This window comes from Elephas maximus, chromosome 18, assembly GCF_024166365.1.
Source record: "Elephas maximus indicus isolate mEleMax1 chromosome 18, mEleMax1 primary haplotype, whole genome shotgun sequence".
NCBI classification, from domain to species: domain Eukaryota; kingdom Metazoa; phylum Chordata; class Mammalia; order Proboscidea; family Elephantidae; genus Elephas; species Elephas maximus.
Window position 1 is genome coordinate 15,460,606 of NC_064836.1, and position 70,093 is coordinate 15,530,698.

General features: G+C 49.0%; 1 protein-coding gene and 2 long non-coding RNA genes across 5 annotated transcripts; 2 read left to right on the forward strand and 1 right to left on the reverse strand.

Annotated features, from left to right (window-relative positions):
* Window positions 1-2,542: 2,542 nt before the first annotated feature.
* On the reverse strand, window positions 2,543-33,015 carry SLC26A9 (solute carrier family 26 member 9). Of its 3 annotated transcripts, none has more exons than XR_007513819.1 (21): window positions 25,053-32,924; window positions 22,023-22,162; window positions 21,794-21,904; window positions 20,979-21,154; window positions 19,062-19,226; window positions 18,354-18,506; window positions 17,950-18,032; window positions 16,831-16,978; window positions 16,421-16,534; window positions 16,123-16,200; window positions 15,441-15,536; window positions 13,220-13,326; window positions 12,381-12,450; window positions 12,168-12,260; window positions 11,912-12,025; window positions 10,962-11,234; window positions 9,913-9,967; window positions 8,146-8,291; window positions 6,426-6,497; window positions 4,972-5,078; window positions 2,543-4,848 (listed from the first exon to the last, which is right to left on the reverse strand). XR_007513819.1 is itself a non-coding variant. In XM_049858090.1 (21 exons), the coding sequence occupies exons 2-21, from the start codon at window positions 25,175-25,177 to the stop codon at window positions 5,031-5,033; spliced, it is 2,367 nt and encodes a 788-aa protein (XP_049714047.1). In that variant the 5' UTR covers window positions 25,178-25,195; window positions 32,933-33,015; the 3' UTR covers window positions 2,543-5,030. The 3 variants fall into 3 exon arrangements, 2 of the variants coding, with proteins under 2 accessions (XP_049714047.1, XP_049714048.1); XM_049858090.1 differs by adding an exon at window positions 32,933-33,015 and having other exon boundaries at window positions 2,543-5,078; window positions 25,053-25,195; XM_049858091.1 differs by adding an exon at window positions 32,933-33,013 and having other exon boundaries at window positions 2,543-5,078; window positions 25,053-25,179.
* Window positions 22,528-23,156, forward strand: LOC126061517 (uncharacterized). Its single transcript, XR_007513820.1, has 3 exons — window positions 22,528-22,650; window positions 22,813-22,891; window positions 23,024-23,156. It is a non-coding gene; the product is annotated as an uncharacterized LOC126061517 (long non-coding RNA).
* Window positions 33,016-45,898: 12,883 nt separating the features above from the next.
* Window positions 45,899-60,309, forward strand: LOC126061655 (uncharacterized). The gene is made up of 3 exons (XR_007513861.1): window positions 45,899-46,176; window positions 48,133-48,257; window positions 60,161-60,309. It is a non-coding gene; the product is annotated as an uncharacterized LOC126061655 (long non-coding RNA).
* The last annotated feature ends 9,784 nt before the right edge of the window (window positions 60,310-70,093 follow it).

Sequence of the window (70,093 nt, forward strand, 5' to 3'; positions counted from 1 at the left end):
TGTTCAGGGACTCAGTCTTAAAAGTACTCCACTCCAGGTTTGAATGGTGAGATGGCCATCTTACGTATGCTTAGGACACCACTCCTAAAGACTGCTAAAGTGCATTGAAGTTCTACAACTATAGGTAAAAATGGGTTTTAAAGATGAGAAGTTAAAGAAGTGCACCAGATTTAGACCCCTCTAAAATGTGCCACTTGAGAGCGGTGGTGGCTCAATGATAGAACTCTCGCCTTCCATGAGGAAGACACGGGTTTGATTTTTAGATGATACACCTCAGGTGCATCCACCAGCTGTCTGACAATGGAGGCTTGCATGTTGCTATGATTCTGAACAAATTTCAGTGTTGTTTCCAGGCTAAGACAGACTAAGTGGAAATGCCTGGTGACCTACTTCTGGAAATCAGCCAGTGAAAACCCTGTGGATAACAACGGTCTGATCCACAACCCATCATTAGGATGGAGCAGAACCAGGCAGCTTTTTGTTCCATTGTGCACGAGGTCACCATGAGTTGGAGGCCCAAATTCAATGACGGATGACAACAACAACGTGCCACTCAAAACCCTCCTACTAAGTCTCTCTTGGGGTAACAGTTCTGACCAAGCTCACCTGCTAGCCCCTGCCTAGAGCCTTGTGGTACCTCTCCCCTCCTGCCCTGGGATGTGTCTGATGCCACAGTGTGGGGTACCTTGGGAATTGTTCTGTACTCATATCCATGCAACTCTGAATTGTTGGGAAGCTAATACCTGTGGGACCACCCTTGACCAATGAAAGATGGGATCAATGGTTAAAGGTTTCTCCAGGGCAGTTCTGAGAGTCATTTCCTAGGGCTCCTCTGAGTGCCCAGCGGAATGGAGCTCCAGTTGCTCGAAGCAGTGGCTACTTCGGTCACTCATTCTGGCCTCACCTTTCTCTTCTTCCCTCTTTCACTCCTCCTGTCCTGCCCTCCTGCTCCCTGGGGTCACTTCCTAAAAAGCCTGCACACAAGCTTTTGTCTCAGGTTCTGCTCTCAGGGACACTTAGGCTAAGGTAATATCATTAAAAAATAATCTAAAGCTCAGATGGGAGGGATCCTAATTGCTAATTTACCCAAAGCCCGCGGGCCAGTTGAATAGCACGATGAAGCATGATTCTGCCACGACTGTCAGCAGCCATTGAGTCACTTCTGACTCATGGCGAACACAGGTGTGTCAGAGTAGAACTGTGCTCCGTAGGGTCTTCAGTGGCTGATCTTTTGGACGTAGCTCACCTGATCTTTCTTCTGAGGCACTTCTGGGCTGACTCAAACCCCCAAACTTTCAGTTAGCAGCCTGGGATGTTAACTGCACCACCCAGGGACTCCAAAAGCAAGGCTAGGTTATCTTAAATAAGTATCATTTTGGAACTCTCTGACTTCTCTGCCTCTGCAGTGTGCCCTCCTCCTTCCTTGACGCATTTCTCCCCTTTCTAGCTCTTCCATCGTCTTTGTATCTCAATCCCAGTGCTCATTCATCTCCCTCCTTCCTTTGGTTTATCTTATCCCTATTCCTTCATCTCTTTCCATTAATCCTATTTCTGCCTCCTTCACTCCTTTGCTTTTTTTTTTTTTTTGATTCTTCTCATCCTCTTCCATTTCCTATGGCTAGTAAACAAAGTTGGGACTTAATCCAGCTCACTGGGCACTTTAATCTGGTGGCCTTACTCCTTTGTGTGTCTCACAAACAGGGGAGGAGAAGGTGGGATTAGATTGTTCATTCCCTCGAGCTAAGGACTCTGAAAGTTTGCTGAATATTGTTGGGACTCATCCTTAATAGACATCTCATGAATGTTGAAGAATTATGAGTGAAGAAGGGTGATCAGAAGGGGTGATGGGACTTTAACTTCCCTTATAGTCACCCAACGAAAAAGGAAGGCAGAAGAAGAATTGATGCATTCAAACTGTAGTGTTGATGAAGAATATTGAATATACTTTGGACTGCCAAAAGAATGAACAAATCAGTCTAAAAAGAAACACAACCAGAACGTTCCTTAGAAGTGAGATGGCAAGACTTTCACAGGATTACTTTGGACACATCATCAGGAAAGATCAATTGCTAGAAAAAGACATCATGTTTGGTAAAGCAGAGGGTCAGTGAAAATGAGGGAAACACTCAAGGAGATAGATTGGCCCAATAGCCAGAACAATGAACTCGAATATACCAATGATCATGAAGATGGCACACTACTGGGCAATATTTTGTTCTGTTATATATAAAGTCACCATTGGAGCTGATTAATAACGACAACATAGCCATAAAAGCCAGAGCTGACTCTGGGAACCGATCCCGAGTATGTGGATCCCTCAGGCCTGTCTCGTTTCCCACACCTTTAAAGGCTCTTTAGCTGGGTCCTGGAAGCTTCTTCACTCCCAGGAGTGTCTAATAGCTAGACGGGAGCTGGGAGACTCATGAAGAGATCTTATATCCTCTTTGCTCCCCCCTCATCGGGATAGCACTAATCAAGACTACGTGGGGGTGGTTCTTTTTTGCCTCTCCACAAAACCACTCAAACACACCATTGATTCACATTTCAAAACCACTTTATTACCAAAATGAGCAAAAGAAGAATGGCATTTAAATTAAATAAATTACACAAATATCTCAAGAGTCCCGGTCAGCCCCAGGAACAACGTCATCACAGGTTAGTATCAGTAAGAACATTCAAAAGCATTGAAATTCTGGATTCTTTTGCTATATTGCTCCCTCCTCCTGCCTCTATCATGTCCAGAAGAGTGGTCTATGTGAATTTGTTTGTGTTCTTTCCAAAATATTCCAGCAGTGAAGTTTTCTTTGATGTCTCTCCTCTGCCCCATGTGCTTCCAATCTTACCTCTACAGTGAGCTCTGTAAGTACTTTATACCCTTGGGCATGTTGTAAGATTCCCCCTAAGCCCTGACCGACTCCATGTCATGAATCAAAAAGCCCCTTTAATTCCGGGGCTGGCCTAGGGGTTAATGGTCACTTCATCAAGTCCTGAAGAAGTCTAGATACTTGGCTCAAAGGGGGCCTCTGACTTGGAATGTCTGGAGACTCTGTGACCTACCGCCGACTCCTGGGCCTCAGCTGGACTTTGAAGGAGGTGGAGTAGGGGAGGGTGAGTTGTCATTGGCTAAAGTTCTTGTCCTCCTGGAATCTGCACTTTGGGTGCTGGGCATGGTGAATCCCAGATAACATTGTCTTCCGTTTCCAAGTTTTGAGTTCCATTGGCAGCCAGATGGCATAATGAATTCAGAGAGAAGCAATACTCTTAGGCCAAGAATGTGTTGGCCCTTTGCCAGTACCCACTCCTGTTAGAAGACTTGCTAGCAGACTGGTTCACTCAACACACAGACATACAATACAGGTCAGGCAGAAGGTAGGAATGGGCCACTTTTTCCAGGCTGGGTCAGCCCAACCTGATAAGGCACGGGCCGTTAAGTTGAAGGAGATTGGGAGAAGCAGTGGGGAGAGGCCAGAAGGTTTTCTGTGGATTTGCATGGAAATTTTACAAAACGCTTGCACGTGGAACCTATTTATTTTCAAGTTAACAATGGGGTTTCTTCTAGTTCCCTCCCTATACACAGAGAACTTGACCTCTATTCTCGGATTTCCTAGAAGTTGATGGCCCCAGGTCCTGAGTTTGTTAGGGAATCCCTGAGGAGCAAGCCCCCCACCTGGATCAGCCCCTCTCCATGGTCTGCACCCAGGTGGGGACTCAGCTGGTCCCTAGAGGGCATCCTCTTTGGAAGGCGGTCCTGGGTCAGGAGCTGATAAGCCAAATGATTGGGTCTTTCCCAAGTGAAGTCAAAGGCAGATTTTCTGAGGAGAGGAGACATTTCCCTGATGGGTCCTGAGGTCAGGGGAACTGTTAGAACCCAGCTCCCACCAGCTTGCCCTGGGTTGGCACTTTCAGGTACAAAGAGGGATTTCCAAAAGCCTTTGTGCAAAATGACTGGTAACTATTGGTAGGTTGCCAGAGGATTCTGCCAGTGGCAGAATTTTCTCCCTTTTTGGGTTCCTCTTACCCAGCCTCCCTGGTGGCGTAGTTGTTAAGAGTTACGGCTGCTAAACAAAAGGTTGGCAGTTCCAGTCCACCTGCCACTCCTTGGAAACTCTACAGGGCTGTTTTTCCGTGTCCTATAGGGTCGCTATGAGTCGGAACCGACTCGACGGCAGTGGGTTTGGTTCTGGTTTTTACCCAGCCTCCAGAGGAAGGTGTGGCCCCTGAGGGCAGGGGCACCGTTAATATTTCAGGAGGCTGAGACAGCTGCCTTGTGGGGGCTGGCCCTGGAGAGATAGCTCTGGTGGTCTTGAGGACTCTGGCCACTCCCCAAGCTAGAGTGTATGTGCTACATCGCAGTGGAGGTCTCAGCAGCCTTGGGGTGAAGAGGAAAGGGACAGAGTCTCCAGGCTGGTGGGGAGGATGTGGCTCCAGGGGTGAGGAGCTGCCAGGGGAACCGTTGGGGCAGCTGGAGGGGGTAAGCCACAGAGTCCTAACCAACTTCAGTGCCTGGTGGTTATGAATCCCCATGGCTGCAGCCAGGGTACCTGTACCCTGTGGCAGCTTGACATCCTCCACCGCCAAGTCACACAGGTCCAAGGATACCGTCAAGGCTTATGCTCCAAGTCAGCACAGTCATGCCTTCTCTTCTGTTCTTGGCTCACTCTAGAACCCTAGAAGTTCAGGATTCTGTCAGCTGTCACAGGCAGGGCCTGGGTGGGTGCAGTGGAGGGGGCAGGAAGCTTGCTCACAGCTGGCCAGGTCCCTGATGGTCAGGGGTAGGGTGGAGAGATGGGTTCCCAGGCCCTCACTCCTGTAAGAGCAGTCTCTCCATGCTGCTGAGATTGGCTTTTTCTAGAGATGCCAGGAGGGAGGCAGGGGAAGGAGAGAAGAGGAGGAGGAGTTGGGTAGAGAGGAGCCAAAGTCCTGGTGAATGCAGTCTCTCCTACCCGCCACTCCCTGCGGCTCTGTGCTCACCCTCCATCAAGTCCCAGGTGCCAGGCACTGTGGAGGTAGCTTGGGAACCAGCCGGGTCCTCACAGGGCAGTCAGAGTCTCTGTGTGAAACATGCTCCCAAACATTTCCTGCAGGGGCCATGGGAAAGGGAGGGGGAGCGGCGTTAGACCTGATGGGTTTAGAGGGCCGAAGCCAAGATGTGACTCTATGGACCACTGGCCAGGAAGAGGCGTCGTGAGTGTGTATGTGAGTGTGTGTGAAAGAAAGTGAGTGGGCATCTGTGAGTGAGTGTGAGTGTGTTTCTATGAGTATGTGAGTGTGTGTGTGTGTGAGAGAGAGGGTGTGTGTGGGCACAGGCTAAGGCAGGGCCAGTGGCCACAGAGGTGAGCCGGTAGAGTGGTGACGTGAGAATATTCCCCACCCCCCACCCTGTGTGTGTGACTGTCCACATTCCTCCTCCCCCTTTTAGCTTAAAATTTTTCATCAGGAAAGATGAGGGAGTGGGGCGGATTAGCTCTAAAGTCCTTTCTTGCTCTGATAAGCTGTTTTGGGTCTATCTAGGTTTTTGAGAGGAGATTCCAGTTCTACTCCTTAACACATAGGAGTCGGAATCCACTCAAGGCAATGGGTTTGTTTTTTTGGTTTTGATAGAGATTCTGGGGGCACAGAAATCAGCCTGCCATATCTTTGTGGCTCCAGCTCTATTTTCTAATGTCTCCCATGTACCATAAACACTCTCAGAGACTGCAAAACTCAAGGCCAAAAAGAATGGGAAGAGATACAAGAAGAAATTATTTTTAATGGATCTGAAGCCAGATGTCTCTAAACCTAGTCATCTGGTTTCTTTTAGTTCGGGGCATTGGGTTAGTGCTAATGTTCACATCAGGGCCTCGGGGCCTGTGAAGACAGGAACCCCTCACATCTGCAAAGCGTGTAGCTCTTAAGGCCTCTTCACAGGCACTAATAATTTACACGAGCCCTGGGCATTTGTCTGACTCTACCAGAGTATGTTTCCCGAGGGCAGGGGTGTTTGTTTATTTTGTTCCCTGCTGTGTGGCCACCCTGGAACTATGTCAGTAGTAGTAGTAGGCACTCCATAAATACCTGCTGAATTAATGAAAGAACACACAAATCCCCCACTCGTCTTGTAGACGGGACAAGTATTGCTGATATTTTCCTTATTTTACAGATGAGAAAAGCTGGAGCTCAGTGGAGTGAAGTGTGGCTGGCCCAACATCGTGTAGCTGACGTATGGGAGAGTTAAGGACAGATATTAGTTCTCCAGGGCTTGGTCCAGTGTCTCTCCCTTCCCCCATGATGCCTTTCAGGGAGTGAGAAGAATTAAGATCTAGCTTGGAAGTGAGAGCCCAGCGAACACCTTGTGTCTGAGAGGGTCTCCTTCCTTCCCTCCTCTCCCATCTCCTCCTATCTTACCTGCACCTTCCCCCCATCCTCCCAGCACCCCTTCAGCTCACCTGCTCCAAGTTCCAGTAGCTGGGGCTGTCTTCCTCTAAATCGTACAAAGAGAGCTCGGGGTCCACTGGAGCCTGGAGGAGGAAACCGGTGCAGAATAAGCTCAGTGACATGACACCAGTCTGGCACAGTGTGGCAGGAAGGACAGAGGCAGACTCCAGGTGGTCACCATGTTTTCTGCTGTGTGACTCGCCCTCTTGCCCCTTCCCACACCTCCTTCACCTGCCTCACAAAATACACAGACAGGTGTGCATCGGCGTCTGCCCGCCTTCATGGGGCACATTTGTCTAGCTGCCTGCATTGGAGGAATTCGCCTCCCCTCTCTGGGTGCCCATGTCCTCACCTGTAAAAGCAGGACAATCAAACTCTCATTGCTGGCCTTACCCCACGATGTGGAAAAGCTGTGTGTGTCTCTCTTGCTCTCTCTCTGTATATAATTTATATATTTAAATACATACAATTCCCTATTCTACAGATCAGGAAATAGAGATTAATATATATATGAATATCTATAATTTATATATATGAATATCTCTCTCCCACAGAGCAGCTAGTGGGTTTGAACTGCTGACCTTTTGGTTAGAAGCCAAACTCTTTAACCACTGCACCACTGGGGCTCCTTAAGAATTTATATTATGTAATTATATATAACAATATACTAATTATATATGAATATACAATTTTATGTATGTAAATCTTTTTTATATTTTCTATATGATTTATATATATGAATATGATCTATAAACTGTAATAACTGAAAATTATTAGTGAAATAATGATTCTTCCAGCATCTCCCTCTCTTTGCTTCGTGGTCAAGGTTCACGAAGCAGGAAAGCCCATCGCTCCCCCAGTTTCCCTCTGAGTATGGAGGGCGCCAGCCAAGGCCCTGTGTTTTCCTGGGTAGCATTTCTGCTCAGAGAACAAATGGCTTCACTTTCTCCAGAGCTTTAAACAAAGAGCAAATGGTTGGTCTAGGGCCAGAAAGGCCTTTCTTAGGACACACAGAGGGCAGGAGAGGTTTTTATCGAGGGCTGGGGCAAAAACAAAGCCTTGGGAGGTCAAGGGCAGAGGCTGAGCTGGGAGCGGCCCTGGGGAGAGGGGAGTGGCTGTGAGGCCTGGGCAGGGACCCCAATGGGGTAGGCTTGTTCTGACTCCCCAGCGTTTTGCAGTCCTAGACAGTGTTGTTTGTATTTCAATTGCATGCTGCTTACTTAGCTAGTAAATTAAATGTCAAGAAGCTGAGACAAAACTTGGACCCAGCCTCTTTATCGTCACCAGCCTGAGTTCTTTAAGCCCACTGAATTAAAATAGGCAGGGACACTCCCCACCCTTCCCCAGACCTCTTTTAGGGAGAGTCAAGGGGAGAGGTGAGCAACGCCAGGACAGCAGGCAGAAATACGCTTTGGGTTTTCCTGAGGTCAGGAAATTAATTAACATCGATACAGAATTTGTGATTCTCTCCAGCAATCCTAAAGTGCTTTCAAGTAACGTAAAAGATATAACTTTCATTTAATCCTAAAACAAAAACAGAAAAACCCTGTCGAGTGGGTAACGTTATTTCACAGTGTCCATTTTACAGGTGAGGAAACTGAGATTTAGGAAAGTCGAATGACTGAACTGGCATTGGACTCAAACCTTCTCCTGGGTTCTTTTTGATGCTTCTTAGTCCTGCTATTTCGGTGCCCTGGGAGCCTAGGATTCCCCAGGTGCAACGGGCCTTACCCCTTGGAAGCTGTGTCCTGGGGCCACATCTCTGGTGCCTGCCTGGGCAAAGAGGACTGCATCATGTATGCTAGGGAAGACGTGGCTGCGCTCTAGACCCCCGTCTTCAAAGACACCTCCATGGCTAATGTCGTTGTACACCTGGGCTAGAGAGAGAAAAAGATCACCTTATGAAGGTCACAGCCACTGTGCATTGGACCTGGCGGAGGATGGTGAGACCACAGTAGGGAGGGAAGGACGGAGAGAGAGGCCTGAGGTTTGTACTCTGGCTGTATCCAACAGCCGTGGGCACTGCAATACCCACCCTGAGCAGCAGAGGGCATCATGAGCTTGAGGATGCTGAATCTTCCACCCTGGGCGGAAGGAAGCAGCTCGATTCAGGAAAGTGATTCTTTGTGGTGATTGGAGAGGGAAAGACTAAACAGTCCTTGAGGAGGCTGCTGCCAGTTCCATCCCCTAAGGGCCCATTCTGCCTCTTGTTTACCTAGACATTTCCCGCAGCTTCACCTGTGTGTGTGTGGCAGTCTTTCCTCTCCTCAAATCCTAGAGATGTTTTGCTGAAGGAGTGGGCGGGGGGGGGGGGGAGGTGGTGGCAAACCCACTGCCCTCGAGCCGGTTCCGACTCATAGCGACCCTATAGGACAGAGTGGAACTGCCCCATAGAGTTTCCAAGGAGCTGCTGATGGATTCGAACTTCTGACCTTTTGGTTAGCAGCCAAGCTCTTAACCGCTGGAGGAATTCCGCGGATCCCAACTCTGGAATATATGCTTAGCAGGTCATTCCCATCTAGAACTGTGCTTCGTGAGCAGGGTCCCCACAGAGCCTGGGAGGTGCTCAGGCCAGCTGGGAAGTTGGGCAGCCCTGCTGGGAGGGACCTGACCCTCTGCTTGAAGCTGGGTGTGTGTGTCCCCTCCACGCCCTCTTGTGTATCCGTGTGCGCTCACTGTGGCTCCGTGTCTGTGTCCTTTACGTACATTCTAATGATGTGAACCTACACCTGTACCCTCTGGACTGTGTGCATGTAAAACTGATATGTGTGCTCCATACTTCCAGGTTGGGAGAGAACCCCCAAATGCATTTAGTCAAACTTCTTATTTTATGTAGGAATAAAATTGATCCCTAGACAGATAAAGTAACTTGGCCAAGGTCACGTGGCAAATTATTGATAGGGGCAGTTTAGAACCTTAGTTGTCCTTTCTCAGGTTCTGCATCTGATTCCTCACTCTGTTATTGAGACCTTTAGGATGCTTACAAGGAGCCCTGGTGGCACAATGGTTAAGCACTCAGGTGCTAACCAAAAGTTGGCGGTTTGAACTTAAGCAGCAGATCAGTAGGAGACAGACCTGGTGATCTGTTCCCATTAAGATTATAGCCTAGAAAACCCTATGGGGCAGTTCTACTGTCACATGGGGGTGCCATGAGTTGAAATCAACTGGACTGCACCTAACAATAACAACAAGGATGTTTCCAGAGTCCCTGGGTGGTTGCAAAGGAGTCCCTTGGGTGGTGCAAACGGTTATGCACTCAGCTGCTAACAAAAAGATTGGTAGTTTGAGTCCATCCAGAGATGCCTTGGAAGAAAGGCCTTGTGATCTACTTCCAAAAGTGATGCTTCCATTGATACCCCTATGCTCTTATGAACAGGCAGTAGCTTGGGGAAATCTTTGGGGCTTTCATCCCTCTGTCATTATTCAGCATCCCGCCAACCTGGCTCCACGCCCCCCCCCCCCCCCGCCAGCCTTTCAGTCCCCTAAATGTCCTCTTACCATGAATGTTCACCAAGAAGACCTTCACACCGATCTTCCCGAAGGTGGAGCCCAACTAGAAGTGTTGGGGAGGGTGGTTGGGAAGAGAGACAAAAAGAATGTTCTGAGTGGGTCTCAAAAGTGATTCACAAAATGAACTTCAGAGGGTAAGCCAAACAAACAAGCAACCCCAAGGGCCCTGGGAGCCAAAGATAAAAATAGCAGCCAAGCACACCACTTCTTTCTGGAGTGTTGGCTGAGGGCTCCTCTGCAGAGTGGGACGGAAATGGCGCTTTGCCAGTTTGGTAGTCACTTAAAATCACCACGGCCCCTTCTTATGGGGCCAGAACTTTCCTTTCAGTAGTCTGATTCCCAGAATTCACCCCTTTTCCAACTTTGTGGCTTCAGGCAGACGCCCGCAGGGAAGGACTAAGGCTTAGAGAAGGCTAGGGCTTCACTTCAGCCAAGGTCAGCCTGGACTCCAGGCCCAGGACCGGCGAGCAGGTGTCTCTGTGCCCGCCCGGCTGGCCGGCCGATGGTGACGTCACCCTGTATGTTCTCTGTTCCTCTCTGTTCCCTGAGCTGCCTCTGTCTGATCCAGCTCTGAGGGTTGCCGACTCCCTGCCTTCAGAGGTGGCCACTTAAAAGTTATCAGATTGATACATTTTTTCAAGGTGTCTCATGGGCTGCCTGTTTGGCCTGAGGGTGTGGGGAACTGATATCATTTCTTCTCCTCTCCTAGGCTGGCCAGAACTGGCTGACTGAGGGTGCAGGGTGAGTGTGAGAAGGAGCAGCAGGCCATGAGCCTGGGGGCAAGCCTGTGGGGGCGTGGTTCCTGGGGACCTCTGCTAAGACAGGTGGAAGAGTGAGGCCTGAAGCTCTGGTCTCCTTCTCCAGGGCTGTGCTGGGTCTGCTCCGCAGAGAGCATACCATCCTGGTTGTGTCTGGGCAAAGGAGGGACCCTGAAGAGTCTTTGGACTCCTCGCTCAGCTCGTGGAAGGGAGGGCTCCAAGGAAAGGGAGTCGGGGGGAGCAGGCTGTGCGCATGCTTCTTCTCTCTGAGGGCCTCACCTTGGCCAGGGCTTTGATGCCCATGAGGTCCACAAAGCTGACTCCACTCATGTCGAGGATGAGGGTATGGAAGGTGACAAAGGGTGGGACACTGGCCAGGGTGTCACTGGGGGACTCAGCTGAGGCTGGTAGCTCACAGTGGGCACCTGAGGAGGTGTCAGGGCTGAAGGTGATGTAGGATACGCTGGCACCGTTAGTGGGCTTCTGGTTGTTGTTGGGGTCAGTGGGAGAGGCGTTCTCAAAGTCCTGCTGGAGCTCCTGCAGGGAGACAGTCTGGAGGGGTGGGGGTGGGGTCCAGAGTCAGGGCTTGGTAAACTGAATGACTGCTGTGGTTGAAGCAGGGGCCCGGAGAGTGGAGGTGGAGTGGAGTGGAGGTGGTGGTAAGTAACTGAGCTTGGTGGTGGAGGGCACCCAAAAGCCTTTGGTTTCAGCTCTGAAAACCCATAGCGAAGGCTTCTCCCATAGCCTGTTCCTTAGGCAGGACTTGCAAGCTTGGCCTCCTACAACTCAGGACGAGGGGGGAGGAGCCTTCTGAGAGAGCTACTGAAGCCTCAACACTCTGCTCTGGGAGGAAACCTTTTTGGAAACAGCTCAACTTCTTTTTGCCTGTGTCTCGCCAGAATTCCCATGCCTACCCCAGCCTGGCTAGTTCTGGGTTTGCTGGGAACCCCAGTTAATTCGCTGCATCTCTTCATCCAGGGTTGTTCATAGGTCTATGGGCCATGCCCTCTTAGCCAGAAAGTGGGGAAGGGCTGTCATGGGAGTTCAGTGGCTACCCTGGAAACTGACAGGCCCTCACTCAAGAAGATTGCCCAGTGGCTACCAGGAAGTGGCCTCAGAGACTTTCTGTCTTTGCCTCAAAGGTGCTGGGAGGTGGGACACCAGGGGACAAGATACAAAATAAGCAGAGTAGCAGGGCATGGGGCTGTTCTGAGCCTCAGTTTACCTACCTTGGTTTTCATGAATAGAGATTTCTTGTGTTGGGTGGGCATCTTTCTCCCCATCTCCTGCTTCTTGAGGTATTTTTGCTTGGCCAGTAATACTTTCTGGGGGTCCACACCTGTCTGAGGGGAGAGAGCCAACAGCAACCTTGACCTCCAATCTCTCTAGGAGTGGCCTACTCTCAGCAACCTGCCCCCCTCTGCACCCATGTTCTGGGCTGGATCCTTGCCCAGCCCCTCTGGTTGTCAGAGGGCTGGGCCTCACCTTGGCAATAACTTTTTGCCTGAAGATCTCTGAGTTGGCAAAGTAGAGGGGGGAGCAGTAAGTGACGATCTTAACCCCTGCAGTCTCCCGGACCTGTGATGGAAGACTGGGCTCAGGTAGCAGAAATGTCTTTATTGGCTTTAAAAACACAAACTCATCACCTCAGGGTAGGGACAGGGCAAAAGGGGGAGGTCATAAGCTGGGGTTACGCACCCTATTGTAGGTCTTGGGATTCACATAAATGTCAGTGTCCATAACCTGGGCCAGAGCACAGCCATTTCGACTGGAAGGAGAAAGAAAAGAAAAGCCTAAGAGAATGCTAACGGCATACGAGTCTGGAAGGATGCTGGGGAGGGGAGCTGGCTGTAGGGCCAGGCCAGGAGGGGGCCCTTCTTCATTCCCAGGCTTGCTCGTCTTTCTGCATTGGAGGTACATGCCTGGTGGCTGGTGGTTCGGGTGTAACAAGGGGATGACAGGCAGGCCCTTGATAGAGCTCCCAGATGGGGGATCAGGACAGAAGATGGGGTACACAAGGTCACAACCTTAATTGGCCCCTGAAGTCATCACTTGCTGGTTCTGAGTTGTCAAGAAGGGAAGAGCGGGCTTCCTTAACATTCGGCATCCTTTCCCTGGCCTGAATCCCTCCCCCTGGTGCCCCTGCCCTTCACTACTTAATCTTGGTCCAGGAAGGACGCAGCAGCTGTCCCATGGCCTGGTGTTGCCCTGGGGGGACTGGGGTTCTGGCAGTGCCTTTGGAAAGAATGAGTCTCACCCACCTGCCCTTCTCCCACTTTCTCTGGTCCCTTCCCAGCAGCCCTCTGGGACTATAATGACTTTCTGTTGGGTATTCAGAGTATGGGAAGTCAGACAGCCCAGCCTATACCCACAGTCCTGGTTGGGCTGGCTCTCCTACAGGCCTGGCAGCACCTCTAGTGCAGGCCCAGAAGGAGTAAGAGCCTGGTGGGCTGGGCCAGGCCTGGGCATGGGGGTCCTTGGCAGCCGGGACTAAGGACCCTACTGCTGTGCCTTGGTGGGAGGAGGGTGTTACTTACAACTGGGTCTGGAAGACCACAACCAGAACAGAGAAGGCGACGCCCACTGCCACACCATATGGCAGGCTCAGGAAAAAGGAGGCGAGGAAGCTCACCACCCAGACGCACTGTGAGGAGAGAGCTGTCAGAAGCAGGCCTGGAGAAGGCTGACTCTTGCAGGAAGCCTTCCTGGATCAGCAAGCCCTTCTCTGCTAGCACAACTTCAGATCCACCCTTTCTGTTTTTTGCACTTTTGCGATGTTCTACGAATTTGTGCTTCAGTCACACTTGCCCGTTTCTCCTAGATTGCGTGTGGCCCCTGATCTTGTCTATTGTTTTAATAGACAACCCCAGTGCATGCAGGAAGACAGCAGTGCATAATGATAAGAGCATGAGCCTTGGGCCAGATATACCTGGGTTCAAAACTTGATTCTCCTACTTCCTAGCCTCAGTTTCTAACCCAAAAGGGAGAGTAATAATACCTACAGTACTTCAGCAAAGGAATAAAAGTGTTATATGAAGGACCTAGCCTAGTGATCTACCACCTGTCTGGTGGCTTGCTTGTTGCTGTGATGCTGGAAGCTGTGCCACCAGTATTTCAAATACCAGCAGTGTCACCCATGTTGGACAGGTTTCAGTGGACCTTCCAGACTAAGACAGACTAGGAAGAAAGGCCTGGAGATCTACTTCTGAAAATAAACCAGTGAAAACTGATATAACGCTGGAAGATGAACCCCTTAGGTTGGAGGAGACTCAAAACACACAATGGCTACAACAATGGACTCAAGAGTAACACCGATCATGAAGATGGCGTGAGATTGGGCAATGTTTGGTTCTGTTGTACATGGGTCACCATGAGTCAGAGCTGGCTTGATGGCAACTAACAAAACAACAGCCAAGTGAGGGAGACCCAGTGACTTTCAATAAATGTGAGTTCGCTCTCTCTGTCTAACAGTGAGCTCTCTATGTCCCTACAGGTGCTCAGTGAGTGCTTCCTGAACTGACGGCCTGGTGCTTGGTTGTGTGGGTGAGGAGGGGATTGGATGCAGCTCCCATAGTTGCTAACCTTTTGGCTAGCAGTCGAGCTCTTAACCACTGCACACCAGGGCTCCCATGGACCCTTTAGAGCCCCTCACGTTCCTCTAAACAAACTAAATCTGTCCAGATTCCTGTAAGTCTATGGAGACACAGAGCACTGTATGAATATAAGAGACTGTTATCGCTATGGCACAGGGATCGCTGGGGTGTGTTAAAAGCAGATTCTTGGGCTGAGAACTGGGACATACATTTTCTCCATGTCCTCATCATCCACTCACTGGGGGACCCCAGATGCACCAGTCAATTCCCTGGCTTTAGGATTTCTTTCTCTGCACCTTGCTGGTGAGCCTCCCTCCTATAAGAGACGGTATAACTCAAAAGTTTGGAGTCAAAGATATTGAGTTCAAATCCAGACTCTACCACTTACTACCTCTGGGGCCTTTGATGAGTTACTTCACCTCTCTGAGCCTTGGTTTCATCATGCTTAATTGAGGTTAGTAAATCCTCTCTTGGGTTGTGGTGTGGCTTAAATGGGGAAAATGCTGTGTTGTCAATACCTGTAGCCTTTATTACTATTGTACAGTGGACGATGCAGTGAAGGATGTGATTAATCATAACAATTTATCATGTTTGCAGAGTGCCTTATGGTTACTTGGTGCTTTCCCATTATGATCTCATTTAATCCTCAGGACAAGTATACAATGCAGCCATGACTATCACTGGAATTTACAGATGAGGAAATAGAGCTCCAGAGAAGTCTAATAACGTGTTCAAGACTCTGTTCCTCTGGCTTTGTGTTCTTGGATTTTTTTTTTTAAACTATGTCCTTTTGCATTTTTGGAACTACAAATTGTAAAAATAATAATAGATAACTTTTTCTGAACACCAGATACAATTCAGACAATGTGCTGCTTACTTGTCTTACTTTTCTTCCTCATAGCAACTCTAGACAGTAAAAAAATTTCCATTTCCTTCCATATGAAGGTGAGACTCATAAAATTTAAGTGACTTGCTTTTGGTCACTGAGCCAGTGAATTGTTAAGTTGGGATTTGAACATAGGGTAACTCTTAACTCTTGGGCTATGCTATGCTAATTAGGGAGCAGTAGATGACAGGGATCATTGTTAGGAGAACTGACATGGCTTTGGGGTTGAAGGAGGGGGCAGGGGTATGGATGGGTACCCAGAGACTGCCCAATACATACGCAGTCCAGCTTGTTCTTCCTCCACAGATAGTAAGGGTCAGTGAGTTGCTTGAGGGAGTTCTTGAGGTTGACAGCTATCAAGGCTCCTAGCACAGACTAGGGAAGCAGAACATTGTCCCATGTCACATTGGGTATCACCTTCTTTCTGCCCTTCCTGGAAATACCTGGAGCCTGGCAGGACAGAGCTGGAATTCCAGAATAATCGCCTGGCAGAGCCCCCAACTCTGTGCCTCAATCTTAGGTTTGGAGAGTGTAGGCACTAGAGCCATGGGGTCCATTCTATCCCCATCCTTCACCTTCCTCTCTTCCCTCATTCCTACACAGCCCCAGCCCTAGACACCTCCTGACTGGCCTATGAGAGAGTCTGGCACTCAGATAATTGTGAACAGATTGTGGAATGAACTCTGAGGCCAGAAGTCTGGAGTTTGAGTCCAGCTCTGCACTTGTTAGCTGCCTCATCATGGGCAAATCACTTAGACTCTCTCTGCCTCAGCTTCCCTCACCTGTAAAATGGGGAGAATAAACCCCACTTTGTTTACCTCACAGGAATGTGATTAGGATTAAATTTGACAATGGCAGCACTTCATAATATGTACAACAATCCCAGTAGTTCTTAGGGATTGTTTTACTCTATTCCCCCTCGAGTATCTTCCTGACCTCTGTTATCTTGCTGGGCTCTTACCTTGGGGAGAGGGGACAAATAGGACCCCAGGACCAGCATAGTGATCATCACCACCAGCGACACACAGAGGCTTGCCACCTATTCAGAGAGAGAGAGAGAGAGTTGGGAATATGGGGTAGGTGTGAATTCTTACTCTTGATTTATTCCAAGAGGGACTTTGGTGGAGTAGGGTGCAGGGTCAGGAGGAGAGAGGAAGGGTGGGGAGGCAGTTGGCCTGGCTTGTGGGTTTCTGATCTCCTCTGGGGCAATTGGTCTGTATCCCACCAGCCCCATCTCACTCCCCAGGTACTGGGCTCACCTGGGATTTTCCTCCAGCTCCATCCACAGCCAGGGTGACGGAGAGAGCACAGCAGATGACATGGATTTTAAAGAAGGAGCCAAAGAAGTTGCTGCAGCCCAGGGCGATCATTTCCTGTGGGGAGGGGGGGCAAGATTGGAAGCCAGGGAATCAGTGCCTGAGCCTGGAGCAGGGAGGGGGTGGGTGGGACTGAAACCAGCCAGCCACCCAAGCTGGACCTTGAGCTTCTGAGTGACTCTATAGTTATGAATTCACACATTCTTAATCAACCTTGAGGGGTCAGAGGTCCCCCCTCTTGCTGGCAGACAGCCTGCCTCATCTCAACCCAAAGAGACCCAAGATATCTCTTGCCTGGTCTCTGCTGGCCATATCCCGTCTTGTCTAGCCCTCCCAGGGGTGGCTGGAGCTACCTGATTAGAATCCACGTCATAGCCATGTTTGTTGGCCAGGGTCCGGCCCATAGCCAGGTTGATCACGTAGCTCACGATGGCTAGAGAGAAGGCTGTGCCAATCATGTCCTTCCACTGAGAAACCACAGGTGACACTGGAGTGGGGAACCTGCCAAGGAGCCGGAGAGGGGACAGGGCCCGGGGGTATGAGCAGGGGGAAGGCAGCTGTCTCCTCCATCGACCCCACTAGTCAGGCCCCACTGTGTACAGGTATTTTACATAAGTTATCCCCTTCTGTCTGAATCCTCAGTACAATCCTGCAGGGTAGGCACCATGGTTCCTGCTTTACAAAGGAGCAAGCTGAAGCTCAGAGACCTCAAACAACTTGTCCCAGGTCATAAAAAAAAAATCATAGAGCCCATAAATGGTAGGGCCTGGCTTGTTGAAGCCCAGATTCTGGACTCCCGAATGAAGGTACGCTGTTGCTGTTAGGTGACAACTCACGACGACCCATGTGACAGAGTAGAACTGCCCCATAGGGTTTTCCAGGCTGTAAACTTTAGGGTTGCTGATTGCCAGGTCTATCCCCCGTGGAGCAGTTCTAACCTCCAGTCTTAAGGTTAGCAGCCAAGCGTTTAACTATTGTACCACCAAGCCTTTTTTCAGATTCTGGACTCTTTACATCACTGGTTCACAGACCCTTTCCAGGCCACTGCAGTGCTGTGGGGACTTTCTCCCTTGCCTGCTCCAACTCTACAGACAAGCACTGCCCCTCTCCACCCGGGGCCCAGTGGTTGGCACAGATGGATGCTTGGTGAATTCTGTTGATCCTAATGGAGTCCTTTCTACAGGGATAACAACAGCCAATGCCTTAGAGCAAGACGAAGAACCAGCAAGGGGCTGACTCAAGGAACTTTGCTTTAACAGCGTGGATTGCATGAGACTTTGGGGAGGGCATGGCAGCTAAGTCTGAGTTTTCATTAAGCAGAAAGCATTGGCTGGTTGGGTGGCTCTTCTAAGTAATTGTAATAATTCTCGCGTGATCAGTGTCCTACAGTTTATAATGCTCTGTCATTGGAGCCTAGGCCCTGAAGGGGTGTGGTGGGCCTGGGGCCAGGCTTTGGGCATGTTTGGACTCACCCACGTTGAATCTCTCCCACGATCTGCATGTGGTACTTTTTGGGCATCTTATAGCTCCCAGAGATAGCCGTCGCCACCACTACCTGCAAGCCCCAAAGTGGAGGATGGGGACTGGCCGTCAGTTGAGGCCACACAAGGGTCTCTCCCAAGACTCCCTTTCCCCTGGAAGTCCCACACCTAACTCCCCTGCCTCCTTGAGCAGCAACAACCTGAGGAGCAGGAAGCATGGGGGTCCTACACAGGGGGACCGGATGGCTTCCTGCTGACTTCCTGTCCTATTGGCTGCCAGTGAGTGGGCTGGGGATGAGTAGGGGCTTCCCTGGCCTGGGCTGGGGCTGGATTCTTCTTCTCACTGCCTCTCCAGCTTGGCCTGCCAAGACCCCAGCCCCAGTCAAGGTCCTTACCACAATCATCTCCGTGGGGATGGGGAAGTGGATCTTGTGCATGTAGCGAGCGTTCAGCTCCTTCACCAGCACCAGGAAGACGCCGCTGATGAGGGCGAAGATGAGCGATGCCATGTTGGTGTTGGGGAGGTTTTTGCAAATGTCAATGAAGGTCTGGGGGAGAGAGCATTGTGCTCACGGTTGCCCACCCTTCTTCCCGTGCCACCCCCACCCTTGGGTGCCTGCCCAGTTTCATCAACAGTACTTAATGGAGGCAAACCAGAGAAGAGTTCAGATCCTGGTCACGAACACTGTTCTGTCTTCTAGCACCCTCTCCCAAAGTTGCTCATGTTGGGATGACAGTGCTAATTCCCCTTTCTTTCTCTAGAAAGAGTTCTAAATAAAGGAGGAGGGATGGAGGCTAGACTTAAGGGAGGACTTCCCAGGTAGGGAGGGGTTAAAGCACTGGAATGGGTACTGATGGATGGTGTCCATGTCCTTTTCTTCAGGGATTAGCCGCAGAGAACCTCAGCAAACCTGTAAGGTCATGTGTTCAACCTTCTCTCCCAAGATGGAAACCCCCTTGAATTCTCTGTGAACAATGGGTCAGGCAGCCCTTGCTTGAGAACACGTCATAATGAGGAACTCGCAACTCCTTGAAGCAGTCAACTCTGTTTACGTTTCTGCGTGAGCCCCCTCTCAGTTGTGCGGGTGTGTCTCCAGACTTACAAAGACAATGGCCCCTGGGCCTGCGTAGGAGGGGACGGTCAGTCCAAAGACATATTTGAGCACTGAGATCAGGATCTGCAGGCCGGCAGCCGTCATGAAGCCCCTGACGAAGGACTCAGAGAGGTAGATGGCCACAAAGCCGAACTGCAGGAAGCCCAGACCCATCTGTAAGGAGGAAGAGGGTGGGGAAGACCGAGCTGGTCAGCAGCTCCCACAGCCTACGCACCCAAACCCAGGGCTGGAGTTGGATGCAGCCCTGGGACAGTCTTCGCTCTGGGGAGATAGGCCTTTCTTGACCTTGTCCTGACCTTTGCCATCAGACCTTCGCTTCCTTTAGGGTGCAGGCCTCTTTGTTGCTCACCTCTGACTTCATTTTCTTTATCTGTAAATGAACCAGGTCCTCCCCCAATGTTTCCTCTCAGTAATTTGACACCGCCACCTGTCCAATTGCCCAACCAAAAGCTTGGGAGTCATCCTTCCTCACCTCCCACGTCCAATCTATCACCAAGCCCTCTTAATGCTGCCGGCAGAATACTCCACCCCATCTCCTGGTCCACTGCCACCACCTTGGTTTGGGTGACTCCATCACTCGTGTCTGGGCCTCTGCATAGCCTCCCAGTAGGTCCCCTGCCTCAATTCTAATCCACCCTCCCAGCCACCATCTTCTCTGCAGCCTGAACGATCCTCGTAAACTGCCAAACTTTCTGCTCTCTTCCTGCGCTTGGGGGACAGGTCCCGGGCTTCGTTGTCTGGCCTACCTTTCCACCTCTTCTTTGGCCTCTTCCCTCCAAACCCTCTTTCCTCCAGGCACCAAACTCCTTGCCCTTCTCCAGTCAGATCATACTCTTAGGCCTCAATCTTTTTGGGGCTGGTCCCTCTGTCTGGACCATCCTTCTGCACATGTTTATTTGGTTACTGGCTAACTTCTATTCGTCCTTTAAGACTCAGGTCAAATGTCACCTCCTCTATGAGGCCTTCCCTGACCCTCTGTTCTGTGTTCCCATAGCTGTTTGTATGAAGCTCTATTATGCCGCTTATCTAGCTACATACACATTTACCTGTTTATGTGGCTACTTCCTCTGCTGGGCTGTGGGCTCCCGGAGAACTGGGGCTCTTTCTTACTTATCTTTATATCCCAGGGCCTCGCCCAGTTCCTAGCTCAGTGAAACAACCAAAACAATTAATCCAGTGAATGAATCAATGACAGGTGCCCTCTGAAGCTGCCTCCACTTTTGCATTCTATTAGGCTGCGTTTCCCTTCATAAAGCCCAGCAGACTTCTTTGCACAAACAAGGGCAGAAGCTCAACTTATGTTGTGCAGCTGATGCTGTGGCTTGGAGCAGAGCAGGCTGGAAGGGGATGAGGAGCATCAGAGTAACTTAGCAGTCTGGGCGCATGAGAAGGAGTGGAAGGAAGACTGCGCGGGCAGGGAGAATTTTTGGGAACTGGAAAGGATAGAAGAGCCAGGCTGTGAGTCTTCTTGACAGTCTCTAATTTCAGGATGGAGCCCCTGGGCTAATGATTAATGTGCTCAGCTGCTAACTAAAAGGTTGGAGGTTCAAGGCCATCCAGAGACACTTTAGAAAAAGGCCTGGCGATCTACTTCCAGAAAAGCAGCCACTGAAAACCCTATGGAGCACAGTCCTACTCGGACACACATGGGGGGCCATGAGTCAGGGCAGACTTGACTGGCAACTGGTTTTTACTGGTTACGCTCAGGACAGTTTTAACAGGTGGGGATGGTCCATCCTGGAGGCAGGTGAGGAGATACTCTGACTTTTCAAGGTCCTTTAGGCCCTGGGGATGGGGAAGAGGGAGGATAAGCCTTAAATGTTCAAACTGGGGCTCTGAGGCAGGGGCAGGGCAAAGGGATGCCATCCCGAGTCCGGGCCCTGGCAGGGCGGGGCTGTCCCTCACCTGGATGATGGCAGTCAGGCAGGCTAGTGTGGCTGACACGTGCAGCCTTGCTGCCTCCATGGCCGCCGTGTCCACGTAGCTCTCATTGGTGGCGTTGTTGAAGACCCGAAATTTCGACTCTGGGGCCAGCTGCAGACAGATGTTACCCACCAGGATGCTGATAACGGCAAAGGTACCTGTGGTGCCCCACCCAGCCAGCAAAAATCAGAGGTTTGGGCCGTGTCCACAGACACCAGACAGGGGCCCAGGAATGCTTCCCAGCCCTGGCGGTAGCTCCCCGCCTCCAAGGCTCCTCTCCTGCATAACTACAACCACTCACATCTACACATGAGCTATCATTTTCAAAGTGCTTTCACCTCAGTTGTTACTCTTATCGCACTGGACACGCGAGAAAGTGGGCTTGGAGATACAAACAGTGCTTGAGCCAGAAACCATGCCTTGTGACCAGGTCTTGTGACCAGGTCTTGTGACCAAATATCTCTACAGTGACCTGGTAGGCCAGCCTGCGCATTAGAATGGTAGTTTCTCACATTTATTTAGTCCTTATGGTGTGTGGGGTGTCTTGTTCCACCCAGCTTTCCCCACGGCCCAGTGAGGGAGGCAGAACAGGCTGGGCTAATTGAGAACACAGGTGCTCAGTGGTTTCTCTAAGGTCACAGGAGATGTGGGACTGGCTCTCACAGTGACTGTCCCTCCCGAGCTGACCAGCACCAACTCTAGGAGAATGAGATGGCAAATCACCTGAACCTCCTTCACCACACTCCCCGTCCTCATGTGCCATGTCCTCCTGGCTGCCGAGAGGGGAGAGGCCTTACCTGGCACCATCTGGTGCACGCCGCCCAGGAAGAAGTAGGTCAGCAGGGGGAAGAAAGACGAGTAGAGGCCATTGACTGCGGGAAGGTTGGCCAGCAGAGCAAATGCCATGCCTACAGGGACGAAGAAACTGAAGGCTCAGGATGACAGAGGTCATACAGGTTAGGGGTGGGTGAGGGGAGAGGAATAAGGGAAAGCAGCAGGCCAAGCCTGGCTGAGGGGACCCCTCACCTTGTGGGACCTGGATACATCCACCACTGAGTCCGCCAAGCAGGTCAGGGATGATGTAGTCTTTGATCTTGTACTTGGGGAGCCAGGAAAGCACAGGAAACAGCCCAAACACCACAGTTTTGATCTTGGCTGAGGAACATCTGCAGGGGAAGAGAGGAGATTTCCAGTCAGCATGGCTTAGGCACTCCAAGTTGGGGATTGTTGTTGTGTGCCGTTGAGTCAATTCTGACTCGTAGTGACCCTATAAGACAAAGTAGAACTGTCCCATGGGGTTTCCTAGGCTGTAAACTTTACAGAAGCAGATTGCCAGGCCTTTTCTCATGCTGAGTCACTAATGGGTTCCAACTGCCAACCTTTTGGTTAGCAGCTGAGTGCTTAACCATTGAACCTCCAGGGCTCCTAGTTTGGGAAGAGGCTATAATATCCTGCTCCCAGTAATTCATCCAGTCATTTATTCATCCATTCAAAATTAATTCAAAATTCAGGTATGGTACTGGGGACTCCACTGAACTGTGTGCCAGAGACACTGAGAAGTCAGGAACTTTCTCTTGAGAACCTGTCAACAGGCCCTGGGCATTAGCTGCAGGTCTTCTGATGGTCAACCGCTCACTCCAAGACTTGGTTTAAGGTATGGATCTCATGGTGGCTTAGTCTTCCGAGGTATCAAGTCCTTCCGCGGCTCAGATGGAATTTCTCCAGGAGAGGCTTCTCTGGATCCCTGGCTGGGCTCCTGCAGCTTCCTGTGTACCCTGTGTTGTAATTGCTCATTTTTGTCTGTCTCCCCCACTAGTCAGCAAACCCCACGATGGACAGAAGTCTGCCTCTCTTGCTCATCTTTGTACACCTCATGCAAGATCCAGGGCTGCTTAGTAAGTATCTGTTGAATAAATGAATGAGCGGATGAGGGAAGGACGGGCTGGTATTGAAACTCAGTCCGAGAGGGGGCTGCTGCCAGTTTTCTTAGGATTTCCTCCCAAAGGAAGGTTCCATTGTCCCTGCAGGTTGTGCTCCTAGTGACTTCTCCTTTATGTGTGGTGACTCCAATACCAGCCTGTTAATTCATCAGCAGGAGCGGGAAGACTGGGGGAGCTGTTGCTGGTCTGTACAGGGTAAGGAGAGTTGATCCCTTCCCTGTTTGTTGAACACCTCCAGGTCCTTTCATAGAAACCAAGGAGTGGCAGGATCAAGGGCCTATAAGTTCAAGGGTGACAGCCAATGGATTGATGACTGGAAGGGAGGGCTTTTGCTTTTCTTCTCCCAGTTCAGGGAACTCAAATACTTGCAGATCATCTGGTGACTCACTGGCCGCTCTGATTAGCCTCTCTTCCTGCCCAGCACCGATTCCTGCTCTTTGCTGTTGCTCAATAATAGTTTCCTTGACCCTGGGTCCCCTGGATGTCACCCAAGGCTGAAAACAACACAGACAATGCTTTGTGCCCTGTGAAGCCTGGGCAGATTTTCTGTCCCAATCAACACTTTGTGGAGTGGCATCACCATCTCCATCTGACTCTGGCTCCCTCTGGGGCTGGTGGGTGCCTCTTCCAGCCCAGGGGTGGCAGAAAGAGAGTTGGAAGGGTGGTCAATATCTTAAAGCATCTTTAAAGCTTTGGACCAAGAGAAAATCAGCTCTGCAAGAGCTCTATCAGGTTTGTTTGTGGCAGAGAAAACTGCACTCATGAAGAGAGAGCTGGCTAGGGAAAGAAAAACAACTCACTTCAGGGCTAGTACATGTCCAGCCTTGCTTGCAAGCCTGTCATATTTTGGGCAAAGCAAATCTAAGCCTGAAAGAAGAGTTGGAAACAGATGCCAGACACTGACAGAGATGCCCCAGAGGCCATAAAATGGGAAATGGAGAGAGGGATTAGCTTTCTAGAGATTTATTCATTAAACAAATACTGATTGAACACCTCCCGTGTGCCAGGCACTGTTCAACGCTCTTATACCAGCCACGAGGTGTACTATTTCCCTACTTCCCTTTATAGTTCTCATCACCCCAGCATTTCAGGACAACAGCAAATACCCCATCTCCCCAGGACAGAAAGAACCTAAACTTACACTCTTTGAGCACAAGGGTACACATGTATGGGTACAGTGCCCAGACCCTGGGTACCCAAGGCCTCTTGACTGTAACCAGGCAGTGATGGATCCTCCCAGAAGAAGCAGGGTTGGGCTGGGGATTTAGTTAAGACCCAAGTGGGTGATTCCCCTGGCCTGAACCAGTTCCACCTGCGTCTCTACTTCAGCCATTGCCAGTGACCTCAATCCAGGTAACTGAATCAGCTGTTTCCCCAGAAGAGTGAAGGAGAGCAAGCCAGCCCATAGCTAGGCCTGAGGAGGTCTGCCTGGAGTCCAGAAAAGGGGAGGACACAGTTCATAGCCTCAGGCCTCTGGAGAATGGGCCTACGGCACCTGGTGTAGCCCCTTCCATAGAGCCAAGGCCTCGCTTCCGCATCACAGGTCCAGGAAAGGAATGGTGCAGATCGGGGATCTGACAGTGGAAAGAGTCCAGGGCTGGAGAGACCTCATCCAGACCCCCTTCAGGAGAACCTAGGAAATGAGGGCCTCCTTTGGGCATTCTCTGGGAGGAGCATCTAGCAGGGGAAGAGAACAAAAGGCACGGGGTGGTGGTTTCAGTCTTCCTTAACTTCAGTGGAGGAGGGAACGTGGCATTGAAGTAAAGACTTGATGTCCTCCAGCCTCCATGTTGTAGCGTGCCCACCTACAATTCCCTTTAGAACCCAAGAGAGACTTGGATGGGCTGAAAACGTGGGGGAACACATGCAGCGGCTTGGGGCTGCCCCGAAGCTGTGGATGGTTTTTGCTTCTAGTTCCCATCGTCCCTAAGGGTCTCTCAGCCCAGATGAGGCTGTAGGATCTTGAATTCAGGGTTTGGAACCTCACCTCCTGAGGGCTTCCCCCAACCCCTGTCTTAGGACAGGGTGCAGGAGCCACGGGCTGGTGCAGGGAGGACTTTGGTTGGGGAGAAAAAGGGAGCAGAGGAAGAGGATTCTGGGCTCTGGGCCACATTACCTGAAGGCATCGCGAAGTTTCTTTCCCGCTGGGTACGTCCGGTCCTTCTTCTCAAACTCATCATCAAAGAGGGTGAGGGAGTATGCTGCTCTGTCTACCACGTAGCGGGGCCTGGGCTGGTTCATGTCTGGGGGATTGACAAGCTTTGGGAGAAGCAGAGTTGGGGATGGTGAAGGGGCACCCCTCCCCAGTGCCAGCTTGGGCCTTCTCCCTCTGGTCCTCGCTACAGCAGTTTTATCCTGGTCTTCCCCGCCCCCATCTGGCTAGGTGCCTCCCTTCCCTCTTTCAAGTCTTTCCACCAGACTCACTTCTCCTGGTGACCTTCCTTCCCAGGTACTGATGATGCACATGCTCGCCCTGTCTGTTTTGCTTGGAGCCCAGCACACCATACTGTGACATCACCATCACCCCCGCTGAATGCCAGCGAGAAAGAGGTGGGAATGCCAGGTCTGGGACTCAGCACGTGGATCCTCCCCCCACGGGACCCTTGGAGCCCCTGCAAGCCACTCTCCCTCCCCAGACCTCATCTTCCCTGGCAGAAAGGCTCATACCATAGGAAGAAACACAAAACAGCCTCCCTTTAGGCAGGGGGATGGCTGAGGTGACCTCAGGAGAACCCTTCTTGAACAAGACGTCTAGGACTTCACCAACAGGTTTCCCCAGGGGACAATGGTGTGTTGGGGAATTCAAGATGGTCCGCTGGCAGCTGTCTCTCCCACGGCTTCCTGTACCTAAGCTTTCCCCCACCCTTCTGTAATGGTGTCTCTCCTCTTTTTGCGAAACCTTGCTGACATTCCAGGAGTTCAGTGGGGCGGGGTTAACAGCCAGGGCCCCTGAGGCCAGAGGAGCTCCTTCTGCCTCCTCCAACTACTGGTCCCCCTCCTGCCCCCTAGAGCTGGGAGAAACCTGTTTGGAGGACCTCAGAGGATGGGGCAGCCTTGGAGCGAGGGTTTATGTCTGGGAGGTGGGGAGTGTGGGATGGCCATAACCAGTTGGAAAAAGATTTGAGATGGGGTTGAAAATGAGTAACTAACTACACAGGGGTCTAGGGATACCCCCAACTTCCTAGGGGAGAACCTGGGAGAGTTGGGGAGGTTCTCAGTGGGGAGCAGACTGGGGAAGAGAGCAATAGAAAGAGCATTGACTAAAGATCTAGAAACCTGGCTTCCAGTCCTGGCTTTACCGGTGAGAAGGAATGGGTGACATGACCTCTCTAACCTCCTGATACCTCATCAGTAAAATGGGGAGAACACACCTACTTCACAGGGTTGTTGTGAGGATCAAATGAGGTAATGGACGAGAAAGTGTTCCATGACGCGCACCCAGCAAGGCAGATGCCTGAGTTGTTGTTATTGGTAAGATGGTGCTCCAATTGATGAAGTTTGGGCTGGTGCATTCTATTCATTTGGTGTCAGAACCCCAAGGTCCGCAGGGAATTTTAAGCAGGGGCTGGATGCTGGCACACCCCTACAGATGGTACCTGACTGGAAGGGAAGCTGGGACCAAACCTACCCACAGCGCCTGGGCCTAGCCCAGTGCCTGGCACTTAGTGTGTACTCAGTAAATGCTTGTGCAGTGAATCAACAAATGATGTTTTGGAGGAGACATGGGCAGAAATGAGCAAGGGCGACGGCACCGTGATGTCTCAGTGGGAGAAATAAGAGGCAGATTAGCATAAGGGAAAGAGCCCAATTTTTTAAAATCAGAATGACCCAGGTTCAAAGGTTTGGTTTCTTCCTCTGTAAATGGGGATAATAACAGTCCCTGAAGGTGGCTCTGAGGGTTAAAGGAGATCAGATGTGTGATGTGGCTGACCTTTCACAGGCACCCAATGAATGGTAGCGGCGATGATTACTATTTTCAAGATGGGAGGGTGCTTTCCTTCCTCGTAGGAGAGACTAGTCAGAGGCTTCCAGCCCTTCACCTCCTGTGAGGCAACGTGGCCTCATTCCTCTTCCCCACCCTCTCTAGGGTCTGGAAAGGTCTCCCTTTCCCTGTGGTTTGCCTGGTGGCCCCCTTGGGAGCAGACCATTTAGGCTTTACCTTAGAGAAAGGCTTGTGGTTTGGGGACTCTGTTCCCAGGCCACTGAAGAGGCCACCCACAATGGAATAACCAAAAGTTTCAAGGAGGGTTGAATTGGCAGAGGGGGGCCCCCTGGCAGAGGGGGTGATGGGAAACTACTCCCATGCCAACCAGCAGGGGGTGACCCCGAAGTCCCTTCCCAGGCTGCTTTCGAGGAGGGCTATCAGCTCTACTAGTGCATTTGAGAGCAGGCTAACACCTGGATCTGACTAACCCAGCTTCCCTTCCTGACTTCCCCATTTCCTCAGTGGTACCTTCCTCCCCATCATCCAGCCCTAACCCCACTGTAGCCCCTCAGCCTCCACACTGAGCTGTTCATCTAATCCTATAACTGTTTCCTCCCAGTGTCTTTTCTGTCCATTGCCTACCATGCCTCATCCTACCCTCACCCCAGTCTGCTAAAGTCTTATCACCTCACACCTGGGCTACTGCAATAGCTTTCTAAGGGATTTCCCCAGCCCCTCCAATCCAGCCTACACCCCCTGCTCAGAAACTTCAGCCTCCTTATTTCCTGTAGGATCAAGCCCAAACTTAGTATTTTCGCATTGTTGTCCTTTCGAAAAGTGTCTGGCCCTGTTTTGGTAGATTCGGGAGATTTGCCCCTGCGTCCTTCCACACCTCCCAGGCTGGACTGTTCAGCGGCCCCCAAAAAGGCTTCATTCAGTTCCGCCTGCTGGTCCTTGTCCACACTTTCCTCCTTACCTGACAGGCCCTGACTCATCTCTGCCTTTCTAGACCTGCCTGCCCTGAAGACTGGTTTAGGCTCTTCTTCCTTCTCTTTCCTCCTCCTCTTCTCCTTTTTTCCCTTCTCCTCTGGAGCCCCTCCTAACCGCCAGCCCTGAGGGGTCTCTCTCCTCTGACCTCCTTTAGCTGGGATTATCTGTACCTCTCCTGCCAGCAAACCAGTGTTGGTGCTGGCCTTTCCTGGCTGTCACTTCCAGGGAAGGGGGGCAGGAAAGAGGGTGCTGGTGGTGGATGCCCTTCAGAGAACAACAGGAGGATGACTCATGGCTGTTTCTGCCCCTCTGGGAGGCTTCCCTACAGATGGGTGACCAGACACCAGAAAAGTCCCCTCTTACAGGCTGACAGAGGAGAAAAATTCCCTTGCTTTACTGGAATACAATTTCTTCCCCTTTTCCCACGTACCCTACTCATTTCATCCCATGAAGAGGGTGTTGGAGGAGAGAAGGATCTGGGAGCTTTCACAACCCTGACTTTACACCTCACAGAGAATGCAAGAGAACCCAGCAACCTATCAGACTCTCCGAAAGTGTCATCTAGAGGGGAACTGGGGGACTGTGCTAGACAAAAGACAAAAACAAAACAAACAAAACCCAAACCAAATCAGCTGCTGTGGAGTCGATTCCAACTCTTGGTGACTCCGTGTGTGTCAGAGGAGAACTGAGCTCTATAGGGTTTACAGTGGGTGATATTTTCAGAAGCAGATTGCCAGACTTTTCTTCTGGAGCACTGTTGGATGGGTTCAAACTGCCAACCTTTTGGTTAGTGGTTGAGTGCAAACCATCCAGGGACCTTATGCTAGTCCAATCCTCTCATTTCACAGAGGAGTCTTGGAGAGAGGTCGGATGGGAATTTGAACTGAACCATTGACCCCAATTCCAGTGCTTCTGTAGGAAAGGTCTAGCCTTTCCAGGGACGATGCTGACCCCTGACACTTGGGGGTTGCCCCCTCAGTGGCACCCAGAATACCCCTTTCAAACTACCCCAATGGCCTTGCCACCTCGGCTGAGAAAACAGGGCTCCTGTCAAAGGCTCAGCCTCCTTTCCCTGCCTCCATTTTCCCAGGACAATGACAGTGTCTCAAATCTGCAGCCACAGCAGCTGCCACAGCTTCTGGTGAGGAGGTGCCCTCACCCTACTTCCTAATTCCAAGAAGAGGGGTTGCGGTGGGGTGGGGCTTAGAAGAGGAAGTTACTTCATCCCCAGCCAGTCCTGCAGGCTGTGGGGCTGGGGCAGGAAAGGGGATGGGAGAGGCGGGAAAGGGTGAGCCAGCGTGGCGGGAGGTCCTTGGTGAGTTAAGGGGCCTGTGGGACCCTGGAACCCAGAGGGGGCTTCTCAAGCACTACGTTTGGGGTGGGAAGGTGAAAGAGGGAGCAAGAAAAGGAGAGAACTCTGGGGGAACTTGACAACTTGATCTCTAGTTAAACAAACACACAGCCCTGCCCAGTGATGTCAGCATCGCTGAAAACAGTCAAGTGCTCTATTGCCATAGGTGTGTATCCGCGAGCCCTGCCTCCCGTCAAACAGTGTCAGCCCCTCACCCCTCCCCAGGCTCCTCCCACTGGAGCGGGGATAAAGAGCAGGTGCCATGTGACAATATTGAGGAACAAAAAGGTGACCCTACTGCCCTCCCCCACTGTAGAGGAAATCAGGGGTGGGACCTGAAGAGCTGGAGCGACTTTGAGGAGGGCTGTGGCTTCCAGGATGCAGCCGGGAGGGGAGGGGAGAGCAGAGGCTAGGAGAGATGGGGGCATGGACAATCCCAAAGGCTTGGCAGGGACGTGGGGTCCAGTCTAGGGCCAGAGGGTCTAGGGATCTTGCAGAGCTGAGGACTAGGGTGGGAGGGATGGAGCTGAGGGGAAATGTATCCCGTGCGAAGGGCACACGGTAGAGTAGGATTGCTGGACGTCTCATCAGCAGCCTAATTGCCCCAGAATGTGCCCATGCAAAAGAAAGCCCATTGCTACCTCCTCCCAATCATTTTCTGACTCCGGTCTGCAGTCATAGTCATCATGTGGGCGGAGATGGGTTTGAGCATGGTGCCTGAGCTAAGGGATGGAAAGGCTTGGAACAGTGCCTGGCCATGGAAAGCATGCAATAAATTCCACCTGTGTTATATATTGGAGTCCCTGGGTGGTAGAAACAGTTAACATGCTTGGCTAATAACTGCAAGGCTGGAAGTTTGAGTCCACCCAGAGGCACCTAGAAAGAAACACCTGGCAATCTACTTCACAAAATCAGCCATCAAAAACCCTGTGGAGCACAGTTCTACTCTGACACACCTGGGGATGCCATGAGTTGGAACTGATTTTTTGTTTTTCTTTTTTGCTTGTTGTATTATTATTAGTCTTACTCTGGAGGATTCTCTTCTTGTACTGTACCCCTTTTCCCATGTGCCCCATGCCTCCCCTGCCCCATGCTCTTGCTCCTCCAAAGTTTGCCAGGCCTGGTGAGAAGAGAAGCAGGAAATATTTCTTAGAGGACGGCAGGACATCCGAGGAGCAGGAAGGGGAGGACTCCACTGTTGGGTCTGGAGGTGAGCCTGTCATTGTGGCCAGCCTGACACCCTCCCCAGCCCTGCCCAGGGTGTGCATGTGTGTGTGTGTGTGTGGTGTGTGTGTGTGTGCACGTGCGTCTGGGGTTTCTTTGACGCACATGCGCCAGGCACTGGAGCAGCCCTGGCTTGGCAACCCCTCCGGAGCCCTTATCACTGGTCCCTACCAGGTGAAATGCTGTGTTCTGGGAGAGGAAAGGTCACTTTGAGGTTTCCCCTTTGCCCTAGCTACTGGAGGCTGCCTCCCCACTTCATCCAAGGTGGGAGGCACGGGGAAAGGGCAGCCTCTGGGCAGCCCAGGTGTGGGGTGGGGATGGGATTGGAGGGCTGGGCTCTCAGCTTGTGTCCCTGGCAGGATGAGGGAGAATGTAGGGGCCTGTGAGCCTGCAAGGCATTCTATAAACACTCCTTTCTTCCTATTGTCCCATTAGGACAAATAGGGGCAAATCTCTGGCCCCCTCCTCACCCCAGACTCATTTCCTCATCAGTAATATGGGGCAGGGGAGGCTGAGATGTCCCTAAGGTGTCTTCCTGCTCTCTGGCTGTTGGAAGGACTGGTATTCCCTCTAAGGGAGAGATTCACTGCTAAATCCGTTGCCATTGAGTAGATTCTGACTCATAGCGACCTGATAGGTCAGTGTAGAGCTGCCTCATAGGGCTTTTAAGGCTGTAATCTTTATGGAAGCAGACTGCCACATCTTTCTCTCAAGGGGCGGCTGGCGAGTTCGAAGTGCCAATCTTTCGGATAGCAGCTGAGTGCTTCAACCACTCCACCATCAGGGCTCCTTGATTCACTGCTACCCTCCCCCAAATCGAGACTTATCTTCAAGCCCACTCTTCTTCTCTCTCTCTGTTTTCCTCGCTGGGGACAGGCGGATGGGTATGGGGCTGAGGAAGTAAGCTCTAGCAAAAGGGATCGAAGCTAGACTTTGAAAAGCACTTTCCAAGGGGAGAACTGAAACAGACACTTAAGGTTAGATGCCCAGAAGTCTTTAAGGAGACGAGGCTGGTCTTACTTGGAAGCAGGGGAATGAGTAAGGAGACCAGTGAAGGGTCGGGATGCTCTGGTCCAGTGAATCCAGGTCAAAGCACAGAGAGGCAGTGGGGGAAGACTAGCACTCCTTGAGGAGGTGGTCATGCAGCTGCCATCTTCCAAGTAATGATGGTCCCACTCTCTGCAGCTCAGTTGTCCCCATTCCCTCAGGAAGCTCTGTAGTGATCAGTCTCAGGTTTTTGGTACAGTTCAACAAACTCATTAAATACCTATCCCATGCCAATCACTGGAAGAATCTGGACATAAGGAGATAAAAAACACTCCCTCTCTGCCCCTAGGATTTCATACAAATGAGCCTCAGAGCAGTTGGCCAGACTCTGGTGGTGGAGGTGGTGAGTACGCTGATCTCCCTGTCACCCAGGAAGGGTCTTGCCAGATTTCTGAACACCAAGGCCAAGGGGGACATTGGAGAGGATTATGGGACCCTGGGAAAGGGCTTGTTTATGCGAGTGAAGCCGTTCAGAGAGACAGCCCTCTCTGGGTCTACCCTACTTGAGTAGTTGTGCTGCTCTGAAAGATACCTGCTCTTAAGGCTGGTCTTTCTCCAAGTGCATAGAGCCCATGGGGCCAAATATCAGTGAGGCATTTACTCTAGAAAAAAGGATGGAAGAAATGTTTGCCCTAGCTGGGATGCTGTGGGCTGGCTTTGAGGGATGGGGCAGTATCTGAGGGCAGCTTGGGGCTCCTCAGAGCTACAGGATGAGGGTTTAGGAGGCCGAGAGCTAACGAGGTTGGCTCATCATCCATTGTCCTGGCCCAAACCCTCCTGTGTTGAAGCATTCGTCTGGTAGTCTGGTCCCCTGGGTTCTGCTCCTGACCCTGACAGAGAGCTGATCCTCTGCTTGCCCTTTCCACTCCTGGGTCTCCCCTGGTTTCATTTCTTCCAACTTCTAAGATTAGTGGGACAAATGCGGTTCCATGCCCCCAGCTGGTGGAGAAGCGAATGAGTGAAGGAGCATGTCTGGGGGCAGAGAGAGATGGAGACAGCTCTGCAGAGTAGGCTGGTGAGCCAAGCATTGACAGCCTTTGCTTCCAAGACTTGAATGGAAAGGGGAGAGATATAGCCAGCAGCTTCAAAGGCTGGTGCCCTGAGGAAGCCTCAACGCTTTTTCTCTTTTAAAGGAGCTGGCTGTTTTGCCTCACCCTGGTTTTGGGGTCCGGGGGACTCTCCTCCACCAGAGCCTCTGTCTGATACGCTCCTTCAGCCTCCTGCCTTGCAGCAGAGATCCGTATTGGAAGTGGGGACCCAGCAGGCTGATTCAGAGGTGAAGGGCTGAGGGGCTGCTCTCAGACGCAGAGGCCAGAGCGTTCTCTTCACTGTGTGTGGGTTGGCGAACAGCCCACCACCTGACCAGCTGGCTCCTGTCATCCCTCCGCCCAGCACCCTGGAGCCCACCCTCTTCAAGGGGTGACCCCCAGCCCAGTGGGGTGGGCAGGGTGGGGCTTACCGGTGGGTGAGCAGAGCCTGGCTGGGCAGGGCTGCAGGTGTGTCTGGGGAGCGGGCAGCGCAAAGGTGTTCCAGAGGTGTGCGAAAGGGCTCTGCTCAAATAATCCAGGGGAGGCGTTTATAAATAACTTTACCTCAGGGCCACGGGGTGAGCCCCGGCTTCTGATTGGCTCAGAGGGGAAGTGGTTTTGAACACTACACCATAGCTAAGCCTCAGGAGATAGGAAAAGGAGATAAGGAAAAAAAGGTCCCAAATGAACAGCCCTTTTTTTGTTTTACCTGGGGAGCAGGGCTGTTTGATGGGAGCTTGGCACTTCCTAAATCCACCCCGAAGACAATAGATCACATTCAGCGGGGCCCCTGCCCCACAGGCTCCCCCAAGGCGGCCAGCTGAAGCAGAGGAAGGGGACAAGGCAGACTCCTTTCTAAGTTGGCCGTCCTGCTGCTTATGGGGCTGGGGGTCAGGCCAAATAGCCTCTTGGACAATGGGACCCATTGAGACCACCCGAGGGGTAGGGTCCTGGAGCTGCTTGCTTTGAAGTTTGGAGGGGTGGGGACAGTGGGTCTCTGAGCACCCTGAGGAAAGGGTGAGTTGTGACTGGGAAGCCCTGAGAGCCCTTGGGAGATCTGGGGCTGCACTGGGGACTTGATTCTTGGTTCTGTCCCCGACCTTAAGTGACTTGTAAGCTCTGTGCCTTGTTCTACCCATCAGTGCAATGGGAGTATTCCCTGCCCTCCTAACCTCCAGGTAGGATGCATAGGGAACATGGGGTTTTGGACCTGGTCAAGGTACTTAAGAAACTGGATTTACAACAATTCTATGTAAGCCGACTTCAAGGCTAGCAAAGCTCTGATTCACCGGCCTCCACCACTTCCAGGGTGAATGTCCTCCTGTGTCAGGAATACCTACATGCTGGGTTGTGGCACTGCTCAAGGTGCTGCTTGCCTTCTGGGTTAGGGCTGCCATTCCATGTCCAACAAACACTTTGGAAGAGCCTCAGAAAGCAGTTCTGGGGACCAATGTGGGGGGAGTTTCTTGACATATCTCTTGGGAGGGAATTTCCCCCCATGCCAGGCACACCTTCCTTTTCTTCTAGGGCAGTGCTGCCCCTGTCTTGAACTGTTCCGCCACCTTTCCAGAAGAAAACAGGGACTTTGGAGTGGGTGAAAGTTGAAATTGGCACAGGAGGCTTTAGTAAGTCACTCCTGGAAGTCAAGTTAAAAGTCCCTCTGGAAGGTGAAATGAGCTAGCTTCAGGGCATAATAATGCTGTGTTGTTAGCTGTCATGGAGTCACTCTTGACTCATGGTTATCCCGTGCAGAGCAAAACAAAATGCTGCATGGTCCTTGATTGCACATCAGACTGTTGTGATCCAGGGTTTCTGTTGGCTGATTTTCTAAAGTAGATTGCCAGGCCTTTCTTCCTAGGCCATCTTAGTCTGGAAGCTCTGCTGAAACTTGTTCAGCATCATAGTAACAAGCAAGCCTCTACCAACAGTCTGGTGGGGGCTGCACATGAGGTGCCCTGGGTGGGAACTGAACTGAGTTATCCTGTGTGGAAGCAAAGAATCCTATCGCTGACCACCAGGTCGTAGTAGTGACTTAATAAATATCTGTTGAATGAATGGAATAATGAATTATCTTCAAGCCTAACCCGAGGGATAATATGTAGATACTTTGCTTGTGGGGACTAGGAAAACACCTGAATTCAGTCAGAGTTGTCAGGGTGTAGCTGGGGTCACAGCCTTGCCTGCTGAACATAAAAAGAGGTCTTAAATCACTTACTGATGAAGATCAAAGACTACAGCCTTCAGTATGGATTACATCTCAACATAAAGAAAACAAAAATCTTCACAACTGGACCAATAAGCACCATCAAGATAAATGAAGAAAATACTGGAGTTGTCGAGGATTTCATTTTACTTGGATCCACAATCAACAGTCAAGAAATCAAACGGTGCATTACATTGGGCAAATCTGCTGCAAAAAATGCCTTTAAAGTGTTTAAAAGCCAAGGTATCACTTTGAGAACTAAGGTGCGCCTGACCCAAGCCATGATATTTTTAATCTCCTTGTACGCATCCAAAAGCTGGACAATGAATAAGGAAGGCCGAAAAAGAATTGATGCTTTTTGAATTATGGTGTTGGTCAAGAATATTGAATATACCATGGACTGCCAGAAGGATGAACAAATCTGTCTTGGAAAAGGTACAACTAGAATGGTTCTTAGAAGTGAGGATGGCGAGACTTTGTCTCATGTATTTTGGACATGTTATCCGGAGGGACCAGTCCCTGGAGAAGGATATCATACTTAGTAGAGGGTCAGCAAAAAAGAGGAAGGCCTTTGAGGAGATGGATTGACACAGTGGCTACAATGACGGTTTTAAGCATAGCAATGATTGTGAGAATGGCGCAGGACTGGGCAATGTTTTGTTCTGTTGTATGTAACGTGGCTATGAGTTGGAACCCACTGGACAGCACCTAACAGCAACAACAAGCTGGGGGCTTGAATATAACTGAAGAAACCCAGGCCGCAGTGACACATGCCTGGCTGCCACTTGGCTGACTGGAAGCTGCGTGCTTGGATGCTTTCCCCAGAGCTCTTCCTCAGGCTTCCTCTGCTTCACCATCTTAACACTGCAACATACGGTAATTATGTCCAGTAGTCAATCTGTCTGTCTTTCAAGACTGTGAGCTCCATAAGGAGGGCAGGGCAGTGTCGGTCTTGTTCACTTTTGTATCCCTAGAACCTAGCCCAGTGCCTGGCATTTGGTAGGAGCTCAATATAGATTTGTGGAATGGATGAAAAACTCTATGAATGGAGCCTTTAAACAAATCAGAGCCAGAGGGCAATCATTTGTCCATGTGTCTCCAGCACTGTCCAGTGGTGTGGGTAGCCTGACCTGTTCTAAACCTAGGCCAGGCAATTCCTAAAAAGCAAATGATTCATCAGGCTTTCCCTGTAGACTGGTGACGGTGGCCTTCAAGATGGAACACTACATCCCCTTGCTGGGATCCAAGCCCACCAGAGAATCTTCTGGTTGTAAATTGGTTCCTTCAAGGCAGGGAATGTGCTGCCCAGCTGACTAGAACACTCATGATTGCCTGAAGTTTCATTCCTCATTTTTAAGTGATCCATGGACATTTTGGTCTATCCACTGATGTAGTGTGAGCTTTGTTAGTGTGAGTCAGTCTCCCCTGAACCTGAACAACTTGGTTTGCAGAGGGCTTTTACATAGGTTGTTGTTGTTGTTGTTAGGTGCCGTTGAATGGGTTCCGACTCATAGCAACCTTATATACAACAGAATGAAACACTGCCTGGTTCTGAGCCATCCTCGCAATCATTGCTGTGCTTAAGACCAGTGTTGCAGCCACTGTGTCAATCCATGTCATTCAGGGTCTTCCTCTTTTTTGCTGACCCTCTACTTTACCAAGCATGATGTCCTTCTCCAGGGACTGATCTCCTGATAACAAGTCCAAAGTACCTAAGATGAAGTCTCACCATCCTCGCTTCTAAGAAGCATTCTGGCTGTACTTCTTCCAAGACTTGTTCATTCTCCTGGCATTCCACGGTGTATCTAATATTCTTTGCCAATGCCATAATTCAAAAGCATCAATTCTTCTTTGGTCTTCCGTATTCATTGTCCAGCTTTCAAATGTGTATGAGACAATTGAAAATACCATGGCTTGGGTCAGTCGCACCTTAGTCCTCAAAGTGACATCTTTGTTTTTTTTTTTTAGTTAATTTTTATTGTGCTTTAAGTGAAAGTTTACAAATCAAGCCAGTCTCTCATACAAAAATTTATACACACCTTGCTAATACACTCCTAATTGCTCTCCCCCTAATTAGATAGCACACTCCTTCCCTCTACTGTCTCTGCTCATGTCCATTCAGGCAGCTTCTGGCCCCCTCTGCCCTTTCATCGCCCCTCCAGACAGGAGATGCCAACACAGTCTCATGTGTCTACTTGCTACAAGAAGCCCATTCTTCACCAGTCACATATTCCATCCCATATTCCAGTCCAATCCCTGTCTGAAGAGTTGGCCCTGGGAATGGTTCCTGTCTTGGGCTAACAGGAGGTTTGGGGACCATGACCTCCGGGGTCCTTCTAGTCCCAGTCTGACCATTAAGTCTGGTCTTTTTATGAGAATTTGGGGTCTGCATCCTACTGCTCCCTCAGGGGTTTTCTGTTGTGTTGCCTGTCAGAGCAGTCATCAGTTGTGGCCGGGCACCATCTAGTTCTTCTGATCCTTTCTGCCTCTTAGGCTCATAGTTAACCTTGTATCTTTGACGTTCTGCAGTCTTCCTTGCTCCAGGTGGGTTGAGACCAATTGATGCATCTTAGATGTCCGCTTGCTAGCGTTTAAGACCCCAGACACCACTCTCTGAAGTGAGATGCAGGATGTTTTCTTAATAGATTTTATTACGCCAATTGACTTAAATGTCCCCTGAAGCCATGGTCCCCAAACCCCTGCCCCTGCTTCTCTGGCCTTCAAAGTGTTCAGTTTATTCAGGAAACTTCTTTGCTTTTGGTTTAATCCACTTGTGTTGGCCTCTCCTGTATTGTGTGTTGTCTTTCCCTTCACCGAAAATAAAACTCATCTACTGTCTAATTAGTGAAAACTCCTCTCCCTTCCTCCCTCCCTCCCGCCTCTCGTAACCATCAAAGAATATTTTCTTCTCTGTTTAAACTATTTCTCTGGTTCTTATAATAGTGGTCTTATACAATATTTGTCCTTTTGCAACTGATTAATTTCACTCCGCAAAAGGTCTTCTAGATTTCTCCATGTTATGAAATGTTTCATGGATTCATCATTGTTCTTTATTGCTGCATAGTATTCTATTGTGTGAATATACCATAATTTATTTATCCCTTCATCCATTGGTGGGCACCTTTGTTGTTTCCAACTTTTTGCTATTGTAAACAGTGCTGCAATGAACATGGGTGTGCATATATCTGTTTGTGTAAAAGCTCTATAACCTGGAGAAATTAGAGCCTTTACACGAACATCTTTGCTTTTGTGGTCTTTTGCAGCAGGTTTGTCCAAATCATTTGATTTCTCAACTGCTGCTTCCATGGGCGTTGATTGTGGGCCCAAGTAAAATGAAATCCTTGGCAACTTCAATATTTTTTTTGTTTATCATGATGTTACTTATAGGTTCAGTTGTGAGAATTTTTGTTTTCTTTATGTCGAGGTGTGTGGCCATTAAGGTTGTGTGTCAGCTTGGCTGGGCCATGATTCTCGGTATTTTTGTGGTTATGATGTAGTTTGACAGTCGTATAATGATGTAATCACTTCCATTATGAGATCTGACATAACGCACAACGCGATCACCCCCATGATGGGATCTGCTGTGAGTAGCCAATCAGATGAAAAAGAGTTTCCTTGGGGGTGTGGCCTGTATCCAATATGGGTGAACTTTCTGGGAAGGCTCATGGGCTTTTGTGTGCCCTGGATCCTGAAGATGGCTCCTGTTCATCTGGCCTCAGGTTCTTGGGACTTGAGCTAGCATCTTACCTGCCATCTTGTCTGCTGATCTTGGAATTTGTCAACTTCTGCAACTTGTGACCCAGAGGCCTGATGTCTTACTTGCTGATCTTGGGTTTGCTAGCCCCTGCAGCTACATGAGTCAGGATAAGCCTACAGCCTGACCCATGGACTTGGGATTTTCCAGCCTCTGTAACAAAAAAAGAAAAAAAAAATTTTTTTTTTTTTAACTGTGTGAGCCATCTCCTTGACATAAATCTCTTTCTCTGTATGTATTTATATGGCCTACTGGTTTTGCTTCTCTACAGAACCCAGCCTAAGACAAGGTGTAATCCAGACTGAAGGTTGTAGTCTTTGAGCTTCATCAGTAAGTGCTTCAAGTCCTCTTCGCTTCCAGCAAGCAGTGTTGTATCATCTGCATATTGCGGGTTGTTACGGGGCCTTCCTCCAATCCTGTTGCTGTGTTCTCCTTCGTATGGTCCATCTACTTGGGTTATTTGCTTAGCATACAGACTGAATAAGTGTGAAGAGTTACAACCCTGATGCACACCTTTACTGATTTTAAATTATGCAGCATCCTCTTGTCCTGTTTGAATTTATGCACCAACCACTAGGGTCAAAGATGAAGAAATTGAAGATTTTTGCCAACTTCTGCAGTCTGAAATTGTTCAAACAGGCAATCAAGATGCATTGATAATTATTGGTGATTGGAATGCAAGAAGTTGGAAACGAAGAAGGATTGGTAATTGGAAAATATGTCCTTGGTGATAGAAATGATGCTGGAGATTACATGACAGAATTTTGCAAGACCAATGACTTATTCTTTGCAGATACCTTTTTTCAACAACATAAATGGCAACTATACACAGGAACCTCACTGGATGGAATACACAGGAATCACATCTACTACATCTGTGGAAACAGAGGATGGAGAAGGTTAACATCATCAGTCAGAACAAGGTCAGGGCCAACTGCAGAACAGGCTATCAATCACTCATATGTGAGTTCAAGTTGAAGCTGAAGAAAATTAAAACAAGTTCACACAAGCCAAAGTATGTGAGTATATCCCACCTGAATTTAGAGACCATCTCAAGAATAGATTTGATGCATGGAATACTAATGACCGAAGACCAGATGAGTCATGCGATGATATCAAGGACCTCATACACAAAGAAAGCAAAAGGTCATTAAGAAGACAGAAAAGGAAGAAAAGACCAAACTGGATGTCAGAAGAGACTTTGAAACTAGCTCTTGCTGATACAGTAGCTAAAGCAAAAGGAAGAAATGATGAAGTAAAAGAACTGAACAGAAGATTTTAAAGTGCTGCTCAAGAAGACAAAGTATTATAATGAAATGTGCAAAGACCTGGAGTTAGAAAACCAAAAGGGGAGAACATGCATGGCATTTCTTAAGCTGAAAAAAGTGAAGAAAAATTTCAAGTCTCGAGTTGCAATATTGAAAGATTCTATGGGCAAAATACTGAACTATTCAGGAAGCATCAAAAGAAGGTGGAGGGAACACACAGTTATTATACCAAAAAGAATTGGTCGATGTTCAACCATTTCAGGACATAGCATATGATCAAGAGCTGATGGTATTGAAGGAAGAAGTCCAAATTGCACTGAAGGCACTAGTGAAAAACAAGGCTTCAGGAATTGATGGAATACCAGTTGAGATGTTTCAACAAACGAATATAATGCTAGAGGCGCTCACTTGTCTATGCCGAGAAATTTGGAGGACAACTACCTGGCCAACAGACTGGAAGAGATCAATATTTATGACCAGTCCAAAGAAAGGTGACCCAACAGAATACGGAATTATTGAACAATATCATTAATATCACACAAAAGTAAATTTTTGCTAAAGATCATTCAAAAGCAGTTGCAGCAGTACATCGACAGGCAACTGCCAGAAATTGAAGCTAAGTTCAGAAGATGACATGGAACGAGGGATATCACTGTTGATGTCAGATGGATCTTGGCTAAGAGCAGAGAATACTAGAAAGATATTTACCTGTGTTTTATTGACTATGCAAAGGTATTCGACTGTATGGATCATAATAAATTATGGATAATATTTTGAAGAATGGGAATTCCAGAAGAGTTAATTGTGCTCGTGGGGAACATGTACGTAGACCAAGAGGCAGTCATGCACACAGGTTATCTGGTTTAATTTGCATAATAACCATGTGAAGTAGGCATTGCTACCCTCCTTTTTCAAATGGGGAAACTGGGGCTGACTGAAGCGAAATAACTTGTCCAGGGTCACATAGATCTGGATGGCAGAGACGGGAATCTAACTCAGATGTTAAGGCTTCAAACCCAATGCATTATATCACTTTAGTCTTTGAACCTGTAAAGCAAAGGTTGAGATCCTACACAAGATTTCACATTTTAGACATTTTCAACCTCCCTTTAAGGTGTATCTCTGAAGGTAACTGGGGTGAAGAAGGCTGGGTCTCCAAAACACTTTCTGTTGTTGAGAAACAAAGAGAAAAAGAGACAGAGACTAAGGCTTAGAAACATAGAGACGAGCAAAAGATTCATTGAGATCCAAAGCAGCTTAGTCATGAGTTTAGTTGAATCCTTGCTTGCGATCAAAGCAAGTAAGCATCAACCCTGTACCGCTCTTTGGAGAGACATAGATTCTTCATTGGTAGCAAACTACTTCCCCGTGACTCCTAGGGTTGAAAGCTGTATTGATTGATTGATTGATTCATCCAAATACAAACCCTTACTGAGTGCCGGAATCCCGTCTTGGGGATCCTGAGATAAATAAGACACAATCCTTGCCCTGAAAAGATTTCACAGTATTATGGATTGAATCATGTCCCCCCCCCCCCAAATATATGCTGAAGTCCTGACCCCCAGTACCTGTGAGCATGACTTTGTTTGGGAATAGGGTCTCTGAAGATGTTATCAGTTAGGTTAACATGGAGAAGGTTCCTGGGTGGAGCAAGTGGTATGGACTTGGCTGGTAACTGAGAGGTTGGCGGTTTGAACCCACCTAGCCACACCACAAAAGAAAAGGCTTGATGATCTGCTTCCATGAAGACTATAGCCAAGAAAACCCTATAGAGCAATTCTACTCTGTAACACAGAGGGTCTTCATGAGATGGAATTAGCCCAATGGCACAAGACAACAACAGGTTAACAGAGATCATACTGGAGTAGAGTGAGTCCTAAGTCAATTCAACTGATGCCCTTTTAAAAGAGAACACACACAGGGACAACGACACAGAAAGGATGCTGTGTGATGCTGCAGCTGCAAACCAAGGAGTGCATGGCGCTATCAGAAGCTAGAAGAGAGGCACGGACCAGATTTTCTGTCTAAGCTTTAGATGGAATCAACATGGCTGACACCCTGATCTCAGACTCCTAGCCTCTAGAACTTTGAGACAATAAATCCCAGTTCTTATAGGCTTCCAGGTTGTGGTATGCTGTTATGGCAGCCCTAGGCAGCCAATCCACACATTCTGGTGGGGAGGGCAGGAGAGTGAAGATACCACTGTAATATGGAAACGTGGAGTGCCCTGGGGGAGCAAAGGAGAGGTACCTAGCTCAGCCCTTAGGGGAGTGGAGGGAGTTCAGGGAAGACTTCCCACGGGGGGTTTAGGAGGGGCTGCCACAACCTGGAGACCTGAGCATAAACCCCAAGGTAATCACTCCCAGGAGGAAGCAGGATGGGGGCTGCTCATGGAAGGGGTTTTCAGCTTGTTCCTAAGCCCTCTCTGACTTCTGAATCCACTGCAGGATCTCTGCCTTAAAGCTTATCCCCATGTTCCCCTCTGATCCAGAGCTTGATCATTCTTCCTGACTCCATTCTTCAGCACGTCACACCATACCACATACACGCGCACAACACACACATGCACACTCTCACTCACTCACACCAAACAGGCTTTGGGGATTTACTGAGTTATGTAGATAAAGCCAAAGTATTTACAAAGTACCCTCCTGACGTAGCTTACCTTCCTGTTAGTTCAACTAAGTAACAGCTATTTGCAGATGGGCACACTAAGACTACACCCCCCCCAAAAAGGAGACTAATTCTGCCACCTCTGCCCATCCTTGGGCCTTCTGGCCTTATCTGTACCTGCTGGCTTCTTGTGCCTGTGTCCTGTGCAGACATGTGCCAAGGGTGTGGATGGAGTCATGTCTAGGGCAGAGCAGCCCAGTGACTTAAGCAAACACCTCAAGGGTGAAGACAGAGAAGTCTTCACCTCCCTGCCCTGAGACAGCAGGATCTGACCTGGCTCTGCAGTTGCCAGTTTCAAAGTGCATGGGAACTGGAGGGCTGCAGAGATACCGGAGCAGAGCCTTGTTCTCATCCGTCTCCCCAGGGAAACCCAGGGCTTCAAGGTCCTGGCTGTGAGATTCTACTGCCGATCAGGAGACAGGGAGGCAAGGTGAACAGGGTGAAGCCAACCTGTGTTTGATCTTTCAACACAGGGAACTTGTGTTGCTACCAGCACTGTGCTGGGCACTAGGGATCCAGACTAGATGGGAACCAGACCTGAGAGGAAGGCTCAGAAAGGAACAGGCAGAGAGAGCTTTTCTGACGCACAGTGGCAGAGCTCCAAACCAAAAAACCAAACTCACTGCCGTTGAGTCAAATCTGCTCAGGGACGGTATATTGGAAGGGATCTTCGGGCGGAATCTGGATGGGGCTAGCCTGGAGAGAGTCAGATCATAGTTGGCCAGATCCCTAAGCATCTGACACCAGGGGAAAGGGAAGGTCAGAGAACCATAGCATGGGGAGAGGGGGAAGGGGCCGTGGGGCTCATCTGGTTCACCTCCCTCCTTTGACAGATGGAAAACCTGAGGCCCCAAAGAGGGGGAGCGACCTGCCCAAGGTCACCCCCAGAGGCCATGGCAGAGCTGAGGAGACACCTCAGTCAGTGCTGTCCCCAGGACCCCAACCTGCCCCTTCATTTGGCCCTGGAGCATGAATGAGGCTCTCCTTCCACCAAGGGGGCAGGAGGTCACTTGGGGACCTCCTCACTCCCATTCTCAGCATCACTCAGAATTGCCCCAGAGGAGCGATGCTCTCCAGGGGTGGGCAAGTGCCACTCAGAGGGGCTGCTCTGCTCGGCTGAGTTCTGGCCAGTTCGTTGAGAGAGAGGCTGGGGAAGCAGTTCTGCAGTGTTAGGCCTGGAAGCCACAGGACGTCGCTCACAGGTGGGGTAGTCCTGTGGCCTTCAGAAAGAGGAAAGGATTCTGCTCAGAACCAGAAATTGGTGGAATGGGTGAGGGTGTTGGAGGCAGTTCACACCGCCCTGGGAATGTGGAGAATGGGGTTGGAGGTGGGGAGGGAGTGAGTTCCAGGCTGTTAATGTTGACTCATGGGCCTCCTGGCTGTAATTCTGACTTTGGAGGCTTAAACCAAGTACATATTAACCTGAGTAGAGGGGCTGCTGCCTCCAAGGGCAGGGTGTAGGTGGCCTAGACCCCCAATTCAGGGAGAAATGGGATATCTGGAGAAGCCTGGAGTTGATAAACCTTTCTAGGAGCTCACCCTCTCTCCAGGGTCTAGCTTGGGCAGCAAGAGGATTAGGTCAGAAGGTGTTATTTACTGGCCCTGGGAAAGCCATCAGCAAAAGGATGCCTTCTCGTCTCCCCTTTTCTCTTCCACAACTCCAGGAAACCGTCCAACACTGCCAGTTCCTATCACCTACCACCCAGTCCAATCCACCCAACTCTTCCTCTTCCATTTCCCTCAAGCACACAGACCTCTCTTCTCCGAGTACTGACAGCTACAATACCTGAACCCCATTATGGGCCGCAGGTGAGGTGTTAGTTTTGTCTCCTCAAGGGCTCCTTGAGTTAAGGGACTGAGTCACATACACTTTAGAGGTGTCAGGATATAATGGAAAGGTCAAAATCAGGATATAGTCGGAACAAAAAAGACCTGAGGTTCAAATCCTGAGTCTGGGGTTTGCTGGTCTGATGACCCCTGGCTAAGTATTTACTTCTTTGAGGCTCAGTTTGTTCGTCTGTAGAAGGGGACACATTCTTGTAAGGTGAGTTCTTTTCCATCAGGCACAAGCACAGGCCCCATGATGACCATGTACTGCATGACTATCTGCTCACCTCTATCATTGATCCAATACCCTGCTCCATTCAGCCCTTCAGCCCCACCCCAGCCACGTGGTGCCTGCTCACCCTGAACAATGAATGACCCTTGCTCTTGGGTTCCAGGGAGTGTCATCCCCCCACCCCAGCTGGTCTTTCCCTCACAGTGTCCCAGGGAGGCAGCCAAGCAGCAGAAGGGGTTCCAGGAGGCTCTTCTCCCAAGTTGAGCAGAAATGTCATGGCATTGCCTGGACTTGAGCCCTGGAACTCTAATCCCCTCTGCCAGCTTTGCTTCTGGGAGGTGCCAGGTGGAGACGGTGTGAGTGTGTGTGTGGGGTGTGGGTACTAAAGAAGAGCAAAACTGCTTGTCCAAAAAGAAGGGAGGAGGTGGGCTCTTTGCCTTTGGCTATTTGCCCTGTCTTATCCAGCCTAGCCCTGGGTGCAGCTGGATGGCTGGTGGGTCAGGCTGGCAGCCTCACCTTCCCCTCATCTCCGGAGCCCTCCTGCCTGAGGGTTAAATCACACCGTTTAGGCTGGAGCCTGGGCTGGCCCCCACGAGGCATGGGCAGCCTTTTCAAGGCCAGACTCTTGCTGGTGGGCCACCTTCATTCATGCAGGAGAGGAGGGAGGGTGGAGGGGTGTCTACCCCAGGCTTTTCCCCATGTCTGTGTCTGGGGGACATGTCCAGAAATTTATCTGCCCTCCTCCCCAAAGGAAACCTCCTGTTGCCGTAATTGTTTTTAGCCTTTCAAGGTGAGTGTACTTAGCACCCTGATTCCTTCTCCTCCCTCCTCCCAGCACCCTGCCCCAGAGCCACTTACAAGGGCTAAGGCAGGTGGGGGCATGACTGGGGTAGGTTTTCAGCCCTAGAGAAGAGTCATGCGCCCCTATGGGCAGAGGACTGGGACCAAGCCAGGGCTTTAGCCTGGGCCACACCCACAGTTCCTCAGCTGCTCAGCCCTCCCAGCCTGGACCCCATCCTCCCCAGGGAGTAGGGGGATGTGAGAGGTGTGTGGAGTGCCTTGAGTAAAGTGGTCTCGGCGTGAGGGTACAGAAGGGCACCGGGGATGGGCCATTCCTGTGCGCCTCCCAGTGCACAGGCAGGCCTTGAATCTGGCCCACAGAGGCTGGCTGAGGGCTCTGGGGCACAAGCTCAAGGGCGCACATGTCCTAAGCCCCAGGCCCCTGGGTGGGGGTGGGGACAGAGCACTGGGAACAGGCTGCACTAGCGGATTTGAAGGTGTCCTTGGGGATGCCTCGCTTGGTCGGTCGGATGGGGCTAGTTCTTGTCAGCTCTCCAAGGGCTGTGCTCTGGCCTGGGCTGCTCACAGAAGCTGCATTGTTCCCCAGGAGCCTCTTAAGCATTTTAGCTTGTCTTGTCCTCCAGGTACATTTGTTGGCTGTGGTTCCCACTGAAGGCATCTTCAGGGGGCAGGCAGGATGCCAGGCTTGCGGGCAGGACCTGGAGCGCTCCACCAAGCAGAAAGCTCAGAAGCAGTAAGGACTCGGCAACTTGAAATGGGACCATCCTTGGCTGTTGGCCAAAGACAGCAACCAGTCCACCTGAGAAGCCCTGCCATTACTACTGGTCCCAGCCAGGAGGCTGAGGGCACGTACTCTGCAACCAGAGCATCCTGGGATTGAACCTGGGTTCCCCCAGCAAAAAGCTATGTGATTATGGGTAAGCTACTGAACTTCTTTGAGCTCCTAGTTACCGTGCCTGCAAAATGTGGGTAATAAAAGGGATGTTGACAGAATAAACAAGGTAATGCCTGAAAAGCACTGAGCTCAGGGTCTGCCTCTTCCATGACTCAAGACGGCCCACCCCAGCAACACTGTCCTTTCTCTTATGCCCTCTCCTCATCTGGCTTGGAATGTTCTTCCTTTCCTTCTCAGTTTTCCGAATCCTTCAGCTCAAGCCACACCTCCTCCATGCAGCCTGCCCCGCTTGCTGTGTTTATCCTCATACCCCTGTAGTACTTGCCGGTGGTCGTTGCCACTGGACACTTGACCATGTGCCACCAGGGATTTCATGCTAATGGTTTACAAGAGGTTACAATCCTGGAGCATGGGACTTGAGTACTTTGCTTCTTTGGTGTCCTTCATGGACCAAATCACGCTAAGCATAGTAATGTGGATGCTTACCTTCTGAGTCAACACGTCCATCCTGAGTCTTGTCCACGGAAATGAGAAGAACCATGTTTTGGTCTCAGCCGTGCTCTGTGGTGACCCAATCGTTCCAAAGAGATGCTTCAGTTGCAGTCACACTGCACCAGCTGGCGAGGTCATATTATTGTGACATCCCCATATTTTGCCAGCTGGTGCCCCCTCCCTCTCACTTAGAGCCTTGAGTCCCCTTTCTGGCTGTAGTCTTCTGTGGTTAGCCTTGGGAGTCTCTGGGTGTCTCTTGGTATTGACTTTAGGCAAGCCGCTTAACCAACCCAGAACTCAGTTTCTTCCGTTGTTGGGAAGGATATCTCTGTCATTCCCAGACCAAATGGAGGCTTTGCTGTTGTTCCCACACACCCTGTTCCCATTCCAATTCTTGCCCTTATTCCAAGACTGCAAGACTGTGGGCCTAGACTTGTAGGGGATATTGAGGTCTGGGGAGGAACATCTTGGGGCTGCTGCTCCCAGAAGGGCCCGCTTGGGGTGAACCATACTAGGCTGTCCTCCAGGGAAGAGTCATTGGAGAGAAGTTCTCAGCTCAGGGAGAACGGGGGTGGGGAGGAGGAATGGGGACTCCCTCTTTCACCAGAAGCCTGGGTGGAGTGCAGGGTAAAGGACCAGTGGGAAAGAAGGTTGGTTTGACCCCAGTGACCCTGGTTTTACTTCCCCACCAGTTACACAAACACAGCCCTGTGCACCCTGCATGAGCACACCCCATATGTTGAGAGCCACAGACCCCGGGCCCCACTGGCCTGTATAGAAAAGCAGCACGCAGGATTTATGTTAGACACAAGGGATAATTTCCCACTATGAGGGTATTAGAGACTGGACGTTGTATAATTTTCTGGAGGCTGTAGGATGATCTCTAAAAGACACGTTTATCCCTATGGTGGTGGCGGGGGTGGGGAGGCAGTTAATCCTTTCAAGGCTCAATTATTCTCTCCTTTGAATTTTTTGTTGAAACTATGCGTTTTCACTAATGATGGCATGCTGATTAAAGGACGAATTCAGAATTTTCGTTATGAGTTATGGATTTTGATACCCACTATCTGGGATTCCATGTATTCCAGAGGCCCTTGGGCAAGGTAAATTCTGCCAATATTAGTCAATGATAAAATTGGGTTATTCATTTATTTTTTAAGTTTTATTTCTTGAAAATTTGCAAAACATGAGGTAAAAAATGAAGGCACCTGGCAATGACTGCACATAGATTTTATTCTAGTCTCCTTAGCCTTGTTATTATTTTTTTCATGAAACTTCAAAACATGGTATAATATATTCTTACTGCAAAAGCAGTACTTATAGCCCAAATAAATAAATAAAGCCAAGGAATTTATTTTATCTCAGGAAAATTACCACTACAATGCAGTCTTCATTACTGCAAAAGACGTAGTTAGGGGCAAAAATAAATAAAACGAAAATAATTTGAACCTCAGGAAAATTAACACTACTGTATCCTTTGTTACAGCAAAAGCAGTACTAACAGCTAAGAAGCAGAAACAGCTGCCCTGGAATACTGCAGAACTGCTCACAGGGGTGCGTTCTACCTGCCACACCTGGAAGCAATAATTGGACCCTAAGACCGAATGCAGGGTAAGCGTAACTTAAAGTTGAATTCCAGTCTCTTGAAAAGTACCACTGCAATGCATCATTCCTTATTGAAAAGGTACTATTTACTGTTCAGAAGCTAGAAAAGAAGGGAGCCAGTAACACCTGGAAACAGTGAATGGCATAAAGGAGAAAATGGCCACTATGACTGAATGAAGACTGAAAATAGCTTATTCTCATGATAAGTACATTCTCATAAGGACATAGTAAAAGGGAAATATAGTGAGGAGGCTTATCTCATAGAAATAAAGGCAAACACGTCAAAATTTTAGAAAATTCACACATCTGGGAGGCATCACCTAAGACAATTCTCAATTTACACAAAAATGGGGCTCTCACTCAGGATTACTGAGTTTCATGCATCCCAAAAGGCTCCCACCTTGAGGCTAACTGCGTTAAAATTGGGCTACCCGCTTTCCGAAGAACTCCGGGGGCATAAAAAGTGGGTGGGATACCATATGTCCCATGGGTATTGGAGGGGTTAAACTGGACTTGCCCAGAGGCAGGGGGATGGAAGAGGTATGAGGTCCCTACTGGAGCAAGGCTCCAAACCCAGGCAGATGGAAAAGGAATAGAGAACCAAGCAAGAGGTACATAGAAACTGTACCCTTACCTATCTCTGCCATGGAGCGGGAGAGAAGAGGGAATCCTGGACTCTGAATACACGTGAGAGAGGGCTACTTGCCTGCTGGTAAAAAATTATCAGGGAACCAGGACTCTTTGGTCCTTAGAACAGGAAAAGGGTGAGGGGCCTGTGAAATGCCGCATTTCTTTATGTCTAGCAGCCTAGTGACATCCCGACTTCTTGTCAGGTCTACATGGGCAAGTGAGCTGTGGGGGTAGAGCAAGAGGGAAGTTGGGTGAGCTGGGCGCCGCTGCTCACTCAGTCAGAACCCACCAAAGCACATGAACTGAGAGCCTGTGAGAGGGGCTGAGAGGTTTCTGAGGAGGTAGGATGACTCCTTGATGCCTTAATTCTTTTCATATCTACATGTTATTATGAAAAATTTTCAAACATATAGAAAAGTGTAAAGACTTCTACAGTAAACACCATACACCCCCACCTAGATTTTACCATTAGCATTTTGGTATATTTGCTTTATCACATATCTATCCGTCAGTCAAGGTCCTTGGGTGTTGCAAGTGGTTTGTGATCAGCTACTAACCTAAAGGTTGGCAGTTTGAGCCCACTGAGTGGCACCACAGAAGAAAGGTGTCTTAGTCATCTTGTGCTGCCATGACAGAAATACCACAAGCGGATGGCTTTAACAAAGAGGAGCTTATTCTTTCACAGTCCACTAGGCTAGAAGCCTGAATTCAGGGCACCAACTCCAGGGGAAGGCTTTCTCTGTTGGCTCTGGAGGAAGGTCCTTGTCATTAGTCCTCCCATGGTCTGGGAGCATCTCAGCTCAGGAACCTCGGGTCCAAAGGATGCGCTCTGCTCCCAGCGCTGCTTTCTTGGTGGTATTAAGTTCCCAACTCTCTGCTTGCTTCCGTTTCCTTTCATCTCTTGAGAGATAAAAGGTGGTGCAGGCCACACCCCAGGGAAACCTCCTGTACATTGATTGGATCAGGGATGTGACCTGGTAAAGATGTTACAATCCCACCCTAATCTTCTTTAACATAAAATTAGAATCACAAAATGGAGGACAACCACAGAATACTGGGAATCATGGCCTAACCATGTCGATACACACATTTTTGGGGGGACATAATTCAATCTATGACAAAAGGCCTGGCAATTTGCTTCTGTAAAGATTATAGTCTAGAAAACCCTATGAAACAGTTCTATCCTGTAACACATAGTGTTCCCATGAGTCAGAATTGACTTGATGGCAATGAGTTTTTTTGGTTACCCATTAATCAATCAATCCACCTGTTATGGAATAGATTGTGTCCTCCAAAAATGTGGGTCAACTTGGCTAGGCCATGATTCCCAGTATTATGTGATTGTCCACCTTTTTGTCATCTGATATGATTTTCCTATGTGTTATAAATCCCACCTCTGTGATGTTAATGAGGCAGGATTAGAGACAGTTATGTTAATGGGGCAGGACTCAATCTACAAGATTCAGTTGTGTCTTGAGTCAATCTCTTTTGAGATATAAAAAAGAGAAGTGAGCAGAGAGACAAGGGGACTTCCTACCATCAAGAATGAAGAACCAGGAGGGGAGTAAGTCCTTTGGACCTGGGGTCCTTATGCTGAGAAGCTCCTAAATCAGGGGAATATTGATGACAAGGACCTTCCCCCAGAGCAGACAGAGAGAGAAAGCCTTCCCCTGGAGCCAGGACCCTGAATTCAGACTTCTAGCCTCCTAGACTGTGAAAGAATAAATTTCTCTTTATTAAAACAATCCACTTGTGGTATTTCTGTTATAGCAGCACTAGATAACTAAGACACCATTTTATTCTTTGAATACGTTTCAAAGTTGCACACATCAGTATACCTCTTCATTAATTCTTCAGTGTATCACCACCAAGAGCTTAATATTTTTTACAGTTACTTCTTTCTTTTGTCATGAGTGTTACATACAATGAAATGAACAAATCTTAAGTGTATCATGTATGAGTGTTGACAAATGCCTACACCTGCAACCCAAATACCTATGAAGGCATAGAATGTGATGATGACTCCAGAAATTTCCCTCGTGCCACTTTCCAATAAACTCTACTCCCAGTCCACAACAGAAAACCCTGGTGGCACAGTGGTTAGGAGCTATGGCTGCTAACCAAAAGGTCAGCAGTTTGAATCCACCAGCAGCTCCTTGGAAACCCTATGGGGCAGCTCTACTCTGTCCTATAAAAAAAAAAAAAAAATTAACTCTGTCCTATAGGGTTGCTATATATCCGATCAACTTGAAGGCAATGGGTTTTGGAACCCACAACTACTCTGGTTTTTTTCTACCACAGCTTAGTTTTGCCTGTTCCAGAACTTCATTCAGATAAATGAGTGAAACTTAATTCATATAAATGAAATATAACATGTATCCTTTTGTGTAAACCTCTTTCTCTTAGCATAATGTCTCCTGCTTTCTTTGGTACTGCTATACAGGGATTTACTTAACATGGCCCTTCTAGCCATGCTTGGCATCAATTCTTCCTTGGTCTTTCATATTCATTGCCCAGCCTTTGCATGCGTATGAGGCGATTGAAAACACCATGGCTTGGGTCAGGCACACCTTAGTCCTCAAAGTGACATCTTTGCTTTTGAACACTTTAAAGAGGTCTTTTGCACACATTTGTCCAATGCAACACGTCATTTGATTTCTTGACTGCTGCTTTCACTGTTGATTGTGGATCCAAGTAAAATGAAATCCTTGACAACTTCAATCTTTTCTCCATTTATCATGATGTGGCTTATTGGTCCAGTTGTGAGGGTTTTTGTTTTCTTTATGGTGAGGTGTAATCCACACTGAAGGCTGTGGTCTTTGATCTTGATCAGTAAATGCTTCAAGTCTTCTTCATTTTCAGCAAGCAAGTCTGTGTCATCTGCATATCATTGGTTGTTAATGAGTCTTCCTCCAATCCTGATGCCGAATTCTTCTTCATATAGTCCAACTTCTCGGATTAATTGCCAAGCATACAGATTGCATAAGTATGGTGAAAGGATACAACCCTGATGTACACTTTTCCTGACTTTAAATCACGCTGTACCCCTTGTTCTGTTTGAATGACTGCCTCTTGGTCTATGTACAGGTTCCTCATGAGCACAATTAAGTATTCTGGAATTCTCATTCTTCCCATTGAGGCCTTTGAATTGTGGTGTTGCTGAAGAATATCGAATATACCATTGACTGCCAAAAAAAACAAACAAATCTGTCTTGGAAGAAATACAACCAGAATGCTCCTTGGAAGCAAGGACGGCGAGAATACATCTCACATACTTTGGACATGTTATCAGAAGGGATCGGTTTCTGGAGCACATCATGTTTGATAAAGTAGAGGGTCAGTGAAAAAGAGGAAGGCCCTCAATGAGATGGCTTGACACAGTGGCTGCAACAATGGGCTCAAGCATAACAACGATCATGAGGATGGACCAGGTAGTGTTTCATTCTGTTGTACGTAGGATCATTATGAGTTGAAATCAACAACAACAACAAGCACACATGGAGTCCTGGTGGCGCAGTGGCTAAGAACTCGGCTGCTAGCCAAAAGGTTGGCAGTATGAATCTACCAGCTGCTCCTCGGAAACTGTACAGGGCAGTTCTACTCTGCCCTATAGGGTCACTATGTGTCGGAATCGACCCAATGGCAATGGGTTTGTTTTGTTTTTTTGTTAGCCATGCATGTTCTTGTGACTCCCACAAAATGTTTGGGCAGGATTATGCAAATAAGGTGCTTGTGACCCATCAAGTGGATTGGACAGCTTGCTAACAATGCAAATAATGTGCACGAAACACTTGTGGGGTGGGGCCATGCAAATAAGATGTATGGAACCCTAGCAGTGGGACAGGTCAGTTTTGCCACTCTGCTATTCTTAAAGAGAGCCAATTCCAGAAGTGGAGTAGAGGACCTCACTACTATCCAGAAGAAGAAGACCCAGGAGTAGAGCTTGCCTTTGGACTCAGGATCCCCGTGCTGTAAAACCTCCTAGACCCACAATACAGAGAAAGCTATAACACTGGAGAGGGTGCAAGACAGCGAAAAGTGGCAGCAAGTGCAGCAGAGAAAGGGCAGCAGCAGAACCAAGAGATTGACCTGAAATGGCTGCAGTAGGCTTCCTGGCCCACAGAGCAAAGCAGCTATGTGGGCATGCTGAGCTATGGATCAACAGAGCTGAGCACCTTCGGGCAGAAGGCTTCCTGGTGGACTAGGGTGCCTCTGGGCCAAAGGGCTTTGTAACGCTTGGCTGAGCAGGGCAGAGGCCAGGCTGAGGGGTCAAGGGAACAAGGGGCTGAGAGAGAGAGCTGCCTGTGGGCACTGCTGAGAAGCTGTCCTGACCAAAGAGTTGTTCCTGATCCTGAATTGTAACCTGTTACTTCCCTAATAAACCCCATGACTGTGAGTATGGTCTGTGAGTTCTGTGTGGCCTTTGCAGTGAACTATTGAACCCAGCAGAGAGGTAGACAGTGCTGTAGGAGGGACGACTGGTGCCAGAATTGGTAAAAAAGGATGGAGAATGGAGGTAAGCCTGACCTCTACCTCGTGGGAATCAGCCTTCTGATTTTAATGATCTTGATTCTCTCTCCTCCCTCTTGTCTAATTAGATGAGCTCTGAGGTCACCAGGCCATTTTTATAGGGAACCATTTTTTTTTTTTTTAAGCCATCAAATAAAAACTTGTCCCCGAATCTAATCTTCATTAAGCCCAGGGAAGCTGTGTTTACAAGGGCACGATCAACACCTCAGTGCGCCTGTTCTGTTTGTCCTTGACCAGCTGAAGGTAAACAGGGCTGGGCAGAGAGAAATCTGTGAGGTGTGCAAAGGTTTTCAGCCCTCAGCCTCCTCTTTCTGCTCTGAACTGCCCTTTCCAGCACCCCTCACCCCTCAATTGATATGTTCTTCCCACTCCAGGCACTCCCTCCCCCACCTCCCTAACCAAAACCAGCAGGATCTGATAACCAGTCATTTACACTAGATAACTGATAATCCAGTTACATTGTAACTGGACTGCCTGCCACTGAGGTGTTGCCTCCACAGGTATTGACTTGTTCCCACTTTTATCTCTGAATGGGGCCTGATAGACTCCCCAGCCCTGTGCCTCTCAGACTTCCACCGAGGCTCCCTAAGGACGGAGAAGTGAATGTGTCCCCACAGGGACAGGGGTCTAAAGGTGGAACTCAGCAGTACTCTGCGGGTGTGGTATTTCTTTAAAAAACATATCACAGATTTTATTCGTTCTTAGAACCAGTGCATAGACAAAGCACAGAAGACTTAAAACCTTGATAATACAAAAGTAATAGTGTTGGTGACAGAAACAGGGGGAGGGGTGGCACGATATATTGGGATGCTAATTTCTGCCACTTTTCCAGAGAGAAGGAGACAGTTATTGTCTAAACCTGACACATAAAAAGTAATAATAATAAATAAAAGTTTAAAACATATTGAAAGACAAAGACGGTTGTTGTGTGCCATGGAGTCAATTCCGATTCTTAGTGACCCCACATAATAGAGTAGAACTTCCCCATAGGGTTTTCTTGGCTGTACTATTTGTCCTTCTCCCTCAGAGCTGCTGGGTGGGTTCAAACTGCCAACTTTTCGGTTAGCAGGGGAACACTTAACTGTTAAGTCACCAGGGCTCTTTTGGCTACCAGAAAACCCCATGTAACAAAAAGGAGGAAGGAGAAGCCAGAACAGTTTCAGGAGAAGAACGGAAGAGTTAATTGTATACTACCTCAAGAGTGCTCATGAACGGGGTGTCCCACTTTATAACGTGTCCATGTTTATTTGTAACATAAAAGCAATACTCCTCCTTCCCCTCCAAATCTCTGAGTAAAATCGAGGCTGTAGGATATGTACCTTGCTTTTCCCTTGGCCTGGGTTTTCCTGACCCCCACAGCACACCCTAGGTTGACAGGTACAGTCTTTCCGGCAAAGGCATTTCAGGCTCTAATTGTTGGGTAAGAGGGACCCAGGGAATTTGATGGGTTCATTTGAAGATCCTGCAGGAAAACCAAGTCAATCCTTATGTCAGGACTCAGGCTGTGGAAAGGGGCGCCAAGTGGGCTGGACTCTTCCTACCCTACGTCAACCCCTCCCCGCCACCTCTCACAGACCCTGCTCCTGGGGAGACCAGCTGAGCTGTGAGAAGCTTGGCTCTGAAACAGCTCGAGTTGGAGGAGTCCTGGTTCTTCCTTTTATTTTTTATTGTACTGTAGATGAAGGCTTACAGAGCAAACTAGCTTTTCAGTAAATAATTAGTACATATATGTTTTGGTGGCATAGGTTGTCAACTCCACATGCTAACACTCTTCTTGATCTTAGGTTCCCAATTACCAGCTTTCCTGTTCCCTCCTTGCCTGGTGTGTCCATTTAATCTCATTTTGTTCTATGGGCCTGTCTTATCTTTGGCTGAAGGGTGAGCCTCTGGAGTGACTTCAGTACTGAGTTATAAGCGTATCAAGGGGCCATACTCTCGGGGTTTCTCCAGTCTCTGTCAGACCAGTAAGCCTGGTCTTTTTATTTTTTTGAGTTAGAATTTTGTTCTACATTTTTCTCCAGCTCTGTCCGGGACCCTCTACTGTGATCCTTGTCAGAGCAGTTGGTAGTGGTAGCTGGGCACCATCTAGTTGTGCTGGACTCAGTCTGGTGGAGGCTGTGGTAGTTGTGACCCACTAGTTCTTTGGGCTAATCTTTCCCTTGTGTCTTTGGTTTTCTTCATTCTCTCTCCCTGGTTCTTTCTTGACCAGCTAGCTGTCTTGGATCAAGGTACTTGAAATGCCTGCCACCAGCCTCTTCCCTCTAGTCTTTCTCTTCTCAGACCTAGGCTCCCTCCCTCCTTTTATTCTCAACCCAGTGTTCTTTATCCCCATCCTCCATCCTCATCTGAACCACAATTAGGCTTCTCCAGACTTGGCTGTACTTCAGAACCACCTGGAAGGGTTTTAAATAAATGTACCAATTCCTAGGTCTTGTCCCTAGACGTTCAGATTCATTGTGTCTTGGTGGGATCCGGTCATGTGTATTTGTAAAAAGCTCCTCAGATGATTCACATACACAGCTAGGCAAGGGAATCCCTGCCTTACCCCATGTCCTGCTGTCTTAATCATCTAGTGCCACTATAACAGAAATATCACAAGTGGATGGCTTTAACAAAGAGAAATTTATTCTCTCACAGTCTAGTAGGCTAGAAGTCCAAATTCAGGGTGCCGGCTCCAGGGGAAGGCCTTCTCCCTCTGTCAGCTCTGGAGGAAGGTCCTTGTCCTCAATCTTCCCTTGGTCGAGGAGCTTCTCAGGCACAGGAACCCTCTGTCCCAAAGGACACGCCCTGCTCCTGGCGCTGCTTTATTCGAGGTATGAGGTCCCCTACTCTCTGCTTGTTTCCCTTTCCTTTTATCTCTTGTAAGATAAAAGGTGGTGCAGACCACACCTCAGGGAAACTCCCTTTACATTGGATCAGGGGTATGACCTGAGCAAGGGTGTTACATCCCGCCCTATTCCTCTTTAACCCCAGGCAGAGATTATGATTTATAACACATAGGAAAATCACAAAATGGACTAGAAATCATGGCCTAACCAAATTGACGCATATTTTAGGGGGGCACCTGCCTTCTGCCTTGTACAACCTCCCAAATATGTGTCTTTTGTTTTCTGGCACAAATGATGTGATTTTTATTGGTAATCGTTGAGTTTTCACATCATCACGTTTTCAGTCAAGGATTCTCTGAAATGTCCCTCTGTCTCCCGTGCTATTCCTTCCCTGTTATCCCGTCATCTTCGTTATCCGTGGGGTCACTTTATGACATATCCCTGCCCCCTGGAGCCGCTTCTAATCTACTGAGGCTCTAGAAGGAGGAGAGAAGCTGCTCTGTGTTTGTGTTGTGGTTGCTATGAGTTGGAATTGACTTGATGGCAACAGGTTTGAATTTTTTTTTTTTTTTGATCCAAAAGGGAAATGGTCAAACTGGGGCCAGGCCCCTTATGGAGACTCTAGTCTTAGTCCCAGGAGCCCTGGTGGTGTCATGATTAAGTCCTTGGCTGTTAACCAAAAGGTTGGCGGTTTGAACCCACGAGCTGTTCCATCGGAGAAAAGGCGTGGTGATCTGCTCCTGTGAAGATTACAGTCTGGGAAACCCTATGGGGCAGTTCTACTCTGTCACAGGGTCACTATGAGTCAGAATTGACTAGACAGCACACAACAATAACACTCTTAGTCCCAGGGCCAGCAAAGGCGAGGGAAACTCTCAGTGAAGTGGATTGTCACAATGGCTGCAACAAGGACTCAAACACACCAATGATCATGAAGTCGGCTTAGAACTAGGCAGTGTTTTCTGCTGTCATCCGTAAGTTATCCACGAGTTGGAGGTGACTCGAGGGCAGCTAACAACAGCAATAATAATTTTAGTTCCAAATTAAGGTCTTCCCTTCTAAATAACTTCTCTTAATTCTGTTTTGGGGAGGCTCTCCACAGTCCCCAAAGTGTGGAGGGGGCACTGGTAAAGTACCCCAACCAGCACTCGAGCTGTTTTCAGATGCCCCATCCCTTTCTGACCACTTTAAGCATAAATACCATAATACTGCTGTCACCCGTGATCTCCACAGAGGAAAACGTGCATCCAAAAACCTGCATTCCATTATTGGGACTTAACCCTTCTGAACCTTTCCAGGACATTTTTAGTGGGGGAAAAAAAATAATAAAAAAAGAAGACAGAGAGAGCGAGAGAGAGCGCTATAGGAAGGGAGCAATGCTAACCCCAAAATAAAATTCCAAGCACCAGTGACAGAGGTTATTATGGATTGGGGACATTGTTGGTGTCCCTCTAATTGCAGCCACTTCCTATGGACTCAACTGAACAGGTGAAGAAATTGTAAATGCGTGTTTGTGTTTGAATGGCAGACTCAAGTTACAGCTTGCAAGTGACTTCCTCCTTATTTGGCAAAGGACAAATAGAGGGAAATCCTCCCAGTACAGACGGTGTTCAAGAAAAATGACTGAAGTGTGTAGAAAACTCCTTTGAAAGGTCAATATGATCAAAATCTTACTTGACTTTTTGCAAATGACCTTGTTCAAAGAGCTCCGGGCATTTTGTTCTTCAGTCCAGCACAGGTCCAAGCTGAGCAAGGAGATGGTGGAGGAGACGGGGCCAAGAGAAACACCCCAGTTAGGAGTCTAGACTCCCTCATGTACTGGGGGAAATCACCTTTCAGCCTCACCCTAGTAGAGCTCCCAGACCAAAGGAAAGTGGGAGACTTAGGGAGGTACCACAGCCCCAGGAATCTGCTTGCTCCCTAAAGCTAGAGGTGGAATACATCACCCAGAGCTGATGGACATACCCCTTGGGCTGCCTTGCAGTTCCCCAGGAAAGGAATCACCCAGTTAATGAGCACTCCAGGAAGTTGCCTGCAGGCTAGAGTCAGACCCACCGCTTCTCCAGGCTCTCCAGACTTGTGACTGCTCCCTGTCTTTTCTCCTCTACCACTAGCAGCTCCCCTCCAATTTTATGTGCCCCAAACACCATGATTCTTAAAGTTCCATGGTACACAGAGCACTCTTCTTTCCCTCCCTCCCTCTCTTCCTCCCTCCCTCCTTTCCTCCCCCTCCCTTCCTCCTTCTCTCCCTCTCTCCCTCCCTTCCTCCCCGCCTCCCTCCCTCCCTTTATTTTTTCCTCTTAAAAATCAATTTCTTTTCATTGTAAAAAATTCAAACATCAAGGCAATGTGCAAATAAGAAAGTATAAGTTCCCATAATCTAATTTTCCTGTGATAACCAGCCTTAGCAGTTGGGCGTATGCCCTTTCAGATCTTTCTTTAAGTGGGTACAAACACCTTCTACGTGCCGTGCCATGCTATTTGTTTACCCACACCTTGCTCATGCTGTCTACCCCTGCTTCCTGAAATGCCCTTTCTTCTCTTTTGCCAGGCTTACTTCTATACATTTTTTAAAACTCAGCCCACTTTCTCCTTCTGTCTTCTTCCAGCCTGGGCCAGGTACCCCTCCCTGGGCTCCCTGATCCCGTGTACAACCTTACCATAATGAGGTATCAATTCTTTGTTTATGAGTCTGTCTCCCCCAAGAGAATATAGGTTAGTGGCCCAGCCATGAGGGCCAAGGCAGACCCCAGCCTCACTCGAAATCCCTCCTCTCTGGCTCGGCTGCACTGTTCTCCTCGCTTCAGCATCCTCAGTGCCTGGCACACTGCCTGGCACATGGTTGGCACTCAATAAGCCTTTGTTGAATGAGTGATGAGTGAGTGAATGAATAGCAAGTCGGGGTCCTGCAGCTGTCCCCAGCGTGGGACCTTTCTATGCAGGTGGAGAGCTACAGACAGAGGCAACTGCCCAGAAGAGAAGACCTCCATGTTGCCTGGTCCCATGAACTGCCAATAACTTACAGTAGTTGTGTAGCCTGAGGGCACTCCCCTCAGGATGTTGTGAGGGTAAGAATTTATGAAGTGAGGTTCCCTGCCACCTTTCACCACTGCTTTAACTCCCAACCCACTTGGGGGGAAAGGGCCCACTTCCCTCAAGCCCAAAGAAATACAAGGAGGTCAGGTCTGTGACAGAGCTTGTAATGATTGGGTCCCCAGGGACAAAGTTTCAGATGTACCAGCTGTGTGACCTTAGGCAGCTCCCATAATCCCTCTAGCTTCCTCCACAACAGTAAAATTAGAATGCTGCTAATAATACCTAGCTTACAGGTTTGGTGGAAAGACTATGTGAAATGGGAATGCTAGAGTGTTTTGTCAATTCCATAGCTCTTTATCCTGCCCCCTCCCCATGGGATTCAGGTAAGAGCAGGGTCCTAGGAGACCTGGACTTTAGTTCCAGCTCTGCCCTTCACTCCCATGGTGAGTTTGGGCAGGCCACTTCCTGTTTCTGAGCCTCAGTTTCCTCATCTGTAAAATGGAGTGGGGAGGAGGACACCAGACTAGATGATCCCTAAGACCCCTTCAAAGTTCCAGTCCTCTGAAAAATAAAATGTAGAACAAAATGCCCCAGTTTTTGTGCTATCATTTGGCTGTGACCACAGAGGTCTTTGCAGTAGCAGGGAGGGCCCTTCTCTCACAACAAACCAAAACTCATAGCCATCGAGTGGATTCAGATCCATAGTGATCCTATAGGACAGAGCAGAACCTCCCCATAGGGTCTCCAAGGCTGTAAATCTTTACGGAAGCAGACTGCAACATCTTTTTCCCCTGGAGTGGCTGGTGGGTTTGAACTGCCAACCTTTTGGTTAGCAGCTGAGCGTTTAACCACTGCAGCACCATGACTCCTCTCTCTCACACCAAGGCACCTGAACTGGAACCATGAAGGCTGTGTTTGGCAGCCCACCAGCTGGAACACCCCCAATCCTGGATTTCTGTGCTGGGACAATATGACGTTATCTGATGCTGCCAAATCCTGAGAGAGATTCCAAGACACCAGAGAGGAACGGATTTGAGGTGGTTTGTATTATGTCTTTTATTACATTTGACTGCTTTGGAAACTGATCATCTAAGGATGGTGTCAAACAGACGCCCTCTAGATTTTGCTCTTAGGGAGCATAGGGCTTAGCTGGGGAGAAAAGAGCTACCTGTGAACCTGACTTAGGGAGTGACTGGAGAACTCATTGTGGGCTGGAGTCTGCAGGGGACCCTCAAGGGCTAGGCTTGAGCTGGACTTTGAAAGATGCTTAGGTTTGGGTATGTAAAGGGAGGGTGTTGTAAGTGGTGGTTGAGGGTAGGATATCTGAGGGTGAGTGACAAGACCAGACCACTGGACAGAGGAGGTGGTATCTATTAAACAGAATATGCATTTAATTGATCAAGTACACTTTCCCCAAGAGGACTAGACACCACCACCAGGAAGGACAATGTTGAGGACGTCTTTATTTGGAAGTCACCTGCAAATAGATGTCTAAAATAGATATCTCTTCACCAAATAGGTGCCTCTTTTCTTTTATTTCTCTAAACTGGGTTTGTAGCAGGAATATAATGAATATTCAAAGAGAATCTTTCATACTATGTGCCTCCATGGGGTGCATCTCATTTGATTCTTACAGGGTAGGGCTCATTCATCCCACATTATAGATGAAGAAAACGGGGCTTAGAAATGCCAAGAGCCTGCCTCAGATCCAGGGCTTCAAACCGGTTCCAGCGGTTCAGTCATGGCTGACAGAAACAAGGGCAGCGTACATGCTGCATAGCAACCGAATCTCTTGAGTGTCAGATTTTGCCCCAGCAGAAAACAGGCAGCAGTGCCTCCTCAAAGATGGCGGCCGATCACACAGCTTTGAATGTGTGTCGCTCTCCACAGTCCTGCCAATAATCCAATCTCCCGCATCAGGCTCCAAAGTGTCTGTCAGGCCAGCAGGATTATGGTGGGGTCCCAAGAAGCGAAGGGAGTGAAGGGACAATGGGAAGTGTTTACTGCTCATTTTCAGCCTTGGGGTCTGGAAGTGTTGGGAAGCTCAGGAGCCCTGAGCTGGGCTGTCAAGAGAGACAGAAAGGCAGAAACTCAGAGAGAAAACTGGACAGGCTTACAGGCCACAGATGGGCCACTCAGTTGGATGGAGGTTGGCCATTGCATTGTCCTCCTGCCTTCATTCAGCAATCAGACTTCTTCATCAGCGACACAGCCAGACTCTGCCTGCTTGGTGCTCTGAGACAGAGGGAGGCCTCTGGTTCTTTCCCTTCTCCAGGGCCTTCTTGCTCCTCCCCTCACTGGCTTCCTGCTGCTCTGGGCCTGAGTTGGGGGATGGTTGGAGAGGGGCTCACTTTCCTACAGTGGCCAGATCCAAGGTCCTGCTCCACCTCTCCATCTGCCTCCTGCCTGACTTGGACAGCAAGATCATGGCCTTGCAGGAGCCAGCTGTCTACCCCTCATCAGACTCTGTGGCCTCCTGGGAAGGTGGTCCATTGGCAGTGTTCCTGGACCATCAGCATCCTCTGGGTGCTTGTTAAAAATGCGCTGGTTGGACCTCACTCCAGACCCTTGGGATCAGACTTTTTGGGCATGGGGCTCAGGAATCTGCTTTTTAACAAGCTTCCCTGGGAGTTCTTGAGAACAAACGGTAAAGATTGAGAGCCACCACATGAGATCATCACACCAGTCCCCTGCTGAGGGCTGACTGGTCTCCTGGGATGCCAGGAAGGAGTCTGGGTTGGGGGAAGTAAGATAAGACCAGTTGAATGAGCAGTTTCAGAAACAGGCAGGAAGGCAGTCCCCTGGCTGGAGGCCCTTGAAGCAAAATATTGCTTTCTTACCTCCCCGTACCCCACCACCATGCCACCCCCACCTTCAGGCTTCTTCACACAAGAGCTCTCTCCCATTGGTGGAGCCAACCAGGAATGCTCAAGTTAGGGCCCAAAGGGGAAATCTGAGGAAGGGCTTGGAGATGGGCCAAGAGGAGAGCCAAGGAAGTGAAGAAAGATATTTTTAGGATTACTTGTTCCAGAAACGGCTGAGGGGGCACTTTATCGCCACCCAAGAACTTGGAGAGGCTTATTTATTAGATTCTTGACCAAGAAGTGGGAGATTAGACGACGGCTAAAAGGACGAAGGTCAGATGAGAGGAAGGGACTTGTGAGGTATTGACGTGGGTCCAGGAAGAAGGCCGTGGAAGCTTCTATTCTGGCGTTTTTTGAGGACAGTTCATTCAGTCGTTCCTCAAATACATTTTAGAGTCTACTGTGTGCCTGGTACTTGCTCGGCACAGGAAAGAGGGTCGTGCTTAAGGAACTCGTGATCCCTGCCCTCCTGAGCTGAAAGTCAAGTGGAGTCCCTCCTGCCTGGAAAGCCTTTCTCCCCGTGGAGCAATCCTGTCCAGGGGCGGGTACCTGGAGAGCACGCAGAGGTGTGGCTCTTGCCCAAACAGCCCCACATGGTTTGGATTCCCAAGGGGGAGAGGCGATAGGTGATGAGTCAGGGATGCCGGGCGGCAGTGGGAGGTGGTGCTTGGAAGGCTGAAATGCTCTTCTGTGGCGTCTCCCCACCCTCCAACTGCCCCACTGCTTATGCAGCGACACATCTAGAAAATGGACTGGCTGCCAGCTTCCAAGCTTGCCACCACATTTCCACAGGAGCTGCTTTTCACAGGACTGAAAGGCTTGTCGCCAAGATGAGCGTCCTGGGCTGCCCCGGAGCTCAGACTGTCCTTTTGGAGAAAGCTGTTAGTTTAGAACCAGGGAACCCAGCTGACTTACCAGGCCTGTGGAACCCCCGCCTAGGCACTGCTTCCTGTCACTGGCTTCTCAGATACCCCTGTTCATCTCTGGGGTCCTCAGTTCAGTTTGGATTTCCCTGGGGAGCCTGCAGGACCAGGGAACTGTTTCTGCTTTGCTGTCTATTGGCCCCATACATTTATGTCTTCAGGGTTTCTGTAGCCCAGCACTGCCAAGAGAGCGAAAGAGACAAAGGAGAAATACCTGGGCCTGCCTCGGAGGGTGGCCTGAGCTTGTACAATGAAGCAAGGAGAAAATGATTCAAGTCCAAAGCTACAAGGAGATAGGGGTAGAAACCTGGGCACCCCAGGTTCCTGAGTCACTGGTAACCCCTAGTAAGCTCCAGAACCTTTCTGGGTTCTCCCTCTATAAAATGGGAAGGAAGGTCTCTGTGCTTCCACTAATTGAGGCAAGAATGAGTAAAAGGACAGGCGGGAACAGTGGGTGGTGGTTAGCAAGCGTTTGTTACCAGCTGGGAACAGTGCTCAGTAATTTATGTAGTTATTTAATCTTCTCAGAATCCTATGAGGTAGGCATTGTTGTTATTTCTATTTTATAGAGGAGGAAATTGAGGCAGAGAGAAATTGAGTAACTTGCCCAGTAAGTGGTTGGTTTCAACCCAGCCTGTCAGACCTGAGTCAGAATTGACTCGACGGCAACAGGTTTGGTTTGTTAGACCTGAGCCCAGGCTGACTTCCAGTCACTGGGAGGTGGGAGAGTGAAGGGCCTCTCAGGGCTTAGGGTCACTTCCAGAAGTCCCCAAATCCAGAGACTAGTACCTCTACCTGAGACCTCCCACCTAGCGCCTGTTACTGAGCAGCAGCTATGTAACTCTGCAGTTTCCACACCCTGGCCCCAAGAACTTTTCTGTTTCCTCCTGTCAGAGGGTCCTCTTGCCTGAGCTACTGTCTGTAACATCCCCTTCACATAATGGCTCATGTACCAACTCCACACAGCCCTTTGCTGTTTCCTGAACATTCTCTCATTGCACGGTTCCAGTGTTATTCTTCCCATTTGTCAGATGAGGCAGCTGAGGCTCAGCTTGGTCATGTGTTTGGTGGGTTCTCAGCCCCTACTCTTTTGATTAAATAGAGGCCGTGAGTGATTCCTGGTCCTTTCCCTCTCAGGCCCCCAAACACCACTTTAGTCACAACTCTGAGAATTCAAGGGTTGGGTATACCCTGTGCTTGCTGGGTTCATTCATTCACTCATTAATTTATTCAACTGTATTTATCTGCCATGTTTTAGGAGTTGTGCTAGATGTGAGCGCAGCCATGAACTGTCCTCAGGTGGTGAACGGGCAGGGAGGCAGGAAGCCAGCATGCAGTCACAATACCGTGTGAAGTGCTGAGGAAGGACACCGAAACAGTGTCCTAGAGGAGGTGAAGTCTAAGCCGTTGATTCCGACTCATGGTGACCCCAAGTGTGCCAGAATAGAACCGTGCTCAACTGCTGGTTTTTCAGAAGTAGATCTCCCGGCCTTTCTTCTGAGGTGCCTCTGTGTGGACTTGAACCCCCAACATTTTGGTTAGCAGCTGAGCGTGTTAACTGTTTGCACAACCCAGGAACTTCTGAATTAAAACTAGTCCTGAGAATTAGGCTGGGTAGTGGGAGGGAGGAATGACCCAGAAACAGCATTTGTGAAGCCCTGATGGCAAAAGAGCCCATGGTGCCCCTGGTGCTGTGCCTTTAGCTTCACCCCCAGGTTCCTCACCCCTGTCCTTTCACCCCCCTAGGACCTGTGATTCCACCCAGACCACCCAGCTCCCCTGTCCCCTCGATGGGCAAGCCTGGGTGTGGCACCGTTACATTCACTCTCCGCCTGCCAGCTCCCTGGGCACAGGGGTGCCTGGTCTCAGTGTGGACTCTTTCCCTCAGGGGGTAACTGGAGACGAAGCGGCAGGTGAGGTGGCAGGTACAGTAGCAGGGAACATCCCAGCGTCCCAGGGCTGGCTTTGTCCTGGAGACCTGCAGAAGGCCTTTGTCTCCACGGTCTGTAATGGGTTTCAGGAGAAAGCTTCAATATTTGCTGCAAACAGAGGCACAAAGGATGTGGAGGGCTATTGTGGGCTCTCCAAAGGGGAGTTAATCGTTGGGAGAGCGGCTGGCCAGAGGGGGTTCAAGTGCTGGGTGCCCACGGCGGGTGGGGTGGTGGTGGGGGGGTGCTGCCATTCATCAGCAATTCAGGAGATAATAGTGCCACCGCGGGAGACACAAGTGGATGGAGGTGGCTGAGAGGTACTCCCTTAGACGATGAAGGGGGTGGCGGGCAGCACCTGCCGGGAAAGCTCAGGGACACCCCTCTTGCCCCATACCCCATGCTGGGAGTCCTCAGCTCTCTGCAGGTGGCCTCAACTGCCTCATCAGCTGTCTTTTGCCCAGGGGTCACTTGAGTCTGGGAGGAGGGGGCAGCCAGGGCTCTTGGGCCTCTCTTTCTTCCTCTACCCCTTCCTGCTCTCTTGCCTGGCCTCTTTTCAGTCCACTGCACACAGACAAGTCATTTCTTGGCTCCAGAGGGCCAAGGAAAGTGAACCGGGCTACATTTGCATATCATTAGCATAAAGTGCTGCATTTGCATGAACCTATTTTCAACTCCTCTGTCATCCCAACCTTCCCATCGTCTTTAAATACCTCAGCAGATGTCCAGTCACTAGACAAGGGAGATGGTCCCATTTCCGTTTCAGGGATGTCTTGTGGCCAGACTGGAGGGAAACGGAGCAGAAGGAAGCCATCTGCAATCCCAGGGGTGGGAGAGGTTGGAAAACTCAAATCTTTAAGCTTTGCCTTAGTACAGGGGGCTCTGCCGGCTCCCCTCACCCTCGACATCTCCAGGAGTGCCGAGTAGTGGGGCTGTAAATAAAGAGAAAGGAATGTGATTGTGCAGTGATTTACATATCATTTGCATAATCATATGTAATTGCATGGATGGGATTATTCAGTGTTTCTGAAATTTTCAAATTCAATCTTTTTTGCTTCCTAAAATTCCTTTCTTTCTTTTTTTTTTTTCCTTTCCTTTGCCCTTGTCAGCTTCCTAAGGTGCAGACCTGCCTGGTACCCAGGAGGGAGGGGAGACTGGGTGGGAGCACCCCGTGACAGCTGGGGAGGGAGAAGGAGGCAGTGTGGACAGCTGAGACCTTTGCCAAGTCCCAGGCAGAGCATCTCCTCCTGCCTGTCCCAACCCCAGGGCAGCCAAGAATCTTGAGGTGTGTGGAAGGCTCTCTTAAAGCCCCTCTTTCCCTTAACTCTGTGGTATCTTATTTCCACTCGCAAACATGTGGGAGCACATCAGGTTGAGGCTGGGTTTGTCTGTCTATTCCCCATAAAGCAAACCAAAGCCACAGAGGAAGAACCCAGAATATCTGACTCCCAGGCCATGTTTTGGCAGAGAATGAACTTTATCTAGAAAACAAGAGCCTTGCTCCTGAGAGGGTCTGGTCTTTTTTTCTATTGTACTTCTGATGAAAGTTTAAGGAGCAGACTAATTTCTCACTAAACAATTAACACACCTATTGTTTTGTGACATTGGTTGACAACCCTATGGCATGTTAACACCCTCCCCTTCTCGACCTTGGGTTCCCCATTACCAGCTTCCTGTTCCCTCCTACCTTGCTCCTAGGCTCCTGTGCCCCTTTAGTCTCGTTCTATTTTATGGGCTTGTCTTATCTTTGGCTGAAGGGTGAACTTCAGGAGGGACTTCAGTACTGAGCTATAAATATGTTCGAGGGGCCATGCTCTCAGGGCTTCTCCAGTCTCTGACTGACCAGTAAGTCTAGTCTTTTTTGTGTGTGTGTGAGTTAGAATTTTGTTCTACACTTGTCTCCAGCTCTGTCTGGGGCCCTCTGTTGTGATCCCTGTCAGAGCAGTTGGTGGTGGTAGCCGGGTACCATCTAGTTGTGCTGGACTCAGTCTGGTGGAGCCTGTGGTAGTTGTGGTCCATTAGTCTTTTAGACTAATCTTTCCCTGTGTCTTTGGTTGTCTTCATTCTCCCTTTCTCCAGACAGGGTGAGACCAGTGGAGAATCTTAGATGGCTGCTCACGAGCTTTTAAGACCCCAGATGCTACTCCCCCGTAGAACATTTTCTTTTTAAACTGTGTCATGGCAGTTGAGCTAGGTGTTCCCCGAGACCGTGGTCCCCATAGCCCTCAGCCCAGTAATCTGGTCCCTCAGGAAGTTTGGATGTGTCTACGGAGCTTCCATGACCTTGCCTTGTACATGTTGTGCTGGCTTCCCCAGTATTGTGTACTGTCTTACCCTTCACCAAAGTTACTATTGTCTATTTAGTGTTTTATCTATTATCTATTTAGTGTTGGAAATCCTGGTGGCATAGTGGTTAAGTGCTATGGCTGTTAACCAAGAGGTCAGCAGTTCAAATCCTCCAGGTGCTCCTTGGAAGCTCTACGGGGCAGTTCTACTCTGTTCTATGGGGTCACTATGAATTGGAATCAACTTGATGGCAGTGGGTTTTTCGTTTGTTTGTTTGTTTATTTAGTGTTATCTATTGTCTATTTAGTGTTTTTCCCTCTCACCCTCCCCCCTTGTAACCATCAAAGATTGTTTATTTTTGTGTGTAAACCCTTGCATGAGTTTTTATAGTAATGGTCTCATATAATATTTGTCCTTTTGTAATTGACTTATTTCACGCAGCATAATGCCCTCCAGATTCATCTATGTTGTGAGATGCCTTGAAGATTCATCATTGTTCTTTATCGTTGCATAGTATTCCATTGTGTGTATATATCATAGTTTGTTTATCCATTCATCTGTTGATGGGCACTGTTATGTATTGAACTGTGTCCCCCAAAATATATGTCAACTTGGTTAGGCCATGATTCTCAGTATTGTGTGGTTGTCCTCCATTTTGTGATTGTAATTTTAAGTTAAAGAGGATTGGGGTGGGATTGTAACACCCTTAGTAAGGTCACATCCCTGAGCCAATGTAATGGAATTTCCCTGGGGTATAGCTTGCACTACCTTTTATCTTACAAGAGATAAAAAGAAAGGGAAGCAAGCAGAGAGTTGGGGACCTCATACCACCAAGAAAGCAGTGACAGGAGCAGAGAGCATCCTTTGGCCCCAGGGTTCCTGTGCAAAGAAGCTCCTAGTCCAGGGGAAGATTGACGACAAGGACCTTCCTCCAGAGCCGACAGAGAAAAAGGCTTCCCCTGGAGCTGACGCCCTGAATTTGGACTTCTAGCTTACTAAACTGTGAGAAAATAAATTTCTCTTTGTTAAAGCCATCCACTTGTGGTATTTCTCTTATAGCAGCACTAGATGACTAAGATAGGCACCTAGGTTGTTTCCATCTTTTTGCTATTTCGAACAATGCTACAAGGAACATGAATATACGTACAGCTATTTGTGCCACGGCTCTTATTTCTCTAGGATATATTCCTAGGAGTGGGGTTGCTGGATCATATGATACATGATATTTCTAACTTTTTAAGGAAGTGCCATATTGTTTTCCAAAATGGTTGTACCATTTTACATTCCCATCAACAGTGCATAAGAGTTCCAATCTCCCATCTGCCTCTTCCCAAGCTATAAGGGTGTCCGGGGGCCATACTCTTGTGGTTTCCCCTGTCTCTGTCTGACCAGTAAGCCTGGCCTTTTTTTGTGAGTTAGAATTTTGTACTACATTTTTCTCTGGCTCTGTCCGGGGCCATCTATTGTGATCCCTGTCAGAGCAGTCAGTGATGGTAGCTGGGTACCATCTAGTTATGTTAGACTCAGTCTGGTGGAGGGCGTGGAAGAATTTATTTTATTTATTTTTTAAATTGTACTTTAGGTGAAAGTTCATGGAACAAACAAGGTTCTCATTAAGCAATTAGTACACATATTATTTTGTGACATTTGTTGCCAACCCTAAGACATGCCAGCATTCCCCTTCTTGACCTTGGGTTTCCCATTACCAGCTTTCCTGTACAATCCTGCCTTCTCGTCCTTGCCCCTGGGCTGGTGTGCTTGTTTAGTCTCATTTTATTTTAGGGGCCTGTCTAATCTTTGGCTGAAGGGTGAACTTCAGGAGTGACTTCTTTACTGAGCTAAAACAGTGTCTGGGGACCATACTCTAGGGGTTTCTCCAGTCTCTGTCAGACCAGTAAGTCTGTTTTATTTTTTGTGAGTTAGAATTTTGCTCTACATTTTGCTCTAGCTCTGTCCCAGATCTCCTATTGTGACCCCTGTCAGAGCAGTCAGTGGTGGCGGCCGGGCACCATCTATTTGTGCTGGACTCAGTCTGGTGGAGCCTGCAGTACCTGTGGTCCATTAGTCATTTGGACTAATTTTTCAGGTGGAAGAATTTTGATCTCTTTTACTGCAGATGCCTGGAATTCTATTTTGTTATTTCCATTCACAGCCGATTATTATTGTATAAGATAAATGAGGCTTAATTCAGTGGAAGCTAAACTGAAGGAAAACTCCTGCAAAAGCCATTTTTTGGCTAAACTACCCCCAAATGACCAAACTACCCAAACTACCCCCACCTTCTCTGCCCTTTTCTTTTTACATTTTTTTTTATTTTGATGAAAGTCTACACAGCCAAAGATCCATTGTTTCCACTATTTCTACTTGTACAATTCAGTGACATTAATTATGCTCTTCAAGTTGTGCAACCATTCTCGCTCTCCGTTTCCAAATTATTCTACCACCACTGTCTTAAACTCACTGCTCCCTTAGCTTCCCGGTTGACATTGTTGATTTGATCTCACATAGATAATTCTCTAAAAGAGCACAGTGCTCAAAGCAGATGTACTTTACTAATTAAGGTAAGAAAAAAATTTTTTTTTTTATATTTTGGTTCAAAAAAAATTTTTTTTTTAATATTTTGGTTCAAAGAAGATTTCAGGTGGTAGTTTTGGTTTAAAGTTTAAAGATTATCTCAGGGGAGTAGTTTCAGCGGCTTATCTAGCTTTGTTGACTCCAGAAAGTCTGGATTCCATGGAGAATTTGAAAATATGTTCTGCATTTTCCCCCTTTTGCTCAAGATTCTTCTATAGAATCTTTGGAACAGAGTGTTCAGTA

Excerpts from the sequence above, each read along its gene's own strand:
- SLC26A9 (XM_049858090.1), bottom strand. The coding sequence starts at position 25,177 with ATGAACCAGCCCAGGCCCCGCTACGTGGTAGACAGAGCAGCATACTCC. Across the intron at positions 19,227-20,978 it reads GCCTGACTGCCATCATCCAG|ATGGGTCTGGGCTTCCTGCA; the intron begins GTGAGGGACAGC and ends TCCTCCTTACAG. Across the intron at positions 16,201-16,420 it reads GAGCTGGAGGAAAATCCCAG|GTGGCAAGCCTCTGTGTGTC; the intron begins GTGAGCCCAGTA and ends CTCTCTGAATAG.